This window comes from Polypterus senegalus, chromosome 8 (assembly GCF_016835505.1).
Source record: "Polypterus senegalus isolate Bchr_013 chromosome 8, ASM1683550v1, whole genome shotgun sequence".
NCBI lineage: Eukaryota > Metazoa > Chordata > Cladistia > Polypteriformes > Polypteridae > Polypterus > Polypterus senegalus.
This window is the reverse complement of record NC_053161.1, coordinates 5,786,537-5,855,394: the sequence shown is the minus strand read 5'-3', so window position 1 is coordinate 5,855,394 and position 68,858 is coordinate 5,786,537. Positions and strand designations below refer to the sequence as shown.

General features: G+C 35.8%; 1 protein-coding gene across 1 annotated transcript; it reads right to left on the bottom strand.

Annotated features, from left to right (window-relative positions):
- Window positions 1-8,248: 8,248 nt before the first annotated feature.
- dyrk4 (dual-specificity tyrosine-(Y)-phosphorylation regulated kinase 4) lies at window positions 8,249-53,910 on the bottom strand. The gene is made up of 12 exons (XM_039760567.1): window positions 53,884-53,910; window positions 45,005-45,146; window positions 42,843-43,006; window positions 41,241-41,377; window positions 39,244-39,384; window positions 34,447-34,585; window positions 33,855-33,936; window positions 31,235-31,407; window positions 22,999-23,059; window positions 22,535-22,664; window positions 18,202-18,383; window positions 8,249-8,502 (listed from the first exon to the last, which is right to left on the bottom strand). Exons 1-12 carry the CDS (start codon window positions 53,908-53,910, stop codon window positions 8,249-8,251), a joined length of 1,632 nt encoding a protein of 543 aa, XP_039616501.1.
- Between the last annotated feature and the right edge of the window lie 14,948 nt (window positions 53,911-68,858).

Here is a 68,858-nt window from a genome sequence, read left to right as displayed (position 1 = left end):
TCTTACTTGCCCGGCACACCACAGAATAGAAACTCTCACTGGCCATCAAAGATTTGTAGAATATGTAAAGAATGCCACTGCCCATATTAAAGGAATGTGGTCTTCTAAGAAATAACAGCCTGCTCTGACCTTTCTTATATAGTTCCTCTGTGCTACGTGACTGGCCCAGTGGACTGCCAAGTACTTGCAGCAGTGCATCACCTCACCATCTACTCCCAGTGACCTGGCATAGATTCTATTTGGTGCGTTGAAAGTCAATAACCAGTTGCTTGGTTTTGTACCAAGAAACACTATTCTCCACCTGACCTGTATACTCTGTCTCTCACCCTCATTATCAATTTGCCCCATAAGTGCAAAATCATCAGAAAATTTCTGTAAGTGACAATGACCTGGTGTTATATTTATAGCTTGAATAATGCAGGGTTTTCTCTGTGGATTTTGCTTTTTTCACATATTCCAGGTCAATGCAGGTTAATTGATGCATCTATAGTGGCCCAGTGTCAGAATGTGCCCTGTGATGGACTGCCTTTTTGTCCACAGCTGAGTATTTCTCTGCACTTGATGCTGTCAGGATATCCTGCTTGATCCTGTGTCTACATGTGTATGATCAAAAACGTGTAAATAAAAGAATGAATAACAAGATATAGATAGATAGATAGATAGATAGATAGATAGATAGATAGATAGATAGATAGATAGATAGATAGATAGATAGATAGATAGATAGATAGTATTTTACATTTTGCAGACAATACTTTTTTTGAACCCAACTGTCAACTGACAGCTCTCAAACAAATACCTCAAATAATGCAATACAGAACAAAACATCCAAAGCTTATAGAGAAAATAAACAATAAAATGAATAAATAAAGAGGATAAATGGACTTCACAGCTCCTTGTGACTACATTGATCTGGTCCATCTCTGAGAATTGATTGTTGAACCTCAGCCTAATCTGTACATTTCCGCATCTCTATAATTTAAAAGATTTTTGCAATTGTGAAAGCTTTAGTGCTAAAAATGATCTTCCCTGGGCTCATGTAAAACATGTATTTAAAATCTAATTTGCATTTAATAGCTGTCACTAACTCTCAAAATGTCCCAAACTTTAAGCAGTTTAAAAATTTTTTATTTTATTATTTTTTTTAATAGCTATTGGTCAGAATTATATATTTATTTGAAAACCATCCCTTACAAGATAAGAGGTCATTTATTGTAACTGCATTTGTGTCATCAAACAGAAAAATTTTAGCTACATTTATTTACTTATTTGCTAGCAGGTTACACAGACTAGTGTATTACCCATTTATGATTTGTAAGTTGGTGGGATAATCAGTTGCACTAGTTAGAGCCACTGAGTGCAAGCATTATCATGCCCGTTCATTATAAAATGCGAGTGCAAGTGTGGTTATGTGTGAGTGTGCCCTGCGATGGAATGGCGGTTCAATGGAATGGCACCATGTTTCCTGTTATTGTGTCCTTAATTTTTTGATAGGCTGTGGCTCTCCATCAAGCCCCTGTTTACCATGATGTGATTAAATATGGACCTAATATAGACTAAAAATATTAAATGGACAATAATAACACAAAATCCAGTATATAACACTGATAAAGCCAAACTTATAAGGTATATTGACAACAAAGATGGAGTCCTAGCAGAGGGAGTGGTTATCAACAATTGCACATGCTTGAACAGGAATTCAACAAAAAAGAACACAATGTACTAAAAAGCAGCACTAAAATAGGAATAATTTATTGTTTGCTTTGAAAGCAAAACCATCCATCATTCTTCTACTGTACATATTACAGCAACAAGTACAAAATATGCAAAAAAGTATCACAAAAGCAGCATCTCTTAATTAAAAATAATAAAATACCTAGAAACAATATATAACATATCTTTTAATATTTTTCTAGAAGTCTCAAATAAAGATAATATTAAACTAGTAAGAAAATACTAAATTAAGGCTCTTTAAATTATAGTACAAAATGTAATTATGGCGTACAGTATTTACAATCAATCTATAAAAAAACAATCTATATTAACAAATGCATGTCCTGTTTTACATTTCTGTAATAAATAATTACATATATATTTATTTACATTTACACTATATTTCAAATAATATATCTAGGAGACTTTCCATTTCTATACATGTATTTACAAGTATTACTATATAAAATTGACATACAATTGATTACATATTTCTAAATAACTGTTTGAGGTATGAATCCAACATTTTAATTTTAGCTAATAATTTATAAATTTATATTTTGTTTTAGGAAACATATGTAAAAATACTTAATTATAATAAAAATTGGATGACCACACATACAGTATGTAAAATGTTATACAAGCACAGTATAGTATATGTTAACAGGTCAACTAGTGTTAATGCCATTTTTACAATACTAGTGCATATAGTAGTTTACTAATTACTTTGGCCATGATTATTCAATCATTTGATTATATTTGGACTTAAAAAAACCCCTAAGTATCAGTTTTATTTCGCTGCCATGATCTACAGAATGACACCATGACAAGAAGAGCATTACAACTCAAGATGAAGTTTTTTTTTTTTTAAATATCGCTCAGAATCAAAACAAATATTTTTTGTATAGCTTTACAGAAATGCTTCAACTATTTACAGTAGCTTTTTCGTAACAGTCATTCCGTTTCCTTCACATGGACTGAAAAATACTTGCTGTACACTTTTATAACATATCAATTATAAGAACACACTAAAACATTTTCAAAGTTCAGGACAGTTATTAAAACCACTGCAAAACCTTAACACAGCAAGTGATTTCATTTTCTATTAGTTGCCTTTCAGATGATAAACATATTCAGTGGAGCTGTTACTGTTTTTCAGTGTTGTCATAGAACTTTAATACTGAATTGAAACATTGTATATAATACAATAAGATTAAAAAAATGCAAATGATTATGATTATAATTGTAGTCATTTATGTTAGCATCTCCTGTATATGAAAATATATTTTTGATTGGTAAGAGTGTGTCGTGAAACAGTATATTAACTTTGACCACAGCGATTTAAATGGTTAGACAGACCCTTTTATATTTGGAGAGTATGAGAAGTGCAGTCTAAACCAAAGAAATGTAGGTAATCCAGAGTATTTTAATTAGAGTGGAGCAGCCAGCTACTGCATTTGCCCTAAAAATTTACTGCTGCATTTGAAATTTAAGAGAGTTCAAATACCACACAGTAATTATAGCATATATAAAATCAAATTACAAAAAGGAGGAGTGTCTTTGTACTCATGAGAAAAGACAAGCATGCAACTTAAAATGAAATCTGTACATATCCAGAATATCTACTTCATAAAGAGGTTAACTAAACCTAGAAGATTTAAGCATTTCAAATGACATAGCAATTCACATTTTAACAAAATTACCCAATTCAACAATATTAATCCCACTACTTTACAATTTAATTTAAAAACAACAAAACTTTCTTTTTCATTGAAACTGATAAACATGATTTAACTCTGCTTTACACATTTGCCTGACAACTAACCTAATTAGGTACCTCTCACGAATACAACCTATGATGTGTTTTTAACCCAATGTCTAGTGCTAAACAAGCCATATTTGATTAAAACAGGGCATTCATTTTTTTATTGTGTGCCTATGGGCTTGGATGCCAGAACTCCACTTTCTTTACCTGGAGTTAATACTGACCAAAAACAGAAAAAACGGGCCCGATACCTAATCATCTGAGAACCACTAACCTAAATGGTTATTTAAACATAATATGGCTGGTAGGAGTATAACTGCAGGAGGGATGTCAACTTAAGAAGGGGAGGGAGTGAAGTACATCAACGTGAGCCTACACTCAGTCAGCAGTGCTACACAAAAATAAATCGAATTGAATTGAAAAGTGGACGGAGAAACTTTTTGTAAGATAATATAGTGTGACTGGCTGAGGCCATTTGGAACTAAGTTGGGAAAACCTGTTTATATGATTCCTTGACTGAATATTGTTTTTTAAATGTATTTCAAATAAATGGATACAACAACATCACAAATATTAAGTGATGTTTGTTAGTAACATGTGCATAGTGTTTTGTGAATACTGTCACATATCTTGATTTTACAAGAATCTGCCAATTCAGTAAATTTGGAGTGAAAAGGGTGTGTTAATTTTATTTTTGAAAAGTCAGAGCTGGCAATTTCTTGGGTCAAAAGTGAAATTCAAGCTCTGTCAATGTGCAGGTAATTTTAGAAGTCATGTGTATGCAGAAAATTACTTTGACATTTGCAAAAGGATCATTATATTGGCTTTAATGTAAAACTAAACATCTCTGTATGAATGCTTTCTTGCACAAATTATTCATTAAAATGTAGTTTTGTATGAGACTTACTGATTAACACCTGAACAATTCCTTTATTATTGTTATATTAAGATTCAGCTCAAATTGCAAAGCTCTTATGGTTTTATGAATTCTCAACTTTGTCACTGAAATATAAAATTTATTTCATGTTTAACAACTTTTGAAATATTGTCTACAGTATTTGCTTTGTAATTAACTAATGCCTCATCATAATAGGAAACTAAAAAAACTCCACGGTGGATTAATAAAGATTTAAAAAAGAAGTTGCAAAGGAAAAAACTGCTGTATAAGGCATATAAGACTAATGACTGCAAAGTGAATCGTAGAGCGTATGAGAACGTGAGGGCAACCATTAAAAAGGATATCAGGGAGGCTAAAAGACAGTTGGAGAGGAATATAGCAGATAAGGCGAAAGAAGACCCTAAGAGATTCTTTCAGTATTTTTGTAGTAAAAGATCAGTTAAGGAGGAGGTCAAGTGCATCAGGAATAGTAAAGGGGAATTAAAAGATACAGACAGTGAAATAGCAGATGCCCTAAACTTACATTTTTCTGAGGTGTTTACAAGTGAGCAAGTGGATAACCCGCCAGCGGTAAATGCGACTACTATGGAGGTACTGAGGGATTTGGAAATTGTAGAGGGAGAAGTGCTGCTCAGATTAAATAAGATGAAATCAAACAAATCACCAGGACCAGATAATATTTATCCTCAAGTTCTTAAGGAGGCTAGTGAGTACATATATAAACCCTTGACACATATTTTTAGGAAGTCATTGTGCACTGGAGAGATTCCAAAGGACTGGAAAATGGCAAATATCATCCCATTATATAAAAAGGGTGACAGGGCAGATCCAAGCAACTATAGGCCAGTAAGCTTAACATGCATCACAGGAAAATGAATGGAAGAAATTATTAAGGATAAGATTGAGCAGCACATGGCAAGGACAGGAGTTATTCTGAACAGTCAGCATGGGTTCAGAAGAGGGAGGTCGTGTTTTACTAACATGCTGGAATTCTATGAGGAGGCAACAAAAGGATATGATCAAAGTGGAGCTTATGATATTATTTATCTGGACTTTCAGAAACCATTTGATAAGGTGCCACATGAGAGGTTGGGCATCAAATTAAAAGAAGTGGGTATTCAAGGTGATGTTTTTAGATGGGTGCAGAATTGGCTCTGACACAGGAAGCAGAGGGTGATGGTGTGAGGAACCTCATCAGAACTGGCCGATGTTAAGAGTGGTGTTCCACAGGGGTCAGTGCTAGGGCCGCTGCTATTTTTAATATATATAAATGATTTGGATAGGAATATAAGTAACAAGCTGGTTAAGTTTGCTGATGATACCAAGATAGGTGGATTAGCAGATAATTTGGAATCCGTTATATCATTACAGAAGGACTTGGATAGCATAGGCAGATTTGTGGCAGATGAAATTTAATGTCAGTAAATGTTAAGTATTAAACATAGGAAGTAAAAATGTTAGGTTTGAATACACAATGGGCGGTCGGAAAATCGAGAGTACACCTTATGAGAAGGATTTAGGAGTCATAGTGGACTCTATGATATTAACTTCCTGATAGTGTTCAGAAGCCATTAAGAAGGCTAACAGAATGTTAGGATATATAGCACGATGTGTGGAGTACAAGTCCAAAGAGGTTATGCTCAACCTTTATAATGCACTGGTGAGGTCTCATCTTGAGTACTGTGTGCAGTTTTGGTCTCCAGGCTACAAAAAGGACACAGCAGCACTAGAAAAGGTCCAGAGAAGAGCAACTAGGCTGATTCCAGGTCTACAGGGGTTGAATTATGAGGAAAGATTAAAAGAGCTGAGCCTATACAGTTTAAGCAAAAGAAGATTAAGAGGTGACATGATTGAAGTGTTTAAAATTATGAAGGTATATTATGAAGGTACAGTGGGTCGAGACTGTTATTTTAAAATGAGTTCATCAAGAACATGGGAACACAGTTGGAAACTTGTTAAGGGTAAATTCTGCATAAACACTAGGAGGTTTTTCTTTACACAAAGAACGATAGATACTTGGAATAAGCTACCAAGTAGTGTGGTAGACAGTAAGATGTTAGGGACTTTCAAAATTCGACTTGATGTTTTCTTGGAGGAAATAAGTGGATAGGACTGGCCTGTTCTCGTCTAGAGTGTTCTAATGTTTCTAATGAAATTTTAATTTAAATTTTCAACAGGAAAGGGTCTGAACTGCCATTGCTCATCATGGGAACAAATGGTTTGGAACATATGTATCGATATATGGGGAGCACTTGTCTTTTTAATTAGTGTCTCTTATTTTCTTCAGGCATATGTGTTACTATGGTGACTAAATGGTGCCAAGAACTTTCTTATTTATGAATACTAGGTGTCTTTGCCCCCTGCTTGCTTCGCTCACCAACCCCCGGGCCGGTGCTATGTGCTAGCCTCTTTGTGTTTCTGCCACTCACGTATGAGGATGTGGATGTACAATTTAAACAGACTGTTATTTTCATGGTAATTGTTACATATGTATGATAGAATTAACTACATTACAGCAAGTAATTAACCATAATAAAAAACAGTAAAACCTAATAATTTGAAAGTAAATTATGTTTTATGTTGCGTTAGAGTTATTCATTGTGTTATACTATTTCTTTTTATTTGGCTTTGAAATTAACATGCAAATACTTTTTAAAGTTACACTTTTACTGTAAAACTTCAGTTAGAACAATTTTTTTAATTAAATTTTCATCGATATCGCATTTAATGTTGATTCTGTGATTGGACAACGTATAACTGACCGTGAGTGAAGAACGGACGGTGTTAACGATTATAGATATTCTTCACGATATTGTAGGTTGATGTTTTCATCTTCTGCATGATCACCACCAACTGCTTCAGAATAGTCTATTGATATGCATTAACCAATTTGCAGTGTAACTGATCGTCAATTTTTGCGTTAATTTGTTTGTCTTCATCGTTTCTTGGTGCTAGGATTGCCCATGTACTCATTTCTTCTGTTGATAACTCTTTAGGATGAAATTCTTCAATAAGATTTGGACATAATAAGTCTTCTTCAATTGGGAACGTAAAGTGAGGAAAACATAAAGATTGATAAGATCTGAGAGAGCAGGAACTGTGTCTGACAAAAGCATTCACACGAATGAGAAGTGAGAGGACTGTGTGCATGGTTGAATATGGTTGAGAGGAGGGCAGGACTTGAAAAAATCTCATGGCAAAAGTCTCGTCTCACAGGACTTGAAAATATGTCTTGGAAATAGCCTTATCTCGTCTCAGGATTTTCTTTTATAATAGAGGAATTTACATGTTAACTTAGTTTCGTAAAAAGGGAACCAAAAATATAACAAATTTATGACAAAATGTTTTTAACTAAGTGGAAAACAAAAATCTTGTTGCTTGGAACACTTTTTAGAACCCGAGGAACTGCAAACAAAGAATAGGTTAGCAATACTTATTGAAACTGTGACAAACATAAAATGTTCTAAAATGGAAAATATTGAGAAAGTCACTTTATAAAATAATGATTGATACATGTACCAGCTTTATAGCTCCCTTACTATTATAAATGGATACAATATTACAGCTAAACAGATTTTTCTAGCCTTCAACAAGTTTTGGAAAAACTACAGTATCTTTAAGTCATATCTATCATTACAATGTGTCTCAAGTCTATGTTTATTTTTTTTAACAAATCTGAATTAGCAAATTATATTTTATTTGCATCATAATGTCAAGTATTACTGTCATATAAAAAATCACTTTTAAAAATGTCAAGGTTAAGATATTGCACTTATATTCTACTTTGGTAATTTTGAGAAAACTGAATAACCCAATATTGTGGTCAGATGTTTTATGATAATTTTTGATCCATGTTTTCACAGGACTTCACTCTAAATGGGAGGCAAAAACTGATCTTTTAATTCAGATTCTGGGTGAACACTAGATATTTCAGCTTTAATGATGATTTGCACTGGTCTTTCTTCTAGATTTTTCTCGCCTGATTTTTGGTCAGCTATGTCCTCTTGTATTTCCTTTTCTGCTGATGCTCCAACAGGTCTTGGTCTCTCATTTAGTGAAGTCTTTGATTCCTTTATGTTAATCTCATTTTTAGAGTTTTCAGAACTATGTGAGTGCCCTTTGTCATCTGCAAAATACAGAAAATATACAGTTCATTTCACATGTAAATAAAAAAATAAATTAGGTAACCTAGTAATGCTTTTTAATATGCATATGTCACACAGATATGGAAAAAAATAAAGCAAAAATAGAGTAACTACTGTAATAATGAGAGTAAGTTAGTTAGATTTTTATGATAATTGTTATAAGCTGTAGAAAAGAAAACACCTTATCTTAGTCTATAAGTAACTTGCTTTAGCTTTTGTGCCACAACACTCTAACCATTGGTAGTTAACTTTCACTTATAACTATTCAAAAAAAGACTAAGTGGATTTTAATGGTTCATATTGAAATCTCAGCCCTACATCACGTCATCTGCACTAAGTCATTCTTCATTCTCTATATAAGATTGCAGTCATCAGTGCTGAGTTGCACTTCATCTGTGTAATTATATGTATATCTTTGCTGAGGCTGCATGCAGGGAAAGTGCTACAAGATCATTGACATGTTACAAGTTTCATCAAGTGCATCAGACAATTCCCCTCAGCAACATCCTTCATATTGATCAATCAATCTAGGAAAATGAATTGGTGAATTAAAAAGAGACAAGGTATTAACACAAAGGAGGTAATGTATGTTACCTTTTTAGATATTGGCAACCCAACATGGAATTGTAGATAATTGTATTCAGTCTTCTGAAATGTACTACTGCATCCATTACACACCCTTTGCTGTACATAAAAATTTACCTCAGCAACTACCTCTAAAACAGACTAGCCATAAAAGCTATTGAAAAAGCAGGTTTCTTCATACAACAAATGCTGCAACTTGGACACATCATCAGTCATGACCCGAGGGTCATAAAATTTTTCAGGTCTTAGGTCATCAGAAACCCTCACCCAGGCGACCCAGCTGGGGTTGATCAACCCTCTTGATCCACAACCACCTTGATACTTTTTCTGCAGCATCTATTATGTTATTGGTGGCTCTTTCTTCCTGCACCCCTCTAATGCCAAGGAGACTGAGAGCCCAATGTACATACGGCCCTGCAAAGCCTTGATGGGCTTTCATCGGGTCTTCCACCAATGCCTTCTGCATTCCTCTAACAGTTCTAGGTATTTTTCTATCCGGTCTTCCCAGGGAACAGTGAGTTCCATCATGATCACTAGCCTTAGACTGATCAGATGTTAAGATCAAATGACCTGAGAGTCGCCCTCATGATGTGTTCCAGAAAATTCAACTGCTTTCCTAGGTCAGCCTTCAGCTGCCAGTCCCGCACAAAGGCTACTAACCCAAATGAGTCCCTGAGCCCCAACTGGGGTTTTCCCTGCCCTAATATTGGCAATGTTGTATCTTATTCGGAGCTAGTGTTTGCTCTGTTGAATTCCACAGCAGATAGTATCAGCTGCTGCCTTCAGCACTTGGTTATGGCGCCACCTATACCTCCCCTCTCCTAAGGCTTTTGGGCAGCAGCTCAATATATGCTCCAAGGAACCTCTTGCCCATCACAGGCAGCATACCGGGGTATAAGCAATCCCAGCAATGCAGGTTGAACGGTCTTGGAAGGACATCATACACCAACTGAATTAGAAATGTCAGTGTAGCTGGTTCTGTATTCCAAAGTTCTGCCCATGTGATCTTTCGGGCAGTTATATGATCCCAATTGATCCAAGCTCCCTGCTGGTGCATAGCCACTGCCTTGCTTTCATATTCCACCTCTCCACATATCTCTTCCTGGATTAACTGACATCTCTCTCCCTCCCCCGAGTTTTATCGTGTTCTTGCCCATGTTATCGGCCTTTCCAGCCTTTGGTGTGGCCATCAGCACCCTGCCGCTGATGTTGCTGTGACAGTCAGGTCATCTATAAAAGCTCTAATGGTAAGTTGATATATGCCAGATCTGAACAGGGGGTTTCTACATTTTGCTTCTACTGCCTTGACAAGCAGGTTAATTGCCAGGGCAAACAAGTACGCTAATATAGTGCAGCCCATGATAATGCCTTTCTCTAGATAATGCCATGTAGATGTATGTTACTGTAACTGAATATCTCACTGAAACTATTATAATAATCTAGTATGAGGTCTTTAAACTTCTCTGGAACATAGTATCTTGTCAGCACTTGTGTCACAGGTTTATTTTGAAAGGATCCATAAGTGTTGGCAAGGTCTAGCAAAATGACTGCCAGATCTAATCTATTCTCCCTTGCCTTGCAGATCAACTGGGTAGTCAGTCCTGTATTTATATATATATATATATATATATATATATATATATATATATATATATATATATATATATATATATATATTTATATATATATACAGCCTGGTATGCCTCCTTCCTTTTGCACTGTGGTATCAATATAGGAATTCCTCAGGAGATACACTGTCAGACAATTAGCAAGAATCTTAAAAAACACTTTGCCTTCAACACTGAACACAGAGATTGAACAGAACTGTGTGATGTTGCCCTCTGTATATCTCTACTACCTGGCTCATTTCCCTCTCCGCCACACTACCTTGATGAGTCTCCACTGTCTCTCCAGGAGACTTGGGCAATGCTTATACACTTTGTATGGAATTCCACTTGCAACTGTGACTGTATTCCTGACTTCTTCTAGGGTATGCTCCTTGACGTTAAAGTAGATAGAGGGCTCAGGTGCTGTGAATAGCTCTTTACAGTGGGCTAGCTCTTCCTCCCTCCTGCTATCACTGTACATGTCTCTGAGGTAAGAATTGATATTTTCTTCTAGGCATGCAAGGGTTCTGCTCTGCTTCTGCCGAAGCAGATCCTGAGTGAATCCAAAGAGATTTGCTAAAAAGGAAGTTCACTTGCGAGCCCTCTCTCTTCCCCTTTTCCTGTGCCACTCAGCATGTCTAAGAGAGATTAGCTTCCATATTAGGATGTTCTGAATTCTGTAAGTGCTGGTTTGTCCTCCTCTCTCATGTTCCTGTATTGATGTCTTAAAGATTTCGGTTCTTTCCTAAACTGGGTAATCTTAATCTCGTGGCAATTTGGCCTGGCTGCATTGTTATTAGCTTTTGGTTGTTTAATACCAAAACTCTGTGCACCGATACTAATAATCAAAATACACATCCAATGGAACTGCTGATCCACTTCACCCCTTGATGAAGCCTTGGGGGCAGCATCAACATCCTCATCAAACTGACACCACTCAGTCTCCTTGCCTACGGCAGGCCACAAGACCCTGCAATGTCAAGATCGTCTGCTAGCGCAGCATGTGCAGCCTGGAGGTTCTGGCAATGTGGAGTGCCTCTGGGCCTGGTTGCTCCTCCTCCATCTCACCAGGTGTAGTGCAGAAGAATGTTTAATGAAAAACCTGTTTATATAGGAGCAGTCTGTATGGTGATAAAGTGCTTAGCACTGTTGCTTCAGTTACAGCTACACTAAAAATTTGGCCTGTCTCTGTCTGCATAAAGTTTACACTTTTTCCCAGTGTTTATGTGGATTGTTCTCTGGGTAGTGAAACATTCAAGGTTGCTTCTGCCATATAAATGCAAAGAATTATTATTATATACCACATGCTGCTGTAATAGACTCTGGCTTCTCAAGACCTTAGCCTGGAATATGAGGATATTAAATGGAACAGATGGATGGGTTTATATGACTTCATTAAAATGTATTTATATTATAAGAGGTTCTACTTGGCTTAACCTGGAAGAGTAATAAAGCAATAAAATACATGTGCTCTCGTCTGTTATGGGAGATGGACATATGAAGCAGAACATTAGCAGCAGTGCTATTGCTTCTCTTATTTTTTATCATCCTGAGGTATCCTCTATTTACTCAACCCGAGGGGGTTCAACTACAGTAAATACAAACATATATAAACATGAGTGGCAGGAAAGGGGCTCAGAAAGAAATGGAAAAGAACGCAAAAGCTTCATCCAAGCTTAGACAGGCATCAAGTCCAAGCTGATGGTACAGCCTTTCAGAGACTGACCTGAAACAGATTTCCTGGGACCTGACGCTGCTGCATCGTCTCTAGCCGAGAGCGAAAGTGGGAGCATATGTGCAAGTGAGTCAGGTCAGGGTTGCTTGTCGATTCCAGAAGATTCAGCATTGTCAACTACTCTTTGCGAGATGGGAGCATTGACTTTAACTGGGCTTGCCACTTCACCCGCAAAGCGCAGAGGAGACCTAAATGATCTGTCCGAATTGAAGGTAATGATCACCGCATCATACAAGGATTAAATACCTCAGACAGAAACAAGAGATTATATTTGAAAATAACCACATTCGTATTTTCCCAGATTTCTCTCCCTCAAAAGCAGCTAAATGTGTCACATTTTACAACATGAAACTTTGCTTATGGAAACCCGAGATCAGATACAGCCTTTCATATCCTGCCAGATTGAAAGTGGACATTCATGGCAAGCTCTACATTTTTACTTCTACGGGGGACGCAGAAAAAGCACTAAGATAATTGATCCCAATACTTTTTTGCAATATCTTACTGGCTGTTCGATCCACTTGCAATAATTTTGATACTATAATTATACATCCTATTTCCTTCTCGGCCACTTTTTGTTTATGTTTTAAATACAATTATATTCGTATATATATATATATATATATATATATAGATATATATAAATATATATATATATATATATATATATATATATATATATATGTGTGTGTGTGATTTTTTTTTTTTTAAGGAGACTGTTTAACATCAGTCTCAGTCTTTATTGTATTAGGTCTTACTATGCTTATCCAGAGCTACTGTTTAACATCATTCCCTGGGTTTACTAAGGACTTATTACAATGTGCATCATAGAGACCAATTTCACTTCTCAATAATGATGTTAAATTACACTCCAAAGTCTTAGATGGAAGGATTGAGGAAGTGCTTTCTTCAGGAATATTACAAGATCAAACTGGATTTATTAGTTTAGCTTCCAACCTTCTACGCCTCTTTAATGTTATATATTCACCCACAAAGTCTAACCCCCCGGAGATATTATTATCATTGGAAGCAGAAAAAGTATTTGACATGGTTCAATGGAACTACCTTTGCACTACATTGGATTAGGATTGACCCGATCATTTCTGCATGGATCAAACTACTGTATACCAGTGCAGAAGCTTCAGTTTGTATTAACAACATTAATTCAGACTACTTCAAACTAGAACGTGGGACTAGACATGGATGCCCCTTGTCACCACTGCTTTTTGCAATTGCCATTGAGCCACTGGCAGTTCACTGTCGAAATGCTTATGAGATAAAGGGGATTATTATAGAAGGACTTGAACAGAAAATTTCTCTATATGCAGATGATATGGTATTGTATATATCAGATCCACAAAATACTGTGCCTGCAGTCCTAACAGCACTAACAGAATTTCAAAAGATTTCTGGTCTCAGAATTAATTTCAACAAAAGTGAGCTCTTTCCAGTGAATTCTCAAGCATGCAATATTAGTTAGGTTGGCCACCTTCCATTTTACCATCACGGATCAGTTTAAAAACCAATGGGTAAACATCACAAATAAATATAAAGCTCTTTATCAAAAAAATGTTGCCGTCTGTATGGAAAAAATTAAGCAAGACTTGCATAGATGGTCTACCCTTCATCTCAATTTAGCTGGAAGAATTAACATTATCAAGATGAATATCCCTCCTAAACCTCTTTTTCTATCTCAAAACATTCCAATATACATCAATAAATCATTTTCTAAGAAATTAGATTCAAGCATAACCTCATTTATTTGGAATTCAAAACATCCACGTATCCAAAGTGCAACCCTACAAAGACCTAAGGCAGAAGGTGGCATGGCTCTTCCTAACTTTCAATGTTATTACTGGGCAGCAAATATACAAGCTGTATAAATCAGGACATTGACATAAATAGATAAACATACACAGGCTGGGTCCGCAATAGAAATAAAATCCTGCAGTACTTCTTTATATTCCTTGCTTGCACCCCAATAAGTAGAAGTCATCGCCAATATACTAACAAACCAACTGTGCTTCACTCACTCAGAATATGAAACCAATGTAGGAAGTATTTTAAGACAGAGAAGCTTTTATCTGTGGCACTTCTATACGAGAACCACCTTTTCCCACCCTCTCAAACGTACACAGTTTTTAATGCCTGGAAAACATCTGGGATTAAATCACTTAGAGACACAGACAACGTCTTTGCATCCTATGAACAAATACACACCAAATTTAACTTTCCAGCAACACACTTTTTTCACTACCTTCAAATTAGAAACTTTGTTAAATAAATCCTGCTCAATTTTCCTCACCTCCCACCTACCTCTATTCCGGAAAAAATACTGATCAGTCCCAAGGACTCACACAGCATCTCTGTAATATGTAAAAACATTTTACAGTCCCTTCCTTTCAAGGATCTCAGAGTACAGTGGGAAAAGGATCTCTCACTCAACATCTCAGAAAGGGAGTGGAAGGTCACAATGCACAGAATTCACTCGAGCTCTATATGCGCAAAGCATACAATTATTCAACTTAAAATTATATACTGACCACATCTGTCTTGTTTAAAACTGCAAACCTGCAAACGCTGCAATCAAGTTCCCACCTTATTTTGTTCTGGGCGATATGTTTTAGGTGTTCACCAAATTAACATAATTTTGGACCAAAATCTTTAAATGTCTTTCAGACAGCCTTGGCTGTCACAATCCCTCCTAATTAATTAACAGCTGTTTGGTGTACTCCCAAATGGACTTATAAGTGGAGAAGGACAAACAACAAGCAATAGGAACAGGTTTTTGATACAATCAACAGTTAAATGAGTTATTGGGCGGCAAACATATACAGTAATTAATGATTAATGATGTGTTCATTGAAATCAGCAATGGACACCTTAGCACCTTATTGATTCTTGACATTTATTTTTCAGACATTAACTTATTTTCCAGCATACTGCTATGTATATATATTGGGGATTGGAATCAATTAAAAAATGAACTAATTAATTGCATAACTGTATTACTCACATTTAACATTAAAACACACGATTATAAAATAAATACATAAATCATGAAGAAAATATACATTGAATCACAAAATTAATGTAGTATCAATAAAAAAGAATTAAAAAAATTTAATGGCATAGTTTAAACTTAAACAATGACCTGAAACCTGAACTTTTAAAAAAAAATATTACTTGAGCAAGTACAAACTGTATTGGAGCGCCTTCCTAAAAGGCAAGTTGAAAAGAAGGCAATAAGAAAACAAGTCCAATTAATTAATTCTCAAATTGGTATGGCATATGAGACACAGACCAAGTGAAATGAAATGACTGAAACGACTGTAGACTTTGAATGCACTGCTAAAGACTGACTTAATTGAAATAAGACTCTCTTAAAAGGGCATACATTAAAATTGTCTTAAAATTCCACAAATGTCAACCTCAATTGTCACCATCAATGACTTTATAATTATATTTTGTGTTTTTAAAAGGTGTGTAGCATAGGACTGCCTATATGTGTGGGCAAAGGAATGAAGCAGCTGGAAAAATGCATCCAAAGTGCTCACAAAGTGCTGTGTTTGTGAATGACAACCTCCAAGCTGTTTTTTTTTTTCCAGCATCTCTGACAGTCCTGCCTATTCGGGTAGTTTAGCACATCTAAGAGATTTAATGCTTTTATAGTTGGTAGAACTGTGGTGTGCCTTGGGATTTTTTGGGTTACAAAAATTGTGCCACCACAGAAAAAAAGGTTAGAAAACTCTGCTGTACCTACACCTACTCCTGGCATGGTAAAAAAGTTTTCTGTAGCAGCTATCTTGCTTAAAAACTGACACCATGCATTACTTGGATGGTTATGTTGTGTTCTTTGCGTAAATTAGCAAATATACTGCAAACTGGAAAAAAGGGTAGAGATAATCAATACACTTCTATTTCGTACAATTTTATCATTATATTGAGGCAGTAAGCACTGTAATCTGGCCAGCAGACTTGCAAGTTACATGCAGAGGTACTAGAGGTTTATTTTGGTTTTAGTGTCACTCAAAGAAAAGTATTCTGCACGTATGTGATATGACAGTTATTTAATGTTCTTACAGAAACATGTCATCATAAAAAGGAGAGAATGTAATTTTTTTAGTAAAATTTGAAACTTTTAAATATAATTTTATTTCTCACAATTTTTAAAGGTAGAATATGAATATGATACTGGATGTGTATATAATTCTTTACGTACATACTTAACTTATTTGTATTTTAACACCTTCAATCAGTCAGGGAGGAACAACACCAGTATATGTTTCAGGAGTTTGAAACTGATGAGCTTTTATTGATTGTGTGGGAGACGCCTCAACTTTTTTACTTGCAATTGGACTTGTTCAACTCCTTTACACTCTTCATCTTACGCGAAGCACACTGCTTTTTGACTCCCGTTCCCTCCTACTAGATTGTTTAGTCTGTGCTGTTCCCGCACACCATGCTGCTCCTTCTCATCCCCACATATGTTGCTACTGCACAATGTGTTCTGCTTCTTTTCATCTCTAGTACAGACAAAATGAGCATAACTTCTGGCACTTTCCATCCTTTCTTCTGGGACTTCCCACTATCCCACTGTGGTGTTTCAATAGCACAGTGCTGTGGCCCTTTGAGTCTCCAGCCAGATCATTACAGTATAATGTTTTGTAATGGTAAAAAAAAAAATGTACACGAAAATGCTGCCCTGACCAAAACACTGCCTGAGGTATTTGCCTTGTTGCGGGCCCTGGATGCGATATATATATATATATATTACTCAGCAAAAAAAGAAACGTCCCTTTTTCAGGACTGTGTATTTCAACAATAATGTTTTTAAAATCCAAATAAATTTACAGATCTTCATTGTAAAAGGTTTAAACAATGTTTTTCATGCATGTTCAATTAACCATAATCAATTAATTAACATGCACCTGTGGAATGGTCGTTAAGACCTTAACAGCTTACAGAAAGTAGGCAGTAGGTCGGTCAGTAAAAGACATTAATTATACTGTTATGTTATACTCTTTTGTTACTTATTTTTTGTTTCATTGTTATTTTTGAATTATTACTTTTCAAGTATATATGCATTATTTGTTATGTTTGTAATTATGTACTGTCTTATGCTCTTATGCCTCCATTCTTTGTGCTTTATGGTTAGAGCCCCAAGAGGCAGGACCTCTCTGATGTCACTGGTGCTGAGACCTCCTCCCTGGCTATGTATTTTGAGATAAATAGCAGCAATTTCTTTAAAGTCATTTGAAGTTTTGTAAGAATTGTGTTTATTTTGTTTGGATATTATGGTTCTTGCTTACTTTCTGCTCTGGTTTTGGATCTTGAATATTTGGATTGTATACTGGGACTTGTTTGCCTTAGGAGTGCCTTGATGGCAACTGTTTTGTTGTTTTGAGCATGCTTTTATTATTCTTTTTCTCAGATAAATATTTTCTGTTTTTAAATGACTGTGTTGCCCTTTGGGCCACAAGCCAGTGTTTTCCATGGTTCCTCCATCTTGTAAGGCATTTTGGAACAATAAAGTTTATTTTTGAGAATCCAGTTTCTCCATTTTTGGTCCTAGTAATGCCTAAGCTTTATCTGGACTTGGAAGTAAAGGTCCTGGCCTGCCTTTATGGTCCATTTGGAAGCCTCAACTACTTTTTCATTATGTCTGTTAATCCTAAACAAGCAAATATAAATTATAATTGTTTTATTATGTTACAGAAGACAGTCACAATATTTTTTAAGACAAATTTAACCTTTTCTGGCCACTGAGGTCTTCCTGTAGAGTTTGTCAAAACTGTTGTCAAAAACTGGAGTCACATCATCTGGCCCCTTTCTTGCAGCACGTGTTTTAGAACGACCTTTGTTAGATCGTAGTTCTTGTATCCATTCATGCTGCATAGCTTCATCAGGTGTCAGACGCTGCAGTGGATCCCACCTGCAAAGAAATACATCTTTTAGATACATGGAGTTAACAAATTATGAATATACAAGTGGTAGTATCATTTTTAGGGACATTGCACTGCAAATATGAGGACTGATGCTTTAAACAACAACTGAGAGAAGCTTAATAAATAGATTAGTATTATTAATAATTGCATTGTCATGAAATTATCACTGGTATGTTGGATAGACAGACAGATACTTTAATGTTTAAATATAAATAGTAAAAATTGTATAAATAGATGTTTATATTAAAATATTGAAATTAGGGAGCTGATTAATCACCGTTAACATGTGAGAATAAAACATTAAAAATTTCTGTGATTACATTTTGTAACACAAAACCTAAATGCATTAATGTAATCCGGATAATCTGGCTATGCTTTACATGTTGTTAATGATAATAACAATGGAATAACTATGTTATTTTGCTGAAGTATTGCCTTTTTTTCCCAAAAATGTTGCCTCCCAGGGCTGTGGCATTGTGCACTCCCATCATCTGGTGACAGCTAGTAATGAAGAGGTTTAAAACATGTGTGTCATGTAATCAGGTAAAAAAAAAATGAACAAAAGTTACAGGTGGCCATTTAATCCTGCATATCTAGAATGGTACACTTAATCTGCCCAGTTTAGGGTCACAGGGATCCAGTGATCACATTTTTTGTGTGGTATGCCACTCTTTTCCAGGGTTGTATGATATGTAGATCCAATCAGAAGAGTGTGCTGTGTGCAATCCCAGTAATAGGAAACTAATAATAGGAACCTAATAATAAAGTGTCAGTTTAGTTTTAAACCAGTTATTTGCTATAGAATATGTTGAAAATGTGTGATCTGGTGGCATAGCAGCTAGTGTTCAGTCCTTGAATCTTTGGAGGGTTATGTTGAGATTGGAAAGGGGATAGATGTTATTTACTTAACAGCACATAAAGGATTAAACAAATTTTTTATCTGATAAATAGCTGACCACTACAATTAATTTTAAAATAAGCTTTATTGTAGATAATATCCTTCTACTATCCAATGCTAGAACTGACATCCTAAGAAATAACAAAGGCTTAAAATAAGAAATTCAAAATGCTGAACAATAAAATGAATAGCATTGAATCCTGCTTTATATTATCATCTTGATCTGGAAGTAATAATTAATGTTGCAATATTCTGTTTTCTCTTTGTTCAAGGAAATTAATATGAGTATGAGTTTTACTTCTCTGCTAGAAGGAAAGGCAACACAAAAGTAACGCTCTATTTGTAACAAATTACATTTTATAAAACAACATATTTAGTTACTTTTTAAATTAATGAATAATGTAACTGTACCTGAATATGTTGTTAATAAAAGTGGTCTTCTTAAAAAAAATAACAGATACTAATACTAAGAAAATAAATAATGTCTTATTTTCGATCTTCATATTGTTTTTTAAGAGAGAATTATTGACAGAACCATTCAAGGTGCTATAGACTAATCTGCATTGTGATTTGGCTCATTGTGTTGACTGATAAGTGTTTAACTGTTTATTCAATTGTTTCTATTACAGAAGACTGTTCAATAAACTAACTGAAATAACTTAATATGCACAGGCAAATTTTTATTACTACAGTTTTGCATTAGAAATTAATAATGTTTCTGCTTTATTGAAAACTATTTATATGCTTTAAGGAAATGTGTCAAATTTTTATTAATATGCAGTTGATTTTAAAAATTACAATTGTGTGATTACATTTTTAATCGATAGCACACCTAATTGGAATGCCAGAAAAATATTTTTAGTCAGAAGAAGTCTGACAGCAGACTACAAAAAAAAAACACCTCCTGTATCACTTACTTCCTGGAGTCCCGTAGTAAAATCTAACCTTGTGCTGAAGGTGTTCAACAGGTTCACCAGGATGTCATGTAGAAGGCATGTGACACCACTCATGGTAGCCTACAGCTTACACAAAATCCTTTCAGTTTGAATTACACTAGAGAGTCTAGGCTAGTGCCCACAACAGAGGTACCCTTCTGACTAGCTTGCTTCATCTGCTGGCATCTTCTGTTATCTCATGCGATTGCTTAAAAACATACCACTGCATAAAAGAGTATACTTGAAACCTCAGAGTGACAACATAAGCATAAATGTTTTACCCAAGCCAAATGACCCAAGTCACCTTCCGGAAATACAGTTGACCTTTGCCCTTTTTTATATATAGCTTATTGTTTGGAGCACATTTCAAATTTCTTCCAAAGACATCTTAGATATTTTACTTACATACTTGGACTACTTAAACCTTTACTTCCTGGATAAAGACTGGAGTTAAGGAAACAATGATTTTTTTTTAATTCTACCACTATCTTCTTGGCTTTACTTATGATGAACTACACATGGTTCAATCTGCACCACTTAATTAAGTCATCCACTGGTCTCTGTATTTCTCCTCTTACACTTCATTTATATATCCCATGATGGCGGAGTTGTCTAAATGCTTCTAAGGGTGTCATTGCATTTGATATCTGATCTATACAGAGTGAACAGATAGGTAGCTAGTATAGTTCTTTGGGAAAGGTTATGTATTGCGATTAATATTTAAATCCTCACATAGTATACAAAGAGTGGTTAATTCTGAAAACTGACATGGAAGTTGTTAACATTAACTTTCCCTTCACTCATATAATTGGAAGTACTGTATACTGTATGTTTGTGTGTCAGTGTCTTAATTCTGAGCTCAGCATTTTGTAATGTTTTGATTCTGATGAGTTTTTTTTTACCAGTACGTTTGTTTTGCTCTTCAGTAGCTTTCTGGTGAGGTTGTTTGTGGCTTGAGTGGTTATTTTTGGTCACATGATGCAAACATTGTGGCACATAACCACACTTCCACAAGCATATTTTATATCAGAATGCAGCACATTCATTATCCTAGTTTTAGTCAAAAGAAGCCACTACTTCTGCATACCTACTTTGGTAATGTTTTTTGTTGTTAAGGTTCTTGACTATTTGTCCTTTTTGACTGCAATTTTTGAACTCTGTTTTTGTGTCTCTTTTACCTGGTTCTAGTGTTTCCTGAGTGGTACTTTGACCTGTGCCCCTTTGGTGCTTCCTGAACAGATTAGTTTTAAGTTGTTTTTTAAAAGAATGAATTGAATCAGCTGATCTAATTAGTTTCAGGAGGTCATTGCAAAGTCTGGGCGCTAAACAGCTGAAGGCCCTGCCACCCATAAAGTGCAGGTTAGTGTGGGTCACAAGAAGAGTGTCAGAATTAGTGGACCTTAATGGGTGAACAGAAGCATAGCAATGGAGAACATCACCGATGTAGTCCGGTGTGAGGTCATTTGAAGCTTTGTAGGTTATTAATATAATTTTATATTCAATCCTGTAAGACACAGAGAGACGGTTCAGGCAAAGAAAGGATAGGTGTTATGTGCTCGCTGTTGCTGGTTTGTGTAAGGACACATGCAGAAGAGTTTTGAATCAACTAAAGCTGTGAAAGAAGAGCTGAAGGGGCATCTACCAGTAGGTAGTTACAAAAATTGAAGCAGGATGTGATGAAAACATGGGCAACTTCTAATCAGCATTAGAAAAGGAGAGGAATGAGGGGAATATCTACATGTTCTCTATAGCTATTGCCTTGTTACTGATTACTTTATTACTGAAAATAACAGATATGTCTTTATGTTATTTCAAAATCCTACACGCTACACTTAACATGTTTCTCCTTCTTCCTGGCCATGTGAAATGTGCCTTTTCAGCTGATGGTAAACAATTCTATATTTTTTTTAGAAGATATCAAAATTCTCCCCAGAGCCTCACTGTACTATGTTGCAATGTTACCACTGTCAAGAATAATATAGAATAATATTTATAGAATATAGAATAATATTTATAATAAAGCACACAATCTCTTCTTCATCTTTCCTAGTTGTACTAGCTTCAGTTTCATGCAATTAAATGTAAACCAAGTGGGATTTAAGGAGGAATTAATTTTGGTCATCTTTCCAAAAACATTTGTACACATTTCTTACACCATAAAACTAGCCACTTATAAACTTTATTTTGATAATCAGTCATTATCAATATAATACATCAGCAGTTCTTAACAATACAGATTTGGAGAGAAGCTTTTCTTTATACATAAATTTTAAAATGAAATAGTTTTTTTTTACATTATACTCACATCAGACATCCTTTCAAGAAGTCAAGGAATAGAGGATCATTTATTTTCAGAACAGTAGCAAGGTCTCTAGAATTAGGTTTCCTTTTTCTGCCTTTGCTGTTAGTAACATTTCTTGGAAAACCTTTAGAATCTGTAACAATATGTAATTTCAAAGATGAAAACACTTCCCTCAAACAGATGTTTACCTTTTTTTTATTGCCCAAAGGTCATGTTTTGTATTACTGAAATACTGACAAAATAAACCATGTTAACCTGTTTACACCCTGAAGCAAGCTTTAAGTGGTGCAATTATGTTTCTTGCATAAGTATTACTTTAACCACCCCTTAAGTAAATTGTAAGCATTGCTGAATGGAATGTGTTGATATGCCCTAAATATTTTAAAGCCAAACTGTGCAACCCTTATAGTAAACTTAAAGAAGGAAACTTTAATGTACATTATTACTTTTTATTGTTTATTTCTTACCAAAAAACAAACGTTTTCTTGATGCTGTCTGAACAAAGTCGTCAGGTGGAAGTCCAAGCACCTGTAATATATCATTTAAGGTTTAGCTAAGAAAATAATAGCCATGTGCAGTATTTTTTAGAAAAAAATGGAAATCATTTTACTCATTTATTAATAGAAAAGCACACCCCATTTTCAAAATGTGTCTAAACCCAAATTTTATTATATGCAAAGCTAACACTTCATTTCATGCAGTCACTCATCTGTCAATAAGAGTAAAGATTTATGAAAAGAACATCTTTTAGACCACCTGAAACTAATTCTCCATTGCCTCACCATTTTCCACTCACACATGAGGCTTCACTTTGGTTACTTCCATGGCAGCCACCATTTTGGTCTGTGAGGACCTCTCAGTCAAATCTAGACATCATTTTGCTAATGCTGCACAGATGGACTCTATTTAACACTCCCAAAACACCCTCTTTACCAATTTGGGTCTCTAACATTTGTCCACTGGATGCTCTGTTTGTCTGAGCCAGGCCAACACAAAGTGGTGATCAACTGACAGCTCAGCACATCTTTTTACTCAAATGTCCAGAACATTTTATCTCACATCAGATGACCCATGGCCTAAGGTGCTCTGGTAGCATGTACACTAAGCATCTTTGTGTTCAAACATGATATTTGATATGAACAATCCATGACTAGCACAAGACTCTGGAACAACTCAAATCTGAATTCATTACATTCATATCAGGCAGATGATTCCTCCCAATCAGATCCATCCAGGAATGTAAGTTTCCCAGTAGCACTAGAAAGTCAGTAGATGGTATTCTTTTAAGCATCAAATCCAATGTCTCCAAAAATACCAAACACTCTGAATACTTATTTGGTGTATACAAACAAAGATCAGTCAAAATTTTCCTCTCTCCAAATTGTAGTCATATTGAGGAGTCTTTTTTGTCCACAGGAGCAAACTCTAACTAAACAGCATTCTGCCAGGAGCTTGTGAATATCTCTACAGCAACCCAGGACCTATCTTGTGAGGCAATGCCAGTAAAGGTGAAAGACCACTCTTGAGCAAGATATTTGTTTCCAGTATCAACACTCTGTTTAGAGGTATGTCGGGCAATATCTAGGCTTTTTTAAACCTCCTGTATGAGTTTCACCTCTTCCATGCCAGGGGAGATATTTTCTACAACCCAAGCACCAAATTCTATTGCCAATGTCTAGCATAACTGGGTTGCCCCATTCTTTCTTGTCTCCTAATTGACACTGCATCTGAACCTCACCCTTCACCATGACACAAAATTCAGGCTAAGCCTGATAAGGCTACATGAGTCACCTAGCTATAAGGTGCTCATTGGTGAACACTAATTCCAGGTCTGGCTCCAAGAGTGAATCATAGTATCCCTCTTACTGGAGGTGTTCTCTTTAATACAGCTAGAATATCGAGCAGGATCAATTATAGATACTTCTTTTTCTGGCAGATTCCTCTAGAAAGGGCAGTACAAGGTGCATTGTCTGTGGTAAAATCTATTTTTGTGGCTGAAGTTACTTCAGTGATTAAAACCCTCCATAAATGCAAGACAACAAAGGGTGGATGAGAAATGATGAAAGCATTGAATATTGTGGATCTGTTTTAGCTAACTTATATCTTCAATTTTTCATTAATGCAGAAACAGTGCCTCAGAACTGGCAGATCTGGATGTGGTCCCCTCTTTGAATTTAGGGGGGAAAGAGACTGTGTACCATTTACTGAGGAAATCACACTCCTCTGCTTCTATGCGAAAGTCAGAGTACTAAAACTGAGACTCTATCTTACAGTTAAACTTCACATTCCAGAGGCTTCATTTTGGCTGTCAAACATTGGACCTTGCTAGTCTTATCTAAATGTGCTTTGTGGATTTGGAAAAAGCTTATATACTCCATACTACCTTGTGAAAGATGTTATAATAATATGGGGTTATGAGGCTGCCACAACATACAATTTGGTGTCTGCATTTACAAAGTGAGAGCTGTATTTGCATACTTGGTGTTAAGACCATTTAGTCAGGATGCATCCTGTCTCCTTTCCTGTTCATTATTTTCATGCACAGGATATCTGAGCCCAGTTGAAGTTTGGAAAGTATTCAGTCTGAGATCCCAAGAATTTCCTTTCTGTTGTTTGCACATGATGTTGTCCTCTCAAACTCATTGGACTGTTATTTCTAGTGTGCACCAGAACTGTTTCCACCTGAGTGTAATGCGGTTTGGATGAGAATTAGCACCTCCAAATCTGAGGTCGTGATTCTCTCCCAGAAAACAGTGTTTTTTTTCCATCTAGTTACTGGGCACCTGTCCCAACTATAGGAATTCAAGTACATCACAGTATTCAGTAGTCTTACTCACAACCGAAATTAGAGGGGAAAGTGTGATTGACCAATGAGATAATGTAGCAGCAACAGCTTTATGAACTTTACAAGGAGGCAGCTAAGACAGTTGTTTTACATAGGTCTACATCCCCATCATAACCTATGGTTATGAGTTCTGGGTTGTGATTGAAAGAAAGAGATTGCAAATACAAGTGGTTGAAATTAAGTTCATGCACAAGGTTGCTGTGCTCACTCTTCCTGAGATTGAAGAGTTCAGCAATGTGGAAGGACTTCAGAGAAGAACCCCTGCTTCTCCAGATCAAAAGGAGCCAGCCAAGGTGGCTTTGACATTTATTTGAGATGCCACTAGGACACCTTCTTCCGAAGGATTGCCAGGTTTAGCCCACTAGCAAAAGACCAAGGAGCAGACCCAGGGCAAGGGTATTATATCTCCTGTCTTGACCTGGGAGTGTCTAATTATTCCGAAAGAAGTGGTGGAGGAAGTTGTTGAAAACAAGGAAGAAAGGTTGGTCTTTCTCAGAATATTTCTATCATCATCCTCACCAGGTAAAGCGTAATGAAAATGATAATGATAATTTATGGTAAGAGCAAATTGCACAATACTCAATCTCAATAATGTAGACTATCATTGAAAAGTTAATTTATTTCAGTAATTCAATTCAAAAAGTGAACCTCATATATTAATTCACTAGCAAAATACCCACGCTTCGCAGCGGAGAAGTAGTGTGTTAAAGAAGTTATGAAAAAGAAAAGGAAACATTTTAAAAATAACGTAACATGATTGTCAATGTAATTGTTTTGTCACTGTTATGAGTGTTGCTGTCTTATATATATATATATATATATAGCAAAATACCCGCGCTTCGCAGCGCCAAAGTACTGCATTAAAATTTTTATTAAGAAGAAAATTAAACCTTTTTAAACTGAGGGAAAATATGCCAATAATTATTTGTTAAGGATCTCTTTGTATACCATGTTGTCAGTTCGGCCCTCCAGTTGTAACATGACCAAGCTGTGCGCTGAGCTTACTCTTGAGCATGCAACTTACAGTTGGCCATGTGAACAGTAATCTTGTCTCAAATCTGACAGCTTGGATTGCTGCTGTCATAATCGGTTTGAGTTTCATGGTTTGTTTCAATTTCGACAGTATTTACAGGATTTGTTGTGTTGAAGTGACATTCGGCATCTGTCAAGCGTTGTAAGCACACAACCGGATTCATCGATAAAACTACATCCAGCTTTTGAGAGTTTAAACATTCATAAACATCAAAGTGTCCACTACTGAAATCATCACCTGTGAATCTAAGATGTTTAAGAGGCATTGGCAGTTGTCGAAAGGTGTAAAATATTTGGCTATTTCAGTACACTTGAAAGCGACAACCGAACAATTCAGCGGCGGCCATCAACTCACATGCAGAACCATAGGTGAAGGGCTTAAGCATTTCATTCTTATAGTGCTCCTGTGTAGTATAATTATCTCCTGTACTATCATCAGTCCACACCTTGAACCTGTCCCAGTCATTCAATACATAAGACACAATGTTCCTCCGGATACCAAGAGTGAGCCTGATATGGCTGTGCAATATGTAACAAACAGAATGGAAAAGGTAGGTGCCATCTCTGGGCATGGAAACCACTCGGTAAGTGACAGTTCTTTGATCGATAGTGATCACCTCGATAGACATGGTAATGGGGGTTGGAATGATAAAGGAAATGGGTACCTGAGAAATGTAAAGTAAGTCTAAAATACCTATACAATAACTATAATTGTAATAAACAAACAATAAAACAGCGGAGAAGCCGTGGATTAAACAAAAAGGCTGTAGCTATCAGTAGGGAGACGTGAATCCCGTGGCGAAGCAAGGAAGGGAATGTAGAGACCGGAGCGATGGACGGTCTTATATAGGCAGGCAGCCAACAACGTGGGAGGCGTTGGGATGGGGGACCCAACGCTACCTCACACGGTGACCGAGCTGCAGGCTATGGACATATATATGTACATAAGTAGGATTCAGTTAGCGTTGGGAACCCGTGTACCAAATTTCTTGAAGATGGGCCCATAAGTAACAAAGACTGTTGAAAATTCAATATGGTGGCCGACAGTGGCATCATACCACCGAAATAAGTGCGTACATTGGTTTCGGTTAGTGCAGGGAAGCCGCCTACCAAATTTCGAGAAGATAGGGCCATAAATAAGAAAGTTCAAGGGGCCATAAATAAGAAAGTTCAACATGGCGGACGTTGTTGACCGTTATGACCATTATGCGTAGAATTTCAAAATGAAACCTGCTTAACTTTTGTAAGTAAGCTGTAAGGAATGAGCCTGCCAAATTTCAGCCTTCTACCTACACGGGAAGTTGGAGAATTAGTGACGTTGGAAAGTTCAATATGGCGGCTGACAGTGGCGTCATACCACCGAAATAAGTATGTACATCGGTTTCGGTTAGCGCAGGGAAGCTGCCTACCAAATTTCGTGAAGATGGGGCCATGAATAAGAAAGGTCAATATGGCGGACGTTGTTGACCGTTATGTGTAGAATTTTGAAATGAAACCTGCTTAACTTTTGTAAGTAAGCTGTAAGGAATGGGCCTCCCAAATTTCAGCCTTCTACCTACATGGGAAGTTGGAGAATTAGTGACATTTTGAAAATTCAATATGGTGGCCGACAGTGGCGTCATACCACCGAAATAAGTACGTACATCGGTTTTGGTTAGCGCAGGGAAGCCACCTACCAAATTTCGTGAAGATGGGGTCAGCCTTCTACCTACACGGGAAGTCTGAAAATTGGTGACGTTGGAAAGTTCAATATGGCGGCCGACAGTGGCATCATACCAGCGAAATAAGTAAGTACATCGGTTTTGGTTAGCGCAGGGAAGCTGCCTACCAAATTTTGTGAGGATGGGGCCATAAATAAGAAAGTTCAACATGGCGGACGTTGTCGAACGTTATCAACCGTTATGACTGTTACTAGTAGAATTTCAAAATGAAACCTGCTTAACTTTTGTAAGTAAGCTGTAAGGAATAAGCCTGCCAAATTTCAGCTTTCTACCTACATGGGAAGTTGGAGAATTAGTGATGAGTCAGTCAGTCAGTGAGGGCTTTGCCTTTTATTAGTATAGATTACACACAGAGTGATATATTTCAAGCGTTTATTTCTTTTCATTTTGCTGATTATGGCTTATAGCTAATGAAAACCCAAAATTTCAAGCATTTCTTTCTTATCATTTTGCTGATTATGGATTATAGCTAATGAAAACCCAAAATTCTGTATCTCAGAAAATTAGAATACAGTATTGTGAAAAAGTTAAATATTGTAGACTCATGGTGTCACACTCTACTCAGCTAATTAACCCAAAACACCTGCAAAGGTGTCCTGAGCCTTTAAATTGTCTCTTAATCTGGTTCAGTATGCCACACAATCATGGGGAAGACTGCTGATTTGACAGTTGTCCAGAAGAGTGCTGTATCCAAGCATATTAATGGAAAGTTGAGTGGAAGAAAAAATGTGGCAGAAAAAGGTGCACAAGCAATAGGGATAACCACAGCCTTGAGAGGATTGTAAAGCACACCCCATACATTTTTGGGGAGATTCATAAGGAGTGGACTGCAGCTGGAGTCAGTGCTTCAACAGCCACCACACACAGACATATCTGGGACATGGGCTACAACTGTTGCATTTCTTGTGTCAAGCCACTCCTGAACCAGAGACAATGTTAGAAGCGTTTTACTTGGGCTAAGGAGAAAATGGACTGGACTGTTGCTCAGTGGCCCAAAGTCCTCTTTTCAGATGAAAGTAAATTTTGCATTTCATTTAGAAATCAAGGTCCCAGAGTTTGGAGGAAGAGTGGAGAGGCACGGAATCCAAGTTGCTTGAGGTCCAGTGTGAAGTTTCCATAGTCAGTGATGATTTGGGGAGCTACTGTATGTCATCTGCTGGTGTAGGTCCACTGTGTTTTATCAAGTCCAAAGTCAGCACAGCCATCTACCAGGAAATTTTAGAGCACTTCATGCTTCCCTCTGCTGACAAGCTTTATGGAGATGCTGATTTCATTTTCCAGCAGGACTTGGCACCTGCCCACACTGCCAAAAGTACCATTACCTGGCTCAATGACCATAGTATCAATGTGCTTGATTGGGCAGCAAACTTGCCTGACCTAAACCCCATAGAGAATCTATCAAGAGGAAGATGACAGACACCAGACCCAACAATGCAGACGAGCTGAAGGCCGCTATCAAAGCTTCCTGGGCTTCCATAACACATCACCAGTAACACAGGCTGATTGCCTTCATGCCACGCCACATTGATGCAGTCATTCATGCAAAAGGAGCCCCGACCACAAATTGAGTTTGTACATGGACATACTTTTCAGTAGGCCAACATTTCTGTATTAAAAATCTTTTTTTTTATTGCTCTTATGTAATATTCTAATTTTCTAAGATACTCAATTTTGTGTTTTCATTACCTGTAGGCCATAATCAGCAAAATGAAAAGAAGTAAATGCTTGAAATATATCACTCTGTGTGTAATAAATCTATATAATATATGAGTTTCACTTTTTTATTTGAATTACTGAAATAAATTAACTTTTCAATGATATTCTAATTTATTGAGATGCACCTGTAGATCCTGATTTTATACAGTAGGCTTCTTTCTTGCCCTTACATTCATGTGTACTGTTACTGATGTTTAAGGTTCAAATATAGTTGCTAGTTGTTGCTGGAACCCAGTTACCTACAGTACCTGTCAACTGCAGGGCACACTCATGCATATACCCTGGCTATAGTTTCTTTTCTGTTTGTTTGTTTTGTTATTTTTGATAAATTATATATTGTTTTATGGTATTGAATATGTTTCTATTTTAATGCCTTTAGTAATTTCTTGTTTATTAATTTTAATTTGTGTTCTAATATTAATTCTGTTAATTATGTTGCTTACTTCATATATACTGAACTAAAGTGGCCAACATCCCAGGTGTTGCAGCTGTGACTCCCCTCAGCCTATATAAGGCCTAAGATATGCATCAGCTTCTGCCTGTTTAATTCAATTCAAATTGTAGTGAAGATTTTTGTATTTTGTTTCTTTTTGCATAGCTGCTCTTGTTTAAAGTTTCTGTCCATTGGATTATGGCTTTGGATTTTGTTCTTTTTGACTGCCTTTTTGAGGCATCCTTTATATTTTTTCAATCTCTTGTCAATAAACAATTTTAAAAAGAAAATAATCTTACAGTTCACATGTCCTTTTTTGTAAAGTACAGCCTTTTATGTGGAAGGCCACAAGACTGTTTAGGATCTTTAAGTTTAGCAAGTCCTGAATTACATCATCCATGCTCACTCATACTGGGCCAATAAAGTTAAAACTTATATTGTTCATTATATAGCTTTTACAGTATATGTAATGCAAGCTCAAAATCCCTATATTAGTGTAAACTAATAAACAGTATTCACAGTTAAGTTTGTCAACCTGACATTTCAAGTTAAATTGTATTGCATAATAGGGCTAATACAGGGTGGTCCAGATCTAATTATACAGATCCAGATCATCTGGATAACTTTGATTTATGCAGGGACGATTCCACTTCGGCACAAAGGCGATTCTTCATGGCATCAGTTCGCACATTTCTTGATAGTCCAGGATTTTTCGGGTAATTTTCTATATAATAGTGTAAACTTAATAAGTTATAACGTAATGAAAATTGCATAATTAGATCTGGACCACCCTCTATAAAGCACAGGTAACAGCAAGCAGTATGTCACCTTGCATGATGACAACACCACAACAAAAAGACTCAGAAGCAAAAAGTAAGACAGAAATAATTTCCTAATAAAAATTATATTTCTACCAATTTTGGTCATCTACTAAAAGTACAGTAAACATTTCTTACCTCCATAATACAAGCTAACTGTTCCCCTTCATTCTCTCCAGGGAAAAGGGGATAACCAGAGTATAGTTCAGCCAATATGCAGCCCAAGCTCCACATATCAATCGCCATACCATAAGGGTGGCCTAGAATCACCTCTGGAGAACGATAGAACCTGCTTTGGATGTATGTATAGACTGGAATGAAAAGAAAAACAATAAAAAAAATGGTTTTATGATAGGTGGCACAGTGGCACAGTGGGTAGCATTGCTGCCTCACAGTTAGGAGACCCCGGGTCCTCCCTGCGTGGAGTTTGCATGTTCTCGCCGTGTCTGCGTGGGTTTCTTCCGGGTGCTCCGGTTTTCTCCCACAGTCCAAAGACATGCAGGTTAGGTGCATTGGCAATTCTAAATTGTCCCCAGTGTGTGCTTGGTGTGTGGGGGTGTGGCACCCTGCCCAGGGTTTGTTTTCTGCCTTGTGCCCTGTGTTGGCTGGTATTGGCTTCAGCAGACCCCTGTGACCCTTTTGTTAGGATATAGTGGGTTGGATAATGGATGGATGGATGGATAGTTTTATGATATATCAAAAACATATTTCTGTATTGACCACTATTTCAGTTCACTAAATGAGCTTTTTTAGAATTGCAGTACACATAGTTTAAATAACTGGTCCAGTGTCACACAGTGGGTTAGAGGCTGAGACCGTAACGCAGACACTGAGGCATACGTGTAAACACTATATTCACTTATGCATCTTGTATGTAATAACAACAGTGTTAAAAACTACAAATTTCATAACAAACATATGTTTATTTGAGTGACTTTTCTGTTATTATATTCTCCTTAATAGAAAATGAAACTGTAGCTCTAAACTGATTGTTGAAAGCAGGTGAGGGTTTTATGTTTGTGTGTGTGTATGTGTGTGTCTAAGAGTGTGGTCTGTGATAGACTGCATTGCTTCCCAGTAGGACTGGGTGCATGCATACCGCCTCCATATGTCCTTGAGCCAGAAACACTGATTTGAACATCGATAAAGGATATTTGTACAGCATATAAGCTAAAAAAAATCACAAAAAATAAAGTGAATGATATGAAAAATAATTTTATTTGAAAATATTTCAATTTCATTTTACAAAAAAAAAACTATGTATAATAAACATATTACTTATTAATTAATTTACTTATATTTTTGCTGATTAATTAAATGCATTGTCTTATATTGTGAAAATACAAACTCTGAAAAAAGGGTGGACTATTAGAACCCAAGCAGTACATCTCCCGGACTGCTTAAGGAAAGTGAAGTTCCCAGACAGAACATATTGGAACTAGAGGTATGAAGGCACCTGGCCTTTTCCCTTTATTACATGTTTCAGGTAGGCTCCAGAGAACTGTAGGTCAATTAGTCTCATCTGAACTATGGTCAAGGACCAAATGTTGACAGGCCAAATTAGCTTGTGGCATTTATGAGATGTTTAATTAATAAATTAGACATTTTGTCAGCTAAAGGTTTGCACACTGTATACTCACAAACAGTGAGACAGAAAGGGGGCTTCATTTGCCTATAATAATTTATTCATTGTGCTTAATTTATAAAATATTATTTTGACACATTTATCCAACATTGGACCTTATATATATAGACAGCTGCAGGTTTATCTTCTTTATACTGCAAAAGTATTTAGTGTCATCAAATATATTTTAAATCCAACTACTAGCTGTTGCATTGTATAGCACAAATGCTTCTCCCTTTGTAGTGTATTAGGAAAAATCAGTTGCCCTGGATAGAATGTCACGCCATCACAGGACATACAAATGTGCCCACACATCCACTCTGTCAATGGAAATTTAACTTCACCAATCTGACCATAGGTCTTATGACAGTTAAATGACACATATATCCTTGAAAGAAAATCACAGGAACCTAGTAATTCAAACTTTACACCAATCAGTGTGATGAGGCACAGTGGTGTGCTGTGAGAGCTACCCAAGTGTGCCGTGGAAATAGTAGTATAGTGTAGTGTTCCTGTGACTGAACCTGAGAGAGATAAGCTTTGCAGGCGGTCAAGACCTATCTAAGGAGGACTGAACTACATGTAGTAGCTGGCACAAAAGCAGCTCCGTGATAGCTATGTTGAAGACACAGCACCTAGAGCACTCTAGACGTGTCTCCTGACTGCTACAGTCTATCTGCCTGGGTGTGTGGTCTCTAGCAAGCCTCACAGGGTTGATGGGTAGTGGGCATACAAGTTGCCTCTGAGGCACAGAAGGGCGGGCAAAGGGAGAAATCAGCCTGGAGAGGCCATCTAGGTGCTCAGTAAGTGCTGTGTATACAAATGTTGATCTTGGAGCTGCTTTTTTAATGTTTTCCCATTGTCCAGTTGAGTGTGTGTGTGACATATAATATGTTTGTGGTTAGTAGAATAATGGTGTGCCTTTGGATGTTTTTGGTTACAAAAAGTGTTCCACCACAGAAACGGTTGAGAAACACTGCTATACACAGAAGTTACTTAGCCAGGAAATGGGGACCACTTACAAAAAGCTTCCAATGCTATTCCGTGTGCTGAAATGCACATACTTTTTGTTAATAATAAAGAAATGTTCAGATTAGATTAACGAATCTCATACAGTATATTAAAGTTGCTAACCTCTTTGGTGTTCATAGCAGCTTGATCCAAAATCAATCACTTTAATTGTTCCCTGTCCCTTCTGGAATAGTAGAATATTTTCCTAATTAAAAAGAAGAATAGGATGTTAAACTTAGTATCCGTATTACAATATAATTACAGACATGAAAAAAGAGAAGAACAATTTCCTTTGTGCTATGTACCAATGACATGTAAGCTGAGAAAAATGCATCTATTTTGCTTATAACCTGCTTACCTGAAAGGAAGTGCTTCACTACTGCAATAGCAAAACATTAAAAGTAGTGTAGGTATTTTCAAAACATAAAAAGACAAAAGGAAGAGCTCTAGACCATTATAATATTACATACATTGTTCATACAGTAGTTTATAAAAAAAGTGTAATAATTTAATAAACAACTATTTTGATAGGGCTGATATAGTTTTAAAGGGATTTCCAACTGTTAGCAATTTCAACAATAGAAATGTTTGGAGTTACATTTTTTTTTTTTTTACTTTTTTAGTTTTCTGCTCTTCCTCCTCCTTATTTAGAGTGTGACTATAGAAAGAAGAGGTCTATGAATTTTACAATCTGAAGTACACTACATTTTCTTACCGGTTTAAGATCACAGTGGATGATCTTCTCACGGTGGAGCAACTGTAGGCATTTCAGTATGGCATAGGCAAAGCGACGTATGAGGGCCATGCTAAATCCTTGAAAGTTGTTTTTCTTTATAAGCTCATACAAGTTAAGCCTGTGGAAAACATCTGCTGTTAACACAGGTTTCTAATGCAATTAAGTGAAAAGAGGCAAATTATCTCAGCATTAAGCATTAGGTTAATGCCATTATGTAAAACAATAAAAATATAAATATTATGAAAAAACATTAGTTCATAGACAAGTTATTATTTTGGCAGTTTTTTTTTATTTCAACAAATCAGGCACATTGCAAAGAAAGAACTGAGAATCCATCATGAATAAAGTTAAGATGCACATACAGTTTGAATTTTCCCTGCAAGTCCTTATGAAAGAGCTACAAGATTTGCAGTAGATGGCGATATAAGCTCATCAATAATACACAAAAGTTCATTTATTTATTTATTTATTTTTTCCTGTAAGCAAAACCTTCATTTGTCAAGGAATTTAACATTAGAACATTAGAACTGACATATTTTACTTCAAACAAAAGCTAACTGTAATTATATACACTAAAACATCTAAACAGAAAAAAATTAAATTAAACAAAAATTATGTGAAAAACGTACAGTTTATTCATGAAGACAACAGTGGTTTTGTATCTGCACATATTCAAGCCATAGAAAAGTATCCCACTAGCAGCCCAATAAGATTTCTTGAGAAGTTTGAGAAATATCTGATTCAAGTACAAGCTTTTCCCATTTTGGTACAATAGAGAAAAAAAAAGTTATTCTCTTCTACTGTATGTAGTTTACAATTTGATCATCTACTTTTTTTTCTAACACACATATCTGCGAAGATCCTCTTTTTTTAAAGCTGGGGTATAAATACTGGGTCAGTCACCAGGAAAACCTGTCAGAGCAATTATACTAGTACAATGAGGCCTTCGATGAATAGAATACATCTTTGTTGATCAGTAAGGTAATGGATTACATGACAGGTGTTTTAACTGTGGATAAGTGCTGTTCATTAAATTATATTGTCTGCTTTAACAGACAGTCAGACTGAACAGTAATATAAAATATTTGTTTAATGATTCTCAGTAAACTAGTGAATTGCCCTTTTAACATGTCTAGATCAACATTCTTTATTTACTTTATGTCTTAAATGTAATTGTTATATTTCAGACTGCACTTCAGGCTGTAACAGGATCTTTTACACTGCTATGTGGTATAGAAAAGAGATACCTCACTAATTAAGGCATTAACTAAGGTATACAGTGACAGTAATACAATACACAGACTTAGTTTAAGTTATATTTATAGATGTTGGCTTCATTCTCACCGAATTCCGAATTTGCACCACTGATAGTAAATATAATATTAAGAAGAGCTAAATTTAAACATAAAGAAGAAAATGTGTTGAATATGTAAAAATAACAAGATTTAATTGCTTATGGTCAAGTGAAAGAAATGCTTTTCATTATTATGCATTTACTTTCTTAGGAAAAGAATCAACTTTTACAACATATCTAAAAAAAATTCCTTTTGTGCAGTGATCAATTACAAAAACTATAAATGATGTAATGTCATGATTTAAATGTGTACTTACATAACAAACAACTTGTTAAAGATAAAGTGAAATTGTTTTTTTTTTAATACAATGCATGAATATTTATAGTAAACTTACTCTTCCAACAAAAATAATTTAAAACTAATTACAATTATGTTCACCAAAGCCACTACACTGAAAAAAGGGAAATGGCAGGTTGTTACATTTACAAAAAAGTATTTACTTTATATTACATGTATTGTTTATGTTCCACTTTTGAACATAACTCGATCATGTTTAATCTATTGAATCTTGTGGGATGTACAATATACTAATTTCAGTCATTTAGGTAGAAGTCAAAATAGTTATATTTAGTCCTCGCCAGAAATTAATAAGCACCAAGCGGATTCACTGTCAGTGGAGGTTGGATAACTTGGCGGGTAAAGTCATGTGACTTTCAAAGAAGCAACAGGTTATGGGTCTGAGTTATTGTTGCCAGTACCAAAAAGTTAGTGAAATAACAGTTAAAAAAAAGAAAAAAAAAAAAGCACACAGGCGAGAAATATTCAGATATTCATTTAAAACACTTAATCATACAAGTTAATGTTACTTCATTTTGTGTTTTTCCTTGTATTCTCTTTTAATGTTTTATCAAACTACCCTCACTAACTACCGTCACAAGTCAGTAAATGTAGTACAGTATTAAGTTGTCTAGATTTACTCGCTTAGTACGGGTACGTTTACGTACTTAAAAAAAAATGTTCTGACTTTCGTTATGGTTCAGCAACTTTCAGCATTGCTGTTTATTAGTATTATCATAATATTGCACAACAAGATAAATACTATTAATACAGTACAGACAAATAAATAATACACCCGAATACAATACAATGCAGTTGCCGAATTTGCTCGTTTGAACATAAAAAAAAAAAAGTGAAAGAAAGTGCCGAGCAGCAATATACAGCTACATAAATATAAATAAATGTATTTTATAATATAACGCTCTAAGGTGTTCATATTTAAATATACATTGGTCAAGGCATCTGGCAAAGCCAAAGAAGCAGTGTTCTTGTAGAACTGTTGTACATTTCAGCTTTTGAATACTAATATTTTATATTTTTGTTGGTTTGTATTGTTTTTATCAAATAAAACTAGTTTTGGCATAAGCAAACCTGTTTATTTCTTATTAATAACTTTGAACATGAACTATAAAATGATACTGGAACAAGTATAATTGAAAACCTAAAAAGGTTATAGCTAAGTAACTCAGTGAGGTGCATTTTTTAAGTTTAAGTACAGTATATAAAACAATTATTAAAATATTATGTTTTATTGACATGTTCATTTAACATAATTAATTTAACAGAGAATGAAAAAATTGTATTAATTTTATACAAAAATATTATGTTGTTTCAGCATATATTAATTTAGTGCATTAAGCGCACAAATTATTTTTGATAAAAACAATTTTATTATGTGAAACCGATGTACATATATTTTTTATTTTAATCTGACATGCCATTTTTTTCAGTGCATCCCTAAACCCAAGTCCCAAGGAAAAAAAATGTGGCTGTATAAAGGTGGCATATTAATAAAATGATAAATACAAGGAAAGGATGGTTACTGTAAGAATAATATTGTTTTAAGCTATGTTAATGATAATGTTGTAGTAGTTGACAATTGACTGTTATTGTATTATACTTGTGAATGTGTGCAACTTTAATAAGTATAAATGTATTGTCACATATATGAAGTACAGTGAACAGGCTCTCTGAGCTTGTGCTCAGTGTTAAATACAGTAGAAAAATAATAATAATTTAATAAAATGAAGCAGAAATTAACAAGAGAAATAATAACCTATAGTGCCCCAAATTGACCTTATTAAAAGTTATTGCTTCTATGAATGGAAAAGATTGCCTAAAGCACATTCTCATCCTGATACAGCACATATACTCTCATTTCACCCCACATTACTTTATCTAGCCTCTCTTCTTCCCACTAACTGAGCCTTTGTTCATCTTAGGACAATAGCTTTATTTGCTCAAGGCATGTTCCTCCATATTGTTCCTACCAAACCCACAAGTTCAAGGCTAGCATATTAGTACTCATCTTCAAAAAGGATTACATCCACTGATATTTTACTTAATGAAAACAACACTGTCCTGTACTCTTTTCAAAATTTATTCTACCTTCAACATGGTGCAGTCATGAAGCCACAACTAGTGCTATAATTCCCTTTTCGCTAACAAGATGCTCCTCTAGCTCATATTGGAAAACGTTTGCCCAAATTATATATGCTTCCACTAGTTTTGGCTTTTGTTGAAAGTAAATCTCACTTTAGCTGATACTGTTTACATGAATGCATATATTGTGGAAAGTGAAGGCAGACTATGTTCATTTTGTCAGGTTTGCCTCCTGATGTGTACCAGCGGGAACTTTTAATGTATTACAGCAAATGGACCTATCTTGACTAGAGGCTTTCTGAGAGAGGTTTATGTGTGCTTCCTGTGTTCATAAAAGGAATACCGTTAGGTTGACAGGCCTAACCCCTGTCACACATTTCCACATGGGAGGCAGATAAAAGGACCAACAGAACGTAATTACATGCCAGGCCAGAGGATGGCATTGTACACTAAACCTTTCTCTGATAACCTTATAAACCAAACAAGGGAAATTCTGCCTGCCCCAATCACTTCACTTCCGTCAACCAGCCATAAAAGCCAGACCACATCCTGCTTTTACTCAGTTCTGTTTTGGACTCAACTCTGTACTTAATACTTGCCTTTTTGCAGCCTGGATTCAAGTATACGGGTGGCTTCCCCAAACTTTTTTCGTGTTTCAAGGCTATTGATTTCACACCCCAAATTAATTGTACCTTATAAAAAGGAGCTGTTCAATTCACTGGTTGCATCATTTGCTGCTAGGCTAGGCTTTGATAATGTGAAGAACCATAGGGTTGTAATTCCTGCACTTTGAATTGCACACATGATATTGCATGTGGCCTTTCAAATGTTGAAGTACTGTACATATATAATAAATAACTAAAGTACCAAATACATTATTACATATGAGTGCCAAAAAGTGGACATTTTATTAACACAGTTAGTATGGGCCTTTTTAAGTACTCTGTGTAAATATGTGAAAGCCCTTAGCTTCTACTAATGTAGGACATAACCACCTGTTTAATTATCATAATAACACTACCAAGTATATATCTTTACCTACCCCAAAAGTTCAAAAGAAATACAGAGGTGATTTCGGAAATAAAAGTAATCCTTCATATGTATGACATTGTAAGCATTTTCTTTGTCATTTCTACGAAGTGCATCAAGTATTTTTAGTTCCACCAGGGCTTGATGATGAAATCTGTCAAAGAAAATTATAATGTGTGACAAAGCTATGAACCAACATCTACATATCATGCTAAGGTCTCATCTGTTTTAAAGAGTATTCAATCTTCTGAATTTAACTTGAAACTACAAATACATTATTTACACTCCAATGCTTGCTTACAGTAAGCAGATATGTAAAGAATGGTAAAAATGATTCAGTGATTGAACCAGTTGAAAATTCTGTTACTTGTTATTTAACTTTGTGATCTGTTAATCTGGCTTCCTCTACAAAACAGGAATATATCTAGAACACAGGTAATCTTCCTTAACCACAAGATCATCAATCTGACAAGCTGCACTTCAACAGTTTTTCTCAATGAGGAGAAACCCTGCATCCATGAATTATTCAGTAATCAGTAACCGCACATGATTAATGGTGTTTAAAGCACTAGACTGCAGACTACAGGGTTATTTTTTCATGTTTCACTTGTTCATGCTCCAGATTTACAAAATGTGTAAATATGGTGTAAATGTGTTGTTCTAAGCTAATTCAGATAACTACCTACTAGGGATGTGAATTTTGATTACATTTCAGAATTGATAGTTTTGACATTTAATAAATTAATAACTGCTGATCATTAAAAACAGACATTGTATTTAATACCACAGACAATACTGCAAGAATAATTTTCCCAGAGAATGTTTTATCCATGCATTGTTAATATAGAAATTAACATGAACTGTAAGGTGAATGCATCACTACATTCTTACCAAAGATTTTTCTTAGCAATGTTGTTATGTTGTTTCTGTGGTATTACTAATTTCACCTGCCAGACTTCCTTCATGTAATGGAATGTAAGAATACAATGTGCTACTAAATAGACAATTGGTAGATTGCTGCAGTCTGGCCTCTCTAAAGGGATGTGCTGCTTTTGTATTTCAGCACAGTGTTACATAGTTTCCTGTAAACTCTGCCACCATTTCACTCCAAATGCTTCCAAACCAACTACATTGAGGATCTTTAATTTTTACTGAAGACATCTGTTCTGCCTCTCAATATATAGATTATCTAACATGTATTTTAGGTTCTACCGATATATGTCTATGTAAGTGAAAAACAAGTCTCATGATAATTTTATATCATGTGTTGTAGTGCAAAAAAGCAATTACATTTTGAACACACATTTATTTGTTTGTTGGATTTAAACTCTTAATATAAAATTAACAGAATGCATGATTAATCAAACATATTTACCATCAGATAATTAAATAAATATAATGTACATAAGAATATGTGAAGTTACAGAAAAGTACACTGCATAAAATGAAATCTAAGCAAGTGAAACGTATTTACATCATGACACTAAATCTTGTTTTCCTTATTGTAAGAATTATTGACTTATCAAAAAACTTGTACTTATATTTTTAGCTTAATTTAAGAAATCTTGTCAAGTAATTTTTTACTTACCCCTTGGCAGATATCTTAAATAAAAGCAAAATAACTCCCATTTAAAGTTTTTATTTTTTTGTCTAGATTGTGTATATGCATTTTTTGCAGTGCATCAAATCCTGAAACATCTGCAACTGGAATTAGCAGGTTCAGCTTATAAGTGGAATTTGAAATGCAGGAAGAAGACACATTTATTTACAACAAAAAATGGAGCCCAGAAAATATGCAGGTAAAAAACTAAAGGTTCAGATGAAACATACTCAATATAATCAAATTATAAATGCTGCAGATTCTATTACAAAGTGTAGCTGTACAATATACTACATAAAATATGTTCCATTCTGAAAATCTTACATTCCCCAACTAAAAAAATGAAAAAAACTTATTATAAGCCAGGCTGAAAATACCTGTCAAGCTTTTAACAGTGGTCAAGATATTACCTTTTCTTGTTGCGGATTATCTTAATAGCAACAAGCTCATTTGTTTTGTGGTCTAAACATTTGACAACCTGGCCAAAAGAGCCTTTTCCAATGACTTCTAAAACTTCAAATCTGTATGCAATATGGTCATGTAAAACCTAAGAAAGAAACAAATGATAAGCAACTACATCAATGCACAATTATAAAAGGGCAAATGCATACTGTACAATTGCTGAGATCACATTACTAAGAATGATTAGTTGCATTCACTGTATAATATCAATGTTATTACATTTGTTGCTGCAACAAATATTGTCTCAGTGCATTCTGAAAAACCTTTACCATTGTTCTTCTGTTATTGAGTAAGACATCAATTCATCTTTGGCATGAAGGAAAAAAAACCTGCTCTGCACTATCCTAAATATTGCTATAATTTTTTGTGAAGGAAAGTGTATTTCCTGACATTCTCTCTGAAATCCATTAAAACAGCATGGCTGTATGCTTATGGGATATTTTCTTTACTCATAAGATTTGGAAAAATGTAATTTGAAAAACACAACACATAAGCAATAGCAATAAAAAAATACTAAGAAAATGATTATGGGTATGTACAAAACAGTAAAAGCAAAAAAAAAAAATACACACTATAAGACACTGGAAAAACTAAATCCATTTATAAATAATGAGTGCAGTATATCTCCTCACAAATTTATATTGTGTTGAATCTCCACTGTAAGGGCTATCACCTTTTACTAAAATAATATTAAACAAAAAAAGCAATGCATCACAAGATAAAATCCTAAATATTCATTAATCAATATTAAAATCCAATTATGTCTCCAATTCCAAGCTGTAAATTAGTAGAGAATTTATTTTAACAAGGCCACATGCTAGTATCTAATATAAAATGAAAGTCCATTAAGGGTTTAATAAATTAGTTTGCTGAGAATTTCCAGTATTGTAGCTTTTATATTTGTGGTTCAGTGCCCTGGTGTGATAGGCTTTACAGTCACTGTGTGAGTTACTATCAATATACAAAACATAACTGTGTATCTATCAGCATACACTACATACAACAAAGAAGTGTTGATTGACTTTTGTGGGCAGAAGGTGTTAATGGAGTGGAAATTACCACCCATTCACAGATTTAAAAGGAATATGATGCAGTGTCTTACCGAAGTGTAGATGAGTGGACAGAAATGTTAAAAACGGCTGGACAAATATGACAAGTGCAGAGTGTTCTGAGTGTCTGTAAACACTGACCACTACTGAGAAGTGGCCAAAAAACAGCCCCATCATTACTCTTAGATGACTAAGGAAATTGCATTATAAGAAGAAAAGGTTGTCAATTAGTAGGTAAAGCAGCATTAAAGAAGCAGTGCATAATTAATTTTGCACTCAAAATTATTTTTCTGACAGCATTCATAAGATTGTCGACTACTGGTATAAATATACTGAGGAAAGACACTGTTCAAAAGTAATTAAAATGATTCAAATATAAATACAATTTAAAAAAAAAAAAATTTCATTAACTCATACATAAATGCCAGCTAAATGAAAAAAAAACAGACACACCAGACAAGACTATTATTTTTTTCTTCAGTGAAATTTTTTTTAACATACCTTGAAATAACTTCCATGATCGTCATCATACCCACAGTTGTGACCACCTCCAGGGATACCTTCAACCTTTTCAGAATCTTGACCAAGAAACCACACCTCAGTGTAGTCTATTATCTCTTCCTGCTCATACTCCGTTAGACAACTTCTAAAGTGGTTCAAGGCTTCTACAATCAAAATTATATATATATATATATATATATTTATATTATACATAAATCTGAAAAACAGTGAAGATGGCAACATGCATTATTTTTAGAATGTTGATGATTATGCCTGTGACTATAGTTTGATGGGCACAGTTCAGGACAACAAATTAAATATGTCCTGACAGAGATGACAGATTACTATATAATAAAAGGATCCTCAGAATTAACCATTGAAGTGTATTGATTACAATGGAAGAACATTGGGAGACTATATGCTCACTGAGCAATATCTTAGAAACACTATACTAAAACTGGGTAGGAACTCCTTTTGAACTCAAAACAGCCTCAATTCTTCCACAAGATGTTGGGAACATTCCTTTGAAATTCCAGTCCATGTTTATATGACTGCACCATGCAATTTCTGCAGAATTGTCAGCTGCACGTTTATGCTGCAGATCTCACGTTCTACCACATCACAAAGGTGTTGTATTAATTTCAGATCCAGTGTCTGGAAAGGTCACTGAAAAACACCAAACTCAATGTCATATTCATGAAACCAATTTCAGATGACGTAGCCATTAGGGAATGGGTTAATTGTAGCGATGGAGAGGTCAGTAACAATACTGAAATAGGCCTTGACCTAATATGTACCAAGAAAACATTTTCCACATCATTACACCTCCACTACCATATGGATTCATGCTACTGGCGCAAAATTCTAACCCTACTATCTGTATACCGCAGCAGAAATCAAGGTTCATCAGACCAGACTACATTTTTTCAGTCTTTGCTCTTGGCTGACAGGAGTGGAATCCAATGTAGTTTTTGGCAGTTGCAGCCCATCCACCTCAAAGTTTGACATTTAGAGATGCTTTTCTGCTGACCACAGTTTTACAGAGTGTTTATCTAAGTTACCATTGCCTTTCAAACCAATCTGGCCATTCTCCTCTGACCTCTTTCATAAACAAGGTATTTCTGCTGCTGCTCACTGGATGTTTTGTTTTTTTAACCATTCTAAGTAAACTCTAGAGACTGTTGTGAACGAAAATCCAGGAGATCAGCAGTTGTAGAAATACTCAAAATCAGCCCAAAATCTAGTACCAACAATCACGCCATGTTCAGAATCATTGAGATCATATTTTTCTCCATTTCGGTGGACTGACTGACCTGAATCTGTATGATTTCCTACATTGTATAGCTGTTCCTAATAATTTCCTAAGTGAGAGTAGATAATAATTTATTAGTCTTCCAAATCAATAAATGGAAGTAAGCGGCCATATATTACACAAGCTCTCCTGCCACATACTGTATAATAAAAAAGGCCTCTGCAGGGCTGGCAGGCATTTTTATGTCAGGCTAGGGTTCAGGAATTGAGATAAACACAGATTCGCTGGGGAAGCTTTAGAAGGATGGACCCAGGAGTTTTCTAGGGCATCCTGTACAGGCTGACCCCTCTTCCACCTGAGAAGCTCCTTCATGTCATGGTTCAGTGACATTGTAGTGAGGAGTAGCAGAGTTAAGAAAAAAAGCCACCAAGTAAACACTACATTTAAAATCACATTAGTCTATTAGTGAAAAAATATTGATGTAGTCAGTATGCTTGGTGTAAATGGTTTCTGAATGAAGATTAATCAATTAATCAAAATTACCTGATATCTTAAATACAATTTCAACAAAATGCAGTCATGTATAGAAGAAGACAACAAGAAAGCAATGGCTAAACATTAACTCTATTTAAACATTGTAAAAGTAGAAGATTTCCTCAGGGCAAGAATTACACTATAATGAACACCTATGTACATTACAATAGTTGCCTTCCATAAACTTTGTACTTAAAATCAGTGACATTTTGGATTTGGTCTGTTCAAGGTGAAGAAGATCAAGATGTTTGAACGATGAGTTAATAAACAACCCATGCAATCTTCTGTATAGACATGATGTAGCTCAAATACTCTCACAAGACTGTAATCTAATCAGATGATATAAAGTTTTCATCATTATAAGTGACAAACAAACCTGTAGGTGTCAACGGCAGTCTATGACCTTCAAGTGTCCTCTCCTTCTCTTGCTTGTTAAATTGACTCTTGTTGCTGGAGTCTGGCAGGATCTCAGCTGAGCTCAATTTTGTTACATGATGCAAGCTCCTGTGCTGCTCTTCCTGTTAATCAATATGCCATAAGCCAAATTATCGCCACTCCAAACCATCCCCTTAAGTAATTATTCATCAAGTAAAATGTGTAATAGTCTAAGAAATGTGATGATGGTACCATCAAAACAAAACACTCTTACAACTCCCCTTTTTAATGCAGTAAATTTTCATGTTTACAAGGTAATTACTAATTGCATATACTGTGAAGATGCATTAATAAGGAACATAGCATTACTCCTCAACTAGTATAAATATTCTTACTGCAATATATAACTGAAAAATAATAGTAAAAACACATTAGTTTATATAAAACATCAAAACAAGGATTATATTTAATATTTTAAATCAATTTATAAACATCAAATCTTTCTTAACGTGTTAATATCCACTGTTAAAATCTTTATGATGATCTTCAATGATATACAAGTAACTTGCACAAAGGGAGATTAATTTATTTAGGAAAGATCTAGTCACAATATCTGGTTGCACTTTGTGGCTGCCAAAAGAGATGACAAAGGTACTAGGGGAAAATCAAACTGTATGTAGTAATTTAACCTCCAACAATATGCTATATTTAAGACAGATAGGAGGAATTCATCTAGTTTAGATAACAGAAATATATCAGGGCAATAGTGTTATACTCTAGTTAAGATATCACAAAATCAGATCAGTTCTGGGATGGGGACACAGTGATAGCTGGAACCATCAGACTAAAAAAAATCATACAACACTAGCTGATTTCAGTAATACATAATTACCATTAGACAAAATTTTGTTGAATCAAATATTAAGATACAAAATACTGATAATATGAAATACAGCCTTGTATTGTACATTTTATGACACTACCATATGACAGAAATGAAACACAAAGGCAAACAAATCATCACCATACAGTATGTAAAAGTGGGCTTAGATAACCTGCTAAGTGTTTTGCACACTCGAGTGCACCCTCGCAACATTCTTTCATAAATACACCACTGCATCTATGTTTTCAAATCAAACTTTGCTGTAACCAATAAAGAACAACCTTTCTGTATTGTAACAGTATTCATGATATACTCAGTCAGTACTGGGAGCAGCAAACTGCAGTTACTGTAGCTCTCACAAGCCACAGATGTGTGAATAATTGCTAAAGGCAATGACAAACCTTTCAGAGGTTTGGTTGACTATGGCAAGGTGAAATTATACAGAAGTGGAACATGCACTGTGCTCAACAGTCCTCTAGTATGGCAGAGAAAGAATGCAGCCCAATTCCTGATGCCTGGTTTTCTGCTCTAATGAAATGTCTGTACCCACTGAGTGAGTGTTTCAGCTGCACGGTATATTGAAGAGCTGTCTCAGCACCATACAGATTATTGCCATTCTCCCCTTTTTTAAAGAAATATAACATAACAGAAATACACAGGTGGAGGAGCCCATGTTGTTCTGGATAAAAGACTACTGTATCACTCAGGCAGATAATAGTTTGTGAAACTCAAGGACTGTGTTTTGATACAGATGTGAGCAACAAAGAGCAGTCCTGCCTCTTTTTCTCTTTCCACTCTGTACACTCCAGACTATAAATATAATACGAGGTCAAGTCACTTGCAAAAACTCTCAGATGGTTCTGCAATTATGGGGTGTATAGATACAGGGGATGAGATAGAATATAGGAGTGAGGGGGAAAAGTTTGTTTCTTGGTGCAAAGAGAATTGTCTGCATATTTTTTTATTGATTTTATTAAAAGCAAGTAACATTCCATACAATCAAATCAAGCTTAACAGAACTAATTTCAACCCCCACTCAAGAGAAATAGAGGAAGGCCAATAGCCAGGGTAAACCTTTAGAGTAGGAAAGGGGGAAGAGAATCCTTTTCCCCGATATAAATGCTTAATCTAAAATGTTATTGATTAGATCCTGTCAAGTTTTAAAAATTGTTTTGAACAGATCCTCTAAAAGAAAATTAGATTTTTTTCCAATTTCAAATAGTATATAACATCAGTTACCTAATGACTTAAAAGAGGTGGGCTAGGATTCTTCAACTTGAGCAAGATAAGTCTATGTGCTAATAATGAAGTAAAGGCAACTACAGTTTGTATGTCCTTCTTCACTTTAACACCAAACACAACTGTTAATGGGTTAGGAGTGATTGTGAATGGTCTGTATCTTAATATCATCAAAAGCCAAGGAACTCGTTATTGACTTTCACCTCACCAAACAGCCTCTATGTCTGGTCACTATTCAAGGAATGAATGTAGAGCGGGTCCACTCCTACAGGTACTTTGGGGTCCACATTAATGACAGGTTGGACTGGTGTTGTAAAAAAGAGGAACAATGTAAGATTATGAAAGAGTGGTCTCTTTTTCCTTAGGAGACTGTATTCCTTTAACGTGGGAAGAGACATCCTGCACATCTTCTATAACTCTGTGATGGCCAGTGTGATTTTCTACTCTGTGGTGTGCTGGGCTGGTAGCATAACTTCAAGAAAGGCCCACTGAATCAACAGGCTAATTAAAATGGCAAGCTCAGTCACGGGACACACTATGCAATATGCTGTGACTGTGACAGCCAAATCAGACATTTTCATTCTTTTTAATTTTATTGCTTGTTTAGACCAAAGCATGTGTATTTATTTACTTATCTACCTATTAATGTATTGATTTATTTAGAAAGTTTCTGTAAAAAAACAAATTTCCCTCTGGGGGCAAATAAAGTTCTGTCTATCTGTAAAGTTCTATCTAAGGGCTTTCATAGGTTCATTAAAGACCAATTACTGCTTAGTATGATTTTCATCCTACATTAATAAATAATTATTTTGTAAGTGCAACACATTACAATATATACTGCTGAAAAAATTAAAGGAAAACTTTTTAATCAGAGTATAGCATCAAGGCAATGAAACTTCTGGAATATTGATCTGGTCAGTTAAGCAGAGGGGGCTGTTAATCAGTTTCAGCTGCTTTGGTGTTAATGAAATTAACAACAGGTGCACAAGAGGAGCAACAATGAGACAACCCCCAAAACAGGAATTGTTTAACAGGTGGAAGCCACTGACATTTTTCCTTCCTCATCTTTTCTGACTGTTTTTTCACTAGTTTTGCATTTGGCTACAGTCAGTGCCACTACTGGTAGCATGAGGTGATACCTGGGCCCTACAGAGGTTGCACAGGTAAGTCCAACTTCTCAAGGATGGCACAATATGTGCTATTGCCAGAAGGTTTGCTGCGTCTCCCAGCACAGTCTCAAGGGAATGGAGGAGATTCTAGGAGACAGGCAGTTACTCTAGGAGAGCTGGATAAGGCCATAGAAGGTCATTAACCCATCAGCAGAACCGGTATGTGCTCCTTTGTGGAAAGGAGGAACAGGATGAGCACCCAAAGAGCGTTACAAAATGACCTCCAGCAGGCCACTGGTGTGAATGTCTCTGACCAAACAATTAGAAACAAACTTCATGAGGGTGGCCTGAGGGCCCAATGTCCTCTAGTAGGCCCTATGCTCACTACCCAGCACCGAGGACCTCGATTGGTATTTGCTATTGAATACCAGAATTATCAGGTCCACCACTGGTGCTCTGTACTTTTCACAGATGAGAACAGGTTCACCCTGAGCACATGTGACAGACATGAAAGGGTCTGTAGAAGCCGTTGAGAATGTTATGCTACCTGTAACATCGTTCAGCATGATCTGTTTGGTGGGGGTTCAGTGATGGTCTGAGGAGGCATATCCATAGAGGGAAGCACAAACCACTACAGGCTAGACAACGGCACCTTGACTGCCATTAGGTATCGGGATGATATCCTTGGACCCATTGTCAGACAATGCCCGGCCTCATTTGGCGAAAGTATGCAGGCAGTTCCTGGAGGATGAAGGAATTGATACCATTGACTGGCCCCCATGCTCGCGTGACCTAAATCCAGATAGAGGATATATGATTCAGTGCAGAAGAGCTTAGAAACAGCTAGAACTCAGTTTGGTACCTATTGGAGTTAATATATGGATAAAAAAAAACTCTTCAGAAATGAAACTTCAAGATAAATGGTGAATAACATTGGAAGCAAAAGTGACCAGAAGAAATAAGGGAACCAGGTTTGAACACAGCTCTACTATATACCATTGTAATAAGTAAAACTTTGAGAAAAACATACTACTGAGTGAAAACTACTAAGAGCATTACATTTTAAATGTGTTGCTACACCCACCATCCCTCCATTTTTCAAACTTGCTTACCCTGGGTAGGGTCACAAGTAAGATTGAGCGTAATCTTAGCAAGCATTGCACACAAAGCAGTAATAATCCCTGGACAGGGCACCAGTCCATCGCAAGGTAATTTGCTATTTCTTATAATAATTCTGAACATACTGTATAGTGTTTACTTTCATAATATTAAAATACTGCATATCACCCCTAAATCAAACTATGCAGTGAACAATTATTTTATGCAATATAAAGCACTCACATGTTTTACAATATATTTTTGAATGTCAATGTAAAATTCTTGGCATTTACCATGACCCAAACTAAAGCTTGTTGGTCAGAAACACTCATATAAGGCAGGTGGCACTGCGAAAGATGACATGATGGGAAAAAAAATGTAATCCTAACAGTCTCTTCTTGTGGGGTTATTTATAATAAAAACAAGTTGGTCACCAAGGCTCAGACTTGCGATGTTACTGTTTTACTTACCTACTATCCATCCATCCATTCATTTTCTTTATGTATTCATCCATACATAAAATTTTTAAGTCGACAAACTTTCATCTCCATTACACAGGTGACACTAGCTCTCTAGAGGTGAGTTTTTGCCTATTGATCTCCTGACACTACTGGAAGGATGAATGTAGGATTTATGCTAATCAGAAAAATTTATTTTTGGTCTAAGTAATGACACTTTTTGTTAAGTCTCCAAAATTATTTCTCCTTCCTTGTTTCATGCTCGTTGGGCATATTAATAAGAACGTCACTGTACATGTGACACTACTGCTTTCATTACTTTTCTCTGAGTATCAGGATTCTGTTAGATTTATAGCAAGAAAATTGACAGCAAGACTGAAAAAAACACCAAACATAATGCAGAAAAGAAAAGGCTCTCTGTAGTTTGTTTAGAAGCTTCTTGTTTTCCAGAAAGGAAACTTTTGCCTTTCTGCTTGCACCTTCTTGTTTTAATTCCCTGCCATGATTAAGCAAGTTTTTAAAGAATAGCTGAAGCTAGACTGGCATCTTTGCTCCTGGTTCAAGAATTAATGTGAGTGGAATGCACCTCATTTGCCTCTGCCACACAGCTCATTGTGTCTGTGGTATGGACTTTTAAAGCTCAATTTAGATTCTACGCTCAAGTTAAATGGAAGACTTTTTTTTAAACTCAGTTTCTTTAACATGTTGGAAACCATTAAAAAAGTGGTGAATATGTGCTCAACTCTTCCGGTGCGAGTCTGTGCGGGGTCAGGCATCTATATAGTGCCTTAGTTACAATAGATAGATAGATAGATAGATAGATAGATAGATAGATAGATAGATAGATAGATAGATAGATAGATAGATAGATAGATAGATAGGCAGTCTAAGCTTCATTTTGTTAGAGCTCAAACTTCATGGCCTTTGAATTGACTTTAGGACCTTATAACTTCGTCATTTGTGCATTTATTTTTCCTGATGGAAGCAACACCTACTGTGCCTTACTTTGCCTCTTTTTTGTTTTCCTTATCAACCACAATCTGTGCCCATATAGAACTTATTTTCTGCCACCTTGTACTCACTTCCACACCAATTTTTACTCACTGCTTCTGAATTTAAAGCTGCCAATCAACAAAACAGAGGTGCATTGACAATCATAACAGAGATCACAATAAAATGTATATTTCTGAAATCTGACACATACACGTACACTTTATTTTGTTTAAAACAGTATCTTAAAATACCAGTGAAGGATGTTACCTGACTAGATTTAGTATTGTGTAATTCAGAGGGTAGTGTTGATTAAAAGATTAGGATCTAGAGTGACTAAAATGGTTCCATTACTGCAAGATATGAGTTATGAGGAAAGATTCAATGATTTTAACCTTTTTAGTTTATGGAAACTAAGAGTTGACAAGACAGTTTTTAAAAGAATTAAAGAAATTAGCATAGCTGATCCAGGCTGTTATTTTAAAATAAGATTTTTAAAAATAACATGGGGGCTTATATGGAAACTTATTAAGCATACATTTTGCACAAATGGAATGTTACCAAGTAGTGTGGTAGAAAGTAGACCTCAAAAAGACCTTCAAAACATTACTTCATATTATTTTGTAGAAGCTGGAGAGATAGGATTGGCAAGCCTTGTTAGATTGAATGGCCTTTTCTCATCAAAACTGTTTGAATGTTCTAATGAAACAGATTTGTGTCAATCCATGTATCTTATTCAAGTAACAAAGGAAAGTCTATTTCTACTTTGAAGTAACAATTTCTTTAAAAAATATAGGCCACTATATATTGGGCTGCAGCAGCAATTCAGAATGCAGGACATCTGTGCAAAGATCTATTCTGCACTACTCTTCATAGTGCAACTTAATGGAAGTGAGGTTTTTGACCTCACAACTAGAGTGAAAAAAGCAGATCTTTGTTTATGTGTAATACCTGTGTCTTGTGTCTGTTTAAGTTTTCCACTGAGCTCATATGGCAGAAAAAAACAACAGGAGTCATATGCTTTGAGAAACAAAAGTTGACCAACACTGATGTAGTTTATAGGGTTAATGTGTCTAAGCCTACACATGTAGCTGTCATGTAGCTATTTTCCCCAAATGTAATCAATTTACTAAATTCAAACCACAAATGCATCTATACTAATAAAAGGCAAAGCCCTCACTGACTGATTGACTGACTCATCACTAATTCTCCAACTTCCTGTGTAAGTAAAAGGCTGAAATTTGGCAGGCTTATTCCTTACAACTTACTTACAATAGTTAAGCAGGTTTAATTTTGAAATTCTACACGCAACGGTCATAACGGTCGACAACATCCGCCATGTTGAACTTTCTTATTTATGGCCCCATTTTCACGAAATTTGGTAGGCGGCTTCCCTGCGCTAACCGATACCGATGTACGTAGTTATTTCAGTGGTATGACTCCACTGTCGGCTGCCATATTGAACTTTCCAACGTCACTAGTTCTCCAACTTCCCGTGTAGGTATAAGGCTGAAATTTGGCAGGCTCATTCCTTACAGCTTACTTACAAAAGTTAAGCAGGTTTCATTTCGAAATTCTATGCATAACGGTCATAACAGTCGACAACGTCCGCCACGTTGAACTTTCTTATTTATGGCCCTATCTTCACGAAATTTGGTAGGCGGCTTCCCTGCACTAACCGAAACCAATGTACGTATTTACTTCGGTGGTATGACGCCACTGTCGGCTGCCATATTGAACTTTCCAATGGTCTTTGTTACTTATGGACCCATCTTCAAGAAATTTGGTCCACGGGTTCCCAACGCTAACTGAATCTTACTTACGTACATATATACGTCCAAAGCCTGCAGCTCGGTCACCGTGTGAGGCAGCATTGGGTCCCCCATCCCAACACCTCCCACGTTGTTGGCCTCCTGCCTATATAAGGCCGTCCGTCGCTCCGGTCTCTACATTCCCTTCCTTACTTCGCCACGGGATTCACGTCTCCCTGCTGATAACTACAGCCTTTTTATTTAATCCACGGCTTCTCCGCTGTTTTATTGTTCATTTATTACGATTATAGTTATTGTTTAGGTATTTTAGACTTACTTTACATTGTTCAAGTACCCATTTCCTTTATCATTCCAACCATACCCCATTAACATATCTATCGAGGTGATCACCATCGATCAAAGAACTGTCACTTACCGAGTGGTTTCCATGCCCGGAGATGGCACCTGCCTTTTCCATTCTCTTTGTTATATATTGCACGGCTATATCAGGCTGACTCTTGATATCTGGAGGAACATTGTGTCTTATATATTGAATAACTGGGACAGGTTCAAGGTGTGGACTGATGACGGTACAGGAGATAATTATACTACACAGGAGCACTATAAGAGTGAAATGCTTAAGCCCTTCACCTATGGATCTGCATGTGAGTTGATGGCTGCCTCTGAATTGTTCGGTTGTCGCTTTCAAGTGTACCGAAATGGCCAAATATTTTACATCTTTCGACAACCGCCAATGCCTCTTAAACAGCTTAGATTCACAGGTGACGATTTCAGTAGTGGACACTTTGATGTTTATGAATGTTTAAACCCTCAAAAGCTGGATATGAAGTTATTGATGAAACCGGTTGTATGCTTACAACGCTTGACAGATGCCGAATGTCACTTCAACACAAGTCCTGCAAATACTGTCGTAATTAAAACAAACCACGAAACTCAAACCGATTATGACAGCAGCAATCCAAGCTGTGAGATTTGAGACAAGATTACTTTTCACATGGCCAACTGTACATTGCATGCTCAAGAGTAAGCTCAGCACACAGCTTGGTCATATTACAACCGAAGGGCCGAACTGACAATGTGGTATACAAAGAGATCCTTAACAAATAATTATTGGTATATTTTCCCTCAGTTTAAAAAGGTTTAATTTTCTTCTTAACAAAAATTTTAAGGCAGTACTTCGCCGTTGCGAAGCGCGGGTATTTTGCTAGTTACATATAAGTCACAAAGTAAAAGCCATTAATATATGAATATAGTCATTTCTTACTATATTGTATTTTATTCAGTACAGACAAAGCAGTTCCAGAGTACTCAGAAGAGCTGCAGTTTCTTACCTGGTGTGCCAAATATCCATTTGTCATGGTTTTATTTGGTATTTGAGGGAGGATATTGTCAAGCTGACGATGGGTCTTTGTATTTGTGATGATTGTGTGCTTGGCAGGTGGGTCCAGCTGAGGTAATGTGCTGACATTTGAACCAAATTTCTAAAAAGAAATACAAGAGAGAGAGAGACAGAGAAAAGTGATATACATGTTGGGATATCTGTTTAACCTAGTGTTTGTGTGGATGGAATTACCAGCTTTATTCACTATAAAAATGATTAACAATACAAGAAGTACTATCCTTGACAGCAACTGTCACTAAAGCCCATGTGGGGGAGAAAGAGCTAATTGATACCTTCATGACAATACACTTAACAACCACTTAAAACTCACTTGCACTTCAAGTTCGCTGCTCAGCTATTAAGCTAGAGGCTAAAGCATTATTATAAACTTATGTGTAACCTATCATGAGGTTATTTAATCAGGATTTCAAAGTACAATAACCACTAATGTGCTTTGAAATGAATCAACATGCGTAAAGTATTTTACAGTGTGGCCTTTTCATGTTTCTCTTTATCGCAAAACGGATTTGTTTAACGTATTTACTCAATTTGAAGTTTGACTGTATCCATAACACATTCCAATGTCAGTAAAAACAGGACATTAGACTCATTAAGGCAAAGGTAAAAGTATAAATAACCATCATGACCTTTTAAAGTATGCCAAAAACAAAGTTACCTTCGTTGTTTTAATAATATACTCACCCATTGACCCAGCACTGTTTAGACTATAAATATGGTGCATACAACTGACAACACCTAAAATGTGGGTTAAATAATGTAACAGTATTTAATGTAAATAATTCCAATTCAAATACTGTATAATGAAACCCATTTACATACACCTTATTTTTCAAAGGAAATAAAAAGTAATCTATACCATACAGAATTTGTCATGTTCTCACATGGTTTGTGACAATGACCAGGAGTAAGAATCAGCCAAAAGTTTACCAAATTTGCCTTAAATTTAAGATTTGACTGGTGGCTGTTCAATTTAAAATAAAGTAAATTGTTAATAAATATTACAAGTAACAAGAATATACTGTGCTACTTTATGCACAAAAGGAAAACCATATTTAACAACAGTACGTATACCTAATTACTTTCACTCAATATAATTTTGTCAATTCAGGCAAACATTTTCAAAGTAATAATTAGGTTTATGAATTTTTTTTTTGCATACATACATTTACTACAGCAAAACAATTACTAGCAAATGCAGAAGTAGAAAAGATACTGAGCAGCTGTTTCAACAGCCTGATACTCTATTTAGTTAATTTCACTTGTAGGAGTTATATTCTTACATTATCATGCTGTAGACATTACACATGTTTTTAATTTCTGAAATAAATAAGTAAAAGTTCAAATCTTAAAACCTTAAGCAGTGGAGAGTGTACACAATAGCCTTCAAAGTCTAGAAACAAAAGGAAAGCTTATGATAAATAGGTTTCATGACATGCATCATATCTGTGTGATCATTAAAACTTTAAACAACAAATGATACCTAATAATTCAACAAAGAAACTTTAGTGAAATTTTGTATGAGTTTATTTGATAGCTGTATAGTTTAGTTAAAGAGTACTAAATACCATATCCCATATCCTAAGTGCATCCCACTCTCATCACAAAGGTTGTCTTCAGGAATGCACACTCAAGATCATACAGTATAAGCACACCTTTGAGATAACTGTGAAAACCATAGGTCATTTAGACTCAAATGTCACAAAGAAATCAAAATAAAATAAACAAACCAATGTAGAAGATACAATTAAAGCCAGCTAAAAAGTAGTAGGGTAGGATGAGATTATAACAGCATTATTGTTTGAATTTATATATTGTATATACCTAAAATGTGTTTAAAGCTTCAAGAGGAGAACTGTCAGTACTAATAAAATTAAAAAAGCACACCACACAAAGCAAAAACAAATATTAACCTGGAGAAATGTAGCCTATGTTCCATTCCTGCCATGTACTATACATGATTGTACTGTAAGTATTCTCATGATCTCTCTTAAAGAATTAGAAAAATCTAAACACCCTTTTTATCTGTGAGTGAATATGCAACAGTACAGATGTGCTTCCTATAGGGGGTTAACAAGAATTTATAACTTTGCTGTGAATGTACAATAGAAAGTGAAAGAGAAGACTGAGCAAAATTATTTTTATTTTAGGACCCTGCTACTGGTATAATTAATTAGCTATTTTGTGGTATGGATAATTTATGAATCCCTTTTAAAGACATCAGCAGAAAAAAAGTTAACAATTTTATTATACTCTACAGTGTGGAAAACTACAACTGGTCTGGGATTTAGGGTTATGGCACTGGATGAGATATTGCATTAAGTATTATTTTAGAGTAAGTTTTAACTATACCATAGTAACTTTTATGTTCCCTTATAATCATCTCATATTTATTATTGGTAGACCATGTCTGTCACTCTGTTATCAGCAAAGCTTATTTGAGTTTATCTGAGCATTTCTTTGTATCCTTTTGTGGGTCATTTTCCTATATTTTTCTTCTAGTTCTTTTATGAATTTTTGAAACCTCATTGTGTGCAGCTGAAGCTATGACTTTTCCTTTCATATATATACTGTATATATGTCAGATACACATCTTAAGGGATGCTTTCAGAGCACTGACAAGGTAATCACAGACTCCCTGAGATGTGGGCAGGCACTGTCAGTGGCATCTACTCACTTTCATTCTGTAGACCTGAAGACCCCCACCCAAAAGATATCTGACATAATTCCCTCCAACATTCTGGAAGCCAGCCCCTTCTGAGCATTAACAAAATCGCATCTAGGTGTAATGGAGTTCCTGTGCAGAAGCGTGAAAACCTGTGATAAATACTGCCTTTTCTTTCTGTTAACAACACAAACTATTCTTCTGTCCTTTTCTTAATTTGACACCCTCTTTAATTGTGATTACCATGGAGGTACTTCAGCCCTTTATTTGTGTTATGTATCTACATATATGTTCTGTATATATATCTTCTTATGCCACCGTGGCTGTCCGTTTGTCTGTACAAGATTTTAAATCACCTGTAGCTTGCAAACCGTTTGAACTATTGCCCTGAAATTTGGTACACATATACTATGACATGTCTATTATCCACTTTCGGGGTGATGATTGCCCTCCAAGGTTATTCCTCTTTTTATTTTTATTTTATTGTAGAATCAACTTTTGGCAGCAGCCAGCGGGGCGGCTGTGCGGTGCATGTCCACCGGAGCCATTCTCATCCCTACCACCTTCGCTGTCACTTCCCCCACCTCTTTATATCTTAAATCATTCTTGAGGCAGATTGAAGACTTGAGCGCCAGCTTAAGTGAAAATTTAAGAAAAACGTACTAAGTGCAATTCAAACACTGGTTTAATCAGTTTTAACGTGAAAAGATGCTGACAAAAGTAGAGAAGAAGCGGGCTGCTAGAGTGGAGAAAAAAAGAGCTGCTCAGGAAGCAGCAACTGCATCAACTTCTGAGCAAATGAATGCTAAACGTACAGAGAAAGAGTATGAAAGCTAGGAATGCTCAAGTCAAGTGTATTCACTGTACGTTATTGTGCGGTGTGCCGTTACTGGTTGTATATATGTTATGTCCACCTTTTTTGACAGTCTTTACTTGCACCTTTACTTTTGCATCCATGGCTAGTTTACTGATCTTCACTTTATTAGACTTTCTCCAATTGCACTTGTTTTCCAGCCCACATCCATGAATCCTAACATCCTATCTTGATTTAAATGTTTCCATCTCTGACACCACCAACCCATATTTACAAAATAAAGAAAGATTCCAACCTCACAAGTGTTATTAATGTAAAATATATGCTTAATCTGTCTGCTTCTTACAGCCTGACCAATCTCTAATGTGGACAATTATGAGACCTCAATTTAACATCAATGACCTGCTCTAATACTTCACATTGACTACTGCTTCCTCAATAAACTCTTTGTACAGTTGTATACTTTTGTGCATTGGTTCTTCTCCTTAAGTAGCAGCCAGAGCAGTTTTGTGCCTATGATTGTCTTTTTATTACTGGTATCCACTGGATTTACTCAATTACTCTTAGCTATACTATATACAATCATGTAAAAAAGTACTTCTTTCATTTCTATGATTTTAAATATCAGGACATAATAATGATATCAGGACATAATAATGATAAAGTAAAGTCTGTTTTCTGTTTTCACCTTAGATAAGATGAATTTTAGGACTTGGTCAGGACAAGATGATTGTTACTTATACCGTATATATAAAAAAACACGGAACTGAAAGAATTTTGTCTTCTGTATAAGCTGTGTCAATATATTAGATTCCAATGACATAAACACTTTTTGTAGTTTTGTTTAAGAATCTTTTTCTGTTAATCCGTCCCCACATTTTAGAAACAGCAACCACTGACTTGTATATGTGTTATGTTTGTGCATTTTGGTAACACATGCCTTTGTTATACTTACAAAATTGCTTAATATCTAATATTGCATCTAATGAGGGATTTGAAATGAGTCTAGTTTACAGTGCATCATTGCTCTTTGTAATCTTTATAAATGATCTAGATAAAAATATAACTTGCAAGCTGGTTAAAATTGCTGATGGCACTAAACTAGATGAAATGGCATAAAATTATTTTAATGTTTACTTATTTTAGATAACAATTTTTGCCTGCTACTATATGCACTTTACTTATATTTATACATTTTATTCTGTTAAGGTCAGATATAATAATATTCCCAGTAATTTACTACACACCTATGCATCTGCAATAGCATTCAAAGTGGAATTGGAAAAAAAGGAGACATTATTAAATTGCTTAAATGAGCGTAATGTACAATATATGTAAGCAATTCACTATGGAAATCACAAATACAATTTCAAAGATTGTTTATACTATAAAAAGGAAAAATTTACTAAAATGTAGCTCTAGCATGGATTTGAACACCGACCACATGTATTCTGTCTCTTTTCAAAACATACAATACAGTTACAAAAAATATGCATTTAGTAATGTGTACAATGAAATTAGCCAATTTCAATGCAATTAGAAATTTGACAAGATAGAATTACACCTGTGCATTGTTCCGTTAACACATTCATAGTAAAAAAAAAGAAAAAAAAGAGAAAAGTATACTTTTGTTGTGCATATTCATAAAAACATTTCTGTTTTGTTTAAGGATTATCTTTCACAAAAACAGCAAAATTAATGCAATCACCTATTATATTTGTAAAATTAAGTGTATGCTTTCAATATCAACATTACCTGTTGGTACAGTTTGTTGGTATTCAATCGACTGGCATCATTTGGTTGCAGCTTGTGCGTCTGGCTGAATACATTTGAACGAGAGGACTAAAAAAGATTAAACAAAAAAGTTATTAGGAAAATAGACATGAAATTTAACTGAAAAGTATAATTCAGTATAAAACTAACATTTACTTAATTAATTTGAAACTGTTTTTATCAGTTATAATTTTTCTAATTGCTTCTTGGTTTTATTCATCAATGACCTGAACAGAGAATGTTCTTTTTCTAATGTAAGTCATATTACAGTACATTTTAATATAGATTGTGTATTGTAGCTGAAAAATATTTCTATAAGTAATATTTGATCTTTTTACAATGGTAGGAAGCTTTGGTGTCCAGTTCAATTCCAACCATTAATCTATTTTGTGAACCTGTGAGGGGCTTCGCCAGCAAGTGCAAGAAAGGAGCCAATCCTGAAGTGTATACTACTTGTGTCCATCATGGCCACAATCACACCTGTATAACAGGGAAAAGCTATACCAACATGGTAACAAAAATCAGCCATGCTGGCAATCACACTGGTATCCATGAACTGTGAGGTGACAATTATATTTGCTTCACCACAGTGCTGCCCTATATATTGAGTATATGAACACAAAATAAACCACTGTTATATATTAGAATGCTGCAACTGCTTGTTTTGCTTTCATTAAATAAAAATGACTTGTTGTTGTCCCAACTTAATGGATATCAAATCTTATTAAACAAAATAGTAATGACATTAGTTAATTATAAAATGCAGCTTTTACATCTTATCAAAAAACTTTAGAAATGTAATAAGAGACGCAATTCTATGTCAATGCTGAGAAGCCATCAATACAAACAGTACTGAGTCCTAAATTAGTTTTGAATAGTTATGGATCAAAATGAAAGATACTGCATTCATAATACCCTTAAATGACATGCATGTCACCTGACAATTAAACTTTTGGAGGTAAAGATGTTAAAGTAAACCTGAGCGCTTGGAAAAAAAACCCCACAAAGGCACAGTTAGAAAATTCAACATAGTGTAAAAGATTCCAGTGACAGAGTCTATTCCAGCAACCCTGGACATAAGGCACGACGTATCCCTGGATAGGCCACAAAGCTATTGCAAGGCCATCTCACATACACACACTTGCTTATCATAACACGCATGTCTTTCTGGATTTCAAATTAAAATTCATGCAGACATTGGGAGGAAAAGTAAACTCCACACAAACCACAATGAGATTCAGGATTCAAACTCAGAACACTTGACCCCTGATCCAGCAGCACTACCCATTCTTGGACTGAGGCACCCATGATGTAAATAAAATATATCTGTTATTTTAAAATTCAAATAATAGTGGAGTTGCCAGAATGAAGAATATGATAACATTTACCATTAGCCTTTCAGAAAAAGAATGCCATTTCAGATTGTAGGGTGCTTTGTTTTATTTAAAAGGTGAGTACAAGTAGGTTGCCTAGACATTACAAGAAAGTCCATCATATATTCACCATATAAATGCACAGATCTGAAGCCTTTCTCCACTTACTATATGCAGTGATATTATAATGCAAAGCAGTTGTGCTACGTAATTGTTGGACATAAAAGTACAATAAATTGCTTGCATGGCAAAAAAGGTCTGCGGCTGTTAAAAGGCAGTGTGTTGTCACACTGTTGGTGCAGTAAGTCAGCTATCTTCTTTCTTTACATAGTGATTTGGTCAATTTGGCTTGAGAAAGAGAAAGGAGAATGGTGAAAAGTTTTTTCTCATTTTGAACACAATGTGAAATTTATTAAGATTCCATTATAAATGGATTTCATGATTTTGTGTATCATTACAAGAAAATTTTTGACAAATCCTTAAAGATATTACTATTTTAATTGATCTTCCACAGGCTCCAAATATACCAGTTTTGTTACTAGAAAAATAATGTGTTTTCTCAAAAATAATTGTGATAAGCCTTATTGCACTTTTAAAAAGTTACTGGTTTTGGAAAATATGTTCAAACTAGCATATAGTTTTACTTTTATACTAATGCTTAGCTCTTGATGCCTGTAACCAATAAGTCTGACTGACAGAAAAATAATGAACTCTGGGCTCTTTCTGTGACCCAGCTGGTGGCTTTTCATTGTACTCCACAGATCAATGGCTTTAAAGTGGGTCAGCCTGTCTGATGGAGGCTTTAATTGAGCAAAGCCTTTGAGGGTTATGTACCATACATATTGGGCCTGAAGTGTAAACTAGTAAACATACGTACAATGGTATATTTTTTGTTCTAGCCTTCTATCCAAAGGGATTTATCAAAGACTGGTGTTTTATAAAAAGGATTACATTTCCTTTATGTTAGGCTACATGATGAGTCTAAACTGTTTTAGTTTGAATTAACGTGTATGTGTGAAAATGTGTCTTCGTAAAGATTGGAATCCATTACAGATTTGGTTAATGCTTCACAAGGACTGCGGCTGGGATAATCTATTCCCCACTGTGATCAAGTACTTCCAAAACAAGTTCAGAAAATACATTAAAACTACTTGAGTATACTTTTTAATTTAATGCATTAGCTAGTGCTGCCATACTCTGCTTTATTCTTTATCCCTGATTTCATATTGCTCTAACACCAGTGTCTGCTTGAATTTTCAATGGAATCCCATCCAGAATGGTTTCTTGCCTTGAATCCCTTGCTCAGTGCCTGCATATGGGCTTCAGAGACCCTCACTAAGTTATGAAGACTTGACTTCATTTGAAAATGCGTCTTTCTAAAGAAAATGATTGCCTAATCACTGACTTAGCTGTAGTCTTTCTAGATTTATTATTTGTATGCCTGCTCATTGTTAATTGTCAGCTTCATTAGATTCAAAGCATTCAAAGATTTCAACAATTTCAAATATTAAACTATGAAGTTGATACAGCATGTTCTAAATTATGACAGGAATACTCTCCTATTTAAATTTATAATAAAAGTAAATAAAAAATGTTTGTTATTTTTAATGAATAAGAACAAAAATAAGTAAAACAAAAACATTCATTTAAATTGAGGCATTTTTGCAAAAACTTACTAGAACCAAAAACAAAATGTTATATGGGATTTTTGGACAATGCTGGTTTATGATTTCAAACATAGTGGGACACATCTAGTTACAGCGTCTATGATAATACCATCACAGACAGCAAGTCTTTTGTTTTCATCCTGAAAAACAACTCACGCACACACAGAGGAAAAAGCACATGAAAACAGAAACAATACTGGAGAACTAATAAAATATAAACCAGCCACAGCGCCTGTTTATTGTAAACGATTCAGAGTCTGTTTCTTGAGACTCAGTTAATCAGCCAAGCTGTCAAACATCTGAGAGTGTTTTCATATCACCCTGTGGGATCAGGTACTGCACCTTCTAAAGAACACCACAGGAGGCCAGTGTCAGATGTATGACCTTTACTAACAGTCACTCTCATGGCCTACTTTTTTAAAGGGTAGCCCAGAGTTTCTATTTGGGTTAACTCTGTCAGAAAAGCAGCTGGCCATCTATGACGGCTTCCTGACTACGTGTCCTTGATGACCCATGTCTTAGTGGTGCTTTGGCACTGATGCAGCTTGTTGATGACCATAAGGACCTCAAATAGTTACTGTCAACAGGCCAGTCAAACTCCCCTAATTAACAACAGGGTAAAAAGTTCACACACCCTACTAATTCTCTCTAATAGTTTTATTTTTCACCAACCAACATTTCAGTGTTACCATATGCCAAAGCACTTGGACCTATTGCTTGCTAATTAGATACTTAAGTAAAGAGAATGGCAGTTTCCTGAAATGATAAAAGATTAATAATTTAATCAAATTTTAAAAATGTTACTTTTTCTCAGTTATTCCTATTCATAAGTAAAGTCCATCTTTATCATTCATTTCTTTTTCTTTTTTACATAACATTTTGTTGTTTGTGGAACCTTATAATGTGTCTCTTTACTGGGAAATGTAGGTATAAGAATTGATTTGAGGTGAGATGAGACAATGCAGTCTTCTATACCATTATATACAAGTAGATGATTTTCAATTATGCAGTACTTTTGTTTATTGAATGATAAAACAAGAAAAAATGATAGGACTACAGATATGCAAAGCATGTTTCCATTGAAAGTAATGTTAATCAAAAATTTCAAGTATTTAGTGGAATTATAATATTTACATAAAACCATCAAACAGATATCAAAGCTCAACCACAACTCTTGATGAAATACCAGTAAATTATGAGAACAGTCACTCCCACGGTGCCAACTTCATGTAACCACATAACCCAAAATGCGCATTTTTGCACTGAAAGTAGAGGAAATGTACGAAAAAAATAACATCACTGAACATTAAACTCTGTTTTTAAGATCTTAGAGCCTATGGCACTAACTAGGTTGCTATTGCACCATATATGGCATATACTGTATTTAATAAACAGTTTTAAACTGAACAAAACTTTTCAGTATAAAACAGACTACACACTCTATATATAATAGGGAGGGCTGCATTATAGCACTGTGGTAGCTCTGCTGCCTAATAACTCTTAGCCTGGTACAGATTCTGTAAAAGCTTCATTTTGGATAGGCTTCCCTATTGTGATTGGTTTTCTACGCACATTCCAGAGACAGGTCCATTTGACAAAGAGTGTGCATGAATTTGCCCTGAAATTAAATGGTACTCATCCTGGGAGCTAAGCACTTTGCTCCTAGTACTGCCAGCATGGGCACTGGCTCTCTGCAATCTTTAATTTAATAGATGAATTAGAAAATTAATTGATGCAGACATGTACTATATATGAAAATATATAATAAATGACCATTCATTCCATGCTGAAAAGTCCTCTTAATGTTTTATTTTTTACTTTTTTATCAGCTCTTCCTATACTAACTAGTCTTTTTGTTTCACAGAAGGGTGATGGGACATCTTCTATAACATCTAGGAATACATAAATGGTAAAAATTGTAAATGTAAATGAAATGAAATGTGTATTCTATTATTAGTAAGGCGGGCATTGTGACTGTATAATCGCATCTGAGATCTAATTACTGTACCAGCCTAATCATTCCCTGTATGGAGTCTGCATGTTCTCCCTATGTCTGTTTTGATTAAGGTACTCCAGGTTAGGTTTTTGTGAGGCAAACTCTGTTCCCAATCCTTTCACCAGAATGCACAGCAGAGTGATTAGGAAGGAAGAAGGCTCTGTCCATCCAAACATGGAGCCATCACCTTTTATCCCACCAGGTATTTTTTGTATTGTTGTGAGGGCCATACCTGTTTACATATGTCGGGTGGGGCCCTTTGCAGTTATCGGCTTGCTGGCTGTCTTTCTCCAGCCTCCCTAGGTACTCCAGGTTAACTGTCAGGTCTAGACTGATAACATGTGAATCTGGTCATGCATTTGTCTGAATACAACACTGCTGTCCCAGTCAGGGTTGGCCTACATCTGAAAACTACCGGAGTAGGCTATAGATCAAAGAAATCCTGCAATGAAAAAAAGTGGTTGAGAAAACTAATGGATTGCTGCTAGTTTTGCACATTTAAACTATAGCCAGGTGCTGCAGACATGACATAACTGTTCCTGCAAATAAGAATATACAAATTCCCTGAGATATTGTGCTCTAGAGTTGCATCATTTTTGTATTTGCGCCTTACACTTGCAGTAGCTGCAATACCAACTGCCATTGCTTTGTGTCATTGTCATAGAAGTCTAAATTTGAACATCTAGGAAACACCAGTCACGTGTAGCCTACACTTTATGACCTCTTGGTCGCTCAAAAGCTCTTATGTTTTTATTTAGAATTATGTTCTCGGTCCTATTTCACATTCACAATAATGTGATATTAAATACCTTGCTGTACTTTTTGTGTTTTAAGGCTATACAGTATATTAAGGCTGTCTTTTACCTACCTTCTTTAGCTGTCTACCAATCTAAAACATTAAGACATACTGTAAAGTATTATTCTTACTTCATGTTCTTTTAGCTTTGACTTATTTTTTGCGTTGAGGATGACTCTGCACTGTTGTGAATCTAATCCATACTTAAATGTCCCGTTTCTACAACGCATCTTTAATCTATAACTAGCCTTACTTTGAACACTTCCACTGTGATCTTCTACCGCGGAGTACAGCTTCAGGGGGTAATCAGTGGGACCCCTCAATCTGTAGCTTTTTTTTTACGTTTATCGCATCTCCGTGTGGGTTTCATCATTGTACCACAGTGCACAACCCAAACCACCATCCCCAATAATCCTTGAATTTGGTTGAACTGGCTACCCGAACTTTGCTCCGCACGAGCGCGTACATACGTATGGGAGCTCCACCTCGAGTTGGTTCCTGCCAAATATTTCGAACGAACTGAGCAACACGAATACACATAATGAACAGTCCGCCTCGTAACACGGTCATTTCAGTTTGAACGTTTTTGTGTGAAAATTCGCTACGAACGTAGATTATATATATATATATATATATATATATATATATATATATATATATATATATATATATATATATATATATATATATATATATACATTCTCTTTGTATATAAAATGCCCGTCTTTGAAGCACTGTGATTTTTCTTACAGTGCTCCTTACATTGGCTGGGAAAGGGCTTTAGCAGCCTTAAAAAATGCATAAAACAGATTCAGACTTTGGATAGTTGCAGGCGTTTACACCGCACTCCCACACCAAGCCTCACTCAATAACTCTTAGTACCTGTTTGCTTATTTCGGGAAGCATAGTGTTCTGCCGCGTCAGACAGATCCGTCCCTTAACATCTCAGCAGGTGTTTTTCAGAAAGCCGTCGTCGCTCATATACCAGGCTGAACGGTCCAACAAGCGCTTCATCGCGGGACTCCTTCTGCTCTACGGGCAGCCCGCTTCGCGTTGCGATTCGACTGTACAAGTGGCTTGTCCCCCAACTCGGCGCTGAGCCTTGGTAGTCGAGCCGCCAAGGTAAGCACTTATTAAGGCGCAGACTTTGGTCTTTATCCACTCAACTACACACCGAGCGTAATTCCGGGACCCTGAATTAAAAGATGAAGATTAAAAACAAACAATCTGCCGTCTTGTCGTGCTGACGTTCCCTCCCCTCTCAGTAAGCCATCTGGTTCTCTCCTTTCAGTCCCTCAGTAGCCCCCGGCTGGAGCTGTGGATGTAGGCACGTTTCTGTTTTGGTGGTTGACTGTCTACAGTGGGTCAGTTGCTAAAATGCAGAGCCCCTCACAACCCCTGCGGCGAACAGCAGGCGACACGCACGCACGGGACTTTCCAAAAATGACAACTGCGACGGAGCTCACTGGTGCGAAGTCCTTTAACTTTAGAACAGTGCACTGCACATCTTTGATGTCATTCAATCCGACGCAACTAAATAAGACAATTATCTGATTTGTGAATGTGACTGTAGCTGTGTAATAATTAATTACTTTGCGAAGAAGGACAATCGCTGCTATAACAATAGGCTCGTTTGATTTACCGGCTGATAAACCACTGCAGACATGCCACTTTGAATAGCAAGTTCATTAGCTTCTCAACAAATACAAGTGTCACAGGCAAATAGGAAACTGGATCCCATTGACCTGCTTATCCGGACTTACATACAGAAAACTGGATCTTGAAAGTTTTTTTTTTTTTTGATCTGCTCCCTTCAGGTATTTTGGATTTTCTGGCACATTGCTAAAGATGTGCAGTTTAGGTATGCTGACATTTATAAATTAACACAGTTGGAGTGTGAATGTGTGCATGAGTGGTCCCAGGGCCGGAGCCACCATTAAGGCGAAATTGGCATTACCCTCCGGCTCAGATCATAAGAGTATGAAACCTAGCCACACGTGTTAGCTACCAAATAGTCGGTTGGCACACTAATAAGCTTGACTTAAGTCTCAAAATAACCTAGCACTGGCACTGAGTGGTCCCTATGATGAACTCATACAGGCTTAGGCCCTGGCAGTGATTCTAGGACTTTGGGGAACCTAGGCAAAAAGCTCAAAGGGGGCCTACAACTCACCCTTCCCGAGTCCCAACATGGAAGTCCAACCATACATTAACTTTCAAAATCTAACCCTTACATGCAGTAAAAGTCAGGACACACAACATATAAATGTGCCATTGAAAGGCAGAGAGCATATCAAATTTGCATTTATCGAGTTCATGGTTTTCTAGGTGTCTTTAGTTGCTTCTGTGCCTTCAGAGTTTAACAGATTCAGCCTGAGACGTTCATGTTCAAGCTTTTACCGGTGGCTGGATGATCAACTTTGGGAAGTTGGTTTCTTCTCCTAGTCGGATGTCAGCAGTAATTTTAGTTTTATTGACAGATTTAATTAATTATCACTCCAGATGAGATATCTGCTGTTGTAAAATACTCCGTCAGTTTATTCAGAGTATGTGAGACTCTCCTTTTGATTTTGTAGTCCAGTTCTAACCTCCTGTAATTAATAATGCCCATGTTAATTGAATCAACATTATGGATTTTCTACTAGTTAACACAGTCCTAACTCTTTTTTTCCAACTGTTCTTGTTTTTTTTTTTCTGCTTCTTGGTTCCAGAAATGTAAATCCTCTTCATGTTTTATGGAAACAGCACTGATTACATTTAACTTACTAAAAAAATAGCATTCAAAAATAGCAAATAGTTTGGGGCCACAGGCAATTGCAAGCCTTGGCTGTCCTGCCACTATGCCTCTTGGTCCAGGGACCCATAAATCAGTGGGGTCCTATGAAAATTAAACCAACTGAGTTTTGAAACTGAAAACCAATTCAGATTACTGTTGTATAAATTAAGAAGCATGTATTGTTTACTCAGCTACACTGTAAACAAAAATAATGTTAAATTTACGGTAAAAAAACTGGCAGCTGGGGGTCGCTAGAATTTTACCGCAAAAAAGAAGGTGACAATATTTTTTGGTCTACAGTACACTTTAAAAAATGTTACATTTACGGTAAAATGCTGGCAGCTGGGGTGCAAAAATTTTATTGTAATAAATAAGGTGACAATATTTTTAGGTCTACAGTATAATTTTGTAGTAAAAACTATTTGTTCTTTGCAACAAATTCCAAAAGAAGGGAGTGTTTAACCATAACCAGAAATTCATGCTGTGTAATAAATATGACAATCAATAAACAATATGTATTGTCAGGGTCAAGCCGAGTACACAGTTTACACCAATAAAGTAACAACAACTAATAGCAAGCATGCACCATTTAATTATACACATTGAAAACAATTTAATGTTTAAATAAGTAACGGCACGTTGTCTGGTGGGGAAGTAAAGTTTTCCTTTGTGGTGTATGGTGTCTTACTTATCGAATGCAACCCACCATAAATCAGCTTCCATAACCTCAAAAAACCTTCAGCACACAGGGAAAAATACTAACTTAGTTAATTGCTAACTTAGTTTAAGCTTTTTTCCCTACTATTCAAAGGTATGTGGTTCATCAGGAACAATATTGAAAAAAGGGGCGTGTCCTTATGCAAATATCGTAACCGGTTTTACTGAAACAGTGATTTACCGTTTTACATTTTACGGTTGTTTACCTTCGCTATTTAACAGTTTTACACTGTAAAATTAAAAGATTTTTTTCAGTGTAATTGTAATGCATCAATAAACGGTATTTAGCATATTTTAAAGGTAGAAAAATATCGATTTTACAGAACTTGG

Bases quoted from the DNA above. Each gene is read 5' to 3' on its own strand.
- dyrk4 (XM_039760567.1), bottom strand. From the start codon at position 53,910: ATGACAAATGGATATTTGGCACACCAG. The intron at 33,937-34,446 runs GTAAGAAAATGT...CTTTTTAATTAG, and splicing joins TCCACTGTGATCTTAAACCG to GAAAATATTCTACTATTCCA. The intron at 22,665-22,998 runs GTAAGAAATAAA...ATATTGTTACAG, and splicing joins AAGAAAACGTTTGTTTTTTG to ATTCTAAAGGTTTTCCAAGA.